The 55,265-nt window shown below is 39.6% G+C and overlaps 1 protein-coding gene and 1 long non-coding RNA gene across 2 annotated transcripts; one reads left to right on the top strand and one right to left on the bottom strand.

Moving 5' to 3' along the window:
- Nucleotides 1-520: 520 nt before the first annotated feature.
- On the bottom strand, nt 521-28,951 carry PIK3R4 (phosphoinositide-3-kinase regulatory subunit 4). The gene is given in 21 exon segments (XM_040548403.1): nt 521-1,142; nt 1,776-1,884; nt 2,317-2,405; nt 3,459-3,559; nt 4,911-5,042; nt 5,321-5,532; nt 6,743-6,907; nt 7,703-7,868; nt 10,990-11,200; nt 12,156-12,355; nt 13,613-13,814; nt 14,635-14,838; nt 16,821-16,966; nt 18,175-18,348; nt 21,199-21,420; nt 23,309-23,443; nt 25,693-26,046; nt 26,049-26,274; nt 26,432-26,565; nt 27,811-28,572; nt 28,842-28,951. Coding segments are annotated over 20 exon segments (4,083 nt in total). The 5' UTR covers nt 28,541-28,572; nt 28,842-28,951; the 3' UTR covers nt 521-971.
- A 323-nt stretch (nt 28,952-29,274) lies between these two features.
- LOC121065533 lies at nt 29,275-54,603 on the top strand. The gene is made up of 4 exons (XR_005817133.1): nt 29,275-30,563; nt 32,016-32,207; nt 46,623-46,800; nt 48,022-54,603. It is a non-coding gene; the product is annotated as an uncharacterized LOC121065533 (long non-coding RNA).
- The last annotated feature ends 662 nt before the right edge of the window (nt 54,604-55,265 follow it).

Consider the following 55,265-nt stretch of genomic DNA (forward strand, 5'->3'; position numbering starts at 1 on the left):
AACAACAACAAAAAAAAAGCCTCTGTATTTGATCACGATATCATTAACAGACTGCCTGCTCAAACATAAGCCTCTGAACTGTCTATAAAAAATGAAAGGAAAAAGGAAAAATCAGAAGTCTATAGAAGACATGTTACAGCATCTCCAAAAGAGGAACTACTGGAACAGCTGTGCTGCCTGACAATTCTGACGTTTCTAAAGGCTGGGCCAAAGCTCATTGTCCCTACAAGTAGTGCCAATGAAGTCCAACAAGTTTTCTCATGAGAATGGCCACCATGATTTTGTCATTCCACATCACTATATACTGCCAAGAGCCACACACAGACATACAGTTTATGCTTAACAGGTTTTGAAGCATCATTGCTTGCCCCAGTTTTTAACCTTCTAATGATCACTGTAAAGCGCTTTAACACTGTAAAGATGGATCTTATAACACAAATTCTTTTTACACTGTAGCCACAATATAACAAAATTACTGCAGAGTAACAATGGATATGAACAGAACCGAGTACCAAACAGGGAAGCTCAAGTGGACTTTATTATAGTTATTAGAATATACAGGGACATTAGTGCACTGGTTGGTATTTCATTTCTCAGATTCAATGCAGCAGCAGTCAGATGTTGAAATATTGTACCAGCCGTTTCCTTTTTGTATGTTTAGATGTGTGGGACTTCTTTCAATCATCTTCTGAAAGATCCTTCAAGAACAGTGACAAACTAGGCTAAACAATTTCTTCAAAAACTGCTCGGCCTTTCAGGCAAATGCCATAGATACTAAACACCTTTAATAAAAAAAGTGATTAAGAAGTGCTTTCAACAGGGTGGTAGGACACTGATAACTGATTTTATCACCCCCTTTACAGTCTTTTAAAGTCTGTTCTATTCCATGATCTGGAAGTAGTCCTTGAAAACTTCATTATAACACTATTTCTTTATTACAAATATTTACATACTATATATTAGTACAACTTTTATTTCCACACTTTAACAATCCCATCCCTTGATGCAGTTACTATAAACCCTTGAGTGGTCTGGAAAGTTGCTATATCTGTGATAATATCATGATGTCCAACTGGTAGAGACTCTGGACCCTTCCGAGGGGTCTCATCAGTGGGCCCCATTTTTTGCTTGTTTTGAATTTCCTGTAAAGTAAAAAAAAAAAAAAAAAAAAAATGTATTTAGAGAACGGTGAGATTTGCAAAGGGTTATTGTCCCTTATAGTAGCTTGTCAGCATATGAAGACCAAAAAACCCCTCTTCAAACAAATAACAACAGCAACAAAAAAAAAACTTCCACCCTTTGATGGTTCTCTTACGATTATTCCTTGGTTCATTTCTTTTCATCATACACAACCCAAGTCTTGATTTGAACTGACATAACAGCCTATTAGGGAAAATCATGGTCGTTTGTCATATTTATTTCAATAACACAAACTAATAAGATTTGATGTTCCTCAAGGGAAAAAAAAGGTTACAGCAACACATACATCTTAGCTTTCCAAGAGTTTTTATAAAAAACGGTTCAATAGAAGGAACATAAAAAAGGAAACATATGATGGGGCTTCTGCATGTGTTATTTGGTAAGCCTAATTTTGTCAGAAACAACTGTTTTTTTTTTCTTTTAAAATAACTTCTAACTACGTCAAAATCCAACGCTGACACCATCCATTAAAATTAAGAGAGAATTGTAATTAAAGTCATCATGAAATTAATGTAACCCAGAGGGCCATCCCAAAGGCATGCTGAATAGGTATCTATCAAACAAGGCAAAAATACCTGAACCACCTCCGTGCCCTCAATTATCTTCCTGTAGTAGGAAACAGATGGGCAGTTAGAACTTCCAGCAACAATGTATGATCTCTCAGGGTAGGCTAGATCCCAAAACCTAAACAGAAAGAAAAAAAATAAAGCTGTTAAAATTTTTAATCAACTCAATATGGCTGTTTGAAACCTGTCTTACTCTTATGGTGAAAATGTGTGAGACCAAATACTGCATGCTTTCCACACTTGGTGGAACGAAGATGAAGAGAAATCAGTATTCATATCAAGCTTAGACATGCTATTTTTTCTGTTTCTTGACATGCAGCCTATCAACTACTTCACAGAATGGTACACACTGCATCTCAGGGAAGCACAGTTTTGCACTGCTTTTGTTGAGAACAATTCTTTCTGCTCACTGATGCTTGCTAGTGAATGCATCTTCAGCATTATAGTTTTGGCTTCTTGGAGCTTACTTATACAGTGCTTTGCAAAACTTAATACACTGCCAAGGGTAGAAAGGGAGAGTGTCAAACAAAAATGTTGTTGGTTTCATTACCTTATTTTCATGTCTGAGCCTGCTGTCAGTAATATGGGATTACCAGATGCTGGACTACAGTATATTCCATGGATACTGTGAGGGGAAGGCTATTAGGAAAAAGGAACATATAAAAAAGTACTATCAAAAGCTGTTGCCATGCTTCACGAAGTAAATGCATTCTTTACCATATTCATCCATACAATTTCCAAATATTTGTGACAAATGCCAAGTTACCTTGTTAACAGGCCACATCTTAAAATATTAAAGTAAATTGCTTCCTTTTGTTTCTTACAGTTCACAGATCAATGTAATGAATTAAACCCTTCATAATGTAATTTCCAAGATACCAAGAAGTATTCTCAATGATGGCAAATAAGAAAGAATATTTCTAACAAAATCAGGCAGGTGAATCATATTGAGAAGCATACGGAAGCTCAAACTTTTACGTGATGAAGGCATTAAGGAAGGGATATAACAGCAGAAAACGAGCCTGAATCACGAAGTTTCCTGTCTGGTTTTGCAAAGTGGGTGACCAAAATGAACTGAACTTGCAGTCCTTCTAGTACATACAAATTCAAGTTTAGGTGGATTCCAGATCTGCATTTACGATGTTTATGAAGAACATGGGGTTATTTTTGTGTATGTAAAAATCTCCCAGATTGCTCCTTCCCCAATTAACTCCTGGAAGCAGAGGAACTTCATGCTCTAAACTGTCAGTTAAGTGTAGCAGTGGCATTATATTACAAAATGAACATGCAAAAGAACAGATGCTTATGGAGGTACCCATTATCCCAGAAACTACAAGTAAAAGTAAGTACAAGATGCCATACCATAAATTTTTGCGTTGCTAAAAATCTTTACAGGCCTGCCTGGCTCACTGGTTTTGTGAGAATGTTACTGGATATAACAAGTGAATGTCACAAGTACATTCCACATAGAGTGGAAGATACCAATGAAGATTCCAGTTACACTAGTGTTTTACAAAGGGAATTTAATTTTGACAGCAAAACAATTATGGTGCCAAAATAAATACCAGGGCAAGTTGCTGGTGCAACTGGCAAGGCCATGGAGACAGGTAACTGTACTAATGCACAGCATGGAGTCTGAGGTTGTTCTGGCCCCAGCTACAGAACAGAATTGGGAAGAGAAAAAGACCAGACCTGCAGTTCTGAAAGAGGCGGTGCGCTGCTGGCCCACAAAGTGAAGCGTCGATCACCAGTTTCCATATCCCACATGGAGACTTCATTATTGCCTTGAACAGCTACAGGAAAGATAACACCAATGTATACAAATAAAACATGTGGCTTGGCTCTCACTACTCACTTTACTAACATGACAGAGAGTATGGCACAGAGATGCTCTTTACTTGCTCTCTGCAGCATTTGTTAGTCTTGCTTTATCAGCCATGCATGCATTTTGTTGATTTTATCCCTTGATAGCACTACAGTGCCTCCCTTAAGAGAGCTTTAATCTCCAACCCTTTAAAAAAGGTATTAAAAATTCATTGTTTCCTCTCTGGATAACTTCACATACTTCTTTAGGAATGATAGATGATCTGTTCAGCACTGCTGACTTTGGAGATTACTCCTAGGCAGTTAAGACAGCAATCCAAAGTTACCAAGTTCAGTAACTACAATGAAGTTTCACACCCATGTTTAGTGCAGAAAGGCAAAGAATTCTGTTAAAGGAACTGTTTACATGCTTGGCATCAACCTAGCATGCAAGGATTTTGAATAATATTCCAAAATGATTAACTCTGTCACTAATTTATTCTTTAGCAGAGAAGAAAAAACTAGACAGTACAGAGTAGCTTCCTTTATTTACATTTTTTTAAAGAAATTTGTTTAGGTCCCAGGGTGGTTCATTACTAAAAGTAGTCAAACCTAAGAAGCAAGTTTAAGTAAGATATGAAACTCAAATCGCTCTCATTTTATAGCAACTTTATCAGCTTTGTTATTGTAGGATTAGTTTAAACTACTTGCCCACTTCAGAATGTTCCTGACACAAACACTTAGAAGTACTTTCCTTACGCACAGTGTATGAGAGGGCTACATGCGGTGAGCATGAAGCAGCTGTGAGTATACCAGATGAAGACTCTCAGAAGTTTTTAGAAAGCTCTAACCCATGACACAGCTGGATCAGATTCAAGAGGCAGTTGGACATGGAACAACCTTTCAGTCTCTGCTGTACAAAGGCACTGAAGGCAGTGGCAGAATTTCTGTCAGCTTCGATGTATGGCACAAGATCGGGTTTTATCTTTTATAACATTTTGTCCATAAAAAATGACGTGTTAGCACACAGGGAGGGACGCTCACAAGAGTTGTAATGCTCCAGAAGATGAGAATTGGAAAGGCTGTCGTTTTCATAATGGCTTAGCACTAATTATTATTTTTTCCTCTCTCTTTTTTAAATTTAAAAAGCCATGAAGGGCACAGTGGTAGAATACAAGTATGAACTTTCCCTTTTTCCTTTCCCCAAGCAAAGCACAAGAAAAACTACAAGAGAAGAAAACAAACAAACAAGAAGACCCAGGGATTGAAGCAGAAGTTGAAACAGAAGCTTCTTTAATTACAACCTCTGGCAACTATGCAGTAAGTTTAAGATCTTTTTACCTGCAATTACCCAGGACTGATAGACAGGATGCATGAGCAGGCGTCTGATTCGGGCCTTGGAAGGATGAGAATGGCTGGAGATTGGTAACTGAAACCTCATGTCCCAGCATGCCATGGTACCATTGCTTGTGCCTGGTGAGAGACAGCTGTCTACAGTCAGAAGGACAATTACACATGTTTTTACACAGCTCAATATAGTTATGTTCTGCTTCTATGGAGATGGGACCTCACCCTCAAATAATTATAGAGCAGAATACTTCCCACAAATAGATCAGGAGGTATTTCCTTCCCCTTCTTAGAGAACAGCACATTCTAGTAAATCAAATCAAACAAAAGCTTGAGCTACAGTTATTGTAAAATAAAACTAAAGTGGGGAAACAAAAAGCAGCTAGTAGGAAATACAGGCTTACCAATACACAGCCAGCATTGGTGTATGTCCACAGCAAATGAAGTTATGAGGCCTAACTTCAAATCATGCTTCAGTGTCCAAGCATTGCTGCTAGATCGCAAATCCCATCCAACCAGAGACCCATTAACTGTACCATAAGCCAGCACTGACTGCGCTCCTGAATTGAAGTGATGCATATCTACCACGCAGCCATCATCCTTCAAATCTAGAGACCTGGGTTAAAAAAAAAAAAAAACAAAAAACTAAATTAGAAACAGATAGTACTCCCAAGTTTAAGACTCCTTTCAATAGCTGAGGCCAACCAGCATTGTCTTCACATTACTTCTCAAGGCATCTGCCTTGGGAACAACTTTCCACTCTTAGTGCAACGGATGCTTACACTCTCTGAAAACTCTCTGGTCGAGAACCTGCAGGCCTTCTGCAGGCTGGTAAAATACTGTCGAGAGCTCTTTGCATGTTCTTTGCAGTGCTCTGGCTCTCTGTTTCAGATATTTCTCTCAGATTCACATTCCATGCTTATCAGATATTCATCTACCCAGAGTCTACAGGCATGAACACATACCTGTTTTATTTTTTTCTTCTCCCACTGTCATACTGCCAGAATTGTACTCAGTCACTCACTGTGTGTGCAAATGGGACCTTCTTCAGGCACAAACACAGAATACACCAAAATGGACACATGCCTCTGGTTTGCAGTTTACACCTCCATTAGATTTTGCTTACTTCATTTATAAACTTAATCCCAATAAGAGAGAACATTTGAAACAAAAACCTAACTTTGGACAAAAAACAGTCTTTGAGACAAAGGCTAGATTTGATGGAGCCTGGACGTGTTCCTCACTCATGCTGGAAGATTAAGCTGTTGAATCAGTGCCAACTATTCAAAATCACTTACATGGAGACAGGTAAGAAAGGTCTAAATCACCCCCAAACATTCTGTTAAATAGTGTCTTATCCCTCATATATCTGCAACCTTACTCACCTTAAAAGCCTGGGACGAAAAACTGCAGATCTGAGGCCAAATCATTTATTGCTCATTTGTGAATAACCATCTAATGACCTCTAAAAAGAACCTCTAAAATTACTTTATAAATATTAACATTGTAACGGTAGAGGTAAGAAGCTACCAATCCCAGTGCATAAATAGAAGAACTGAGAAGTATTCAGACTGAGTGACTGTTTCAAGCTCATAATGAGTCCGGTGACACAGGAGATACCGATAACCTAGAGCTATAAATCCTCATCTCTCCACTGTTGCTTTTCAACCTGTCTTTACGAAGCAGGATAAGATCACTGCTTACAGCCTTCCAGTACAGCCTGGGCTTGATCAGCCAGCAAGAAGCATGGAGCAAAGACTCGTTAAGTGAGGGATATACCAACAGCTTGAGCTGCGTGGTGAGATTTAAATGCTGTAAGTACATACCTGCTTTGTATTGGATGAATTTTAGGAGATTTAGGGAGCTTTGAAGCCTCAATACCAAGAAGCTGGATGGCACCATTATCTGAAGCTATAGCCAAATAATGCGAGCCTTGGCAGAATGTAAGCGTCTTGACATGTCCTCCAATTCGAGAGTATGTCAGAATTGATCTGAACAGTAAAAGCGGAGCAGGAGAAAAAGAGGAAATGTTTTCTAAGAGAAGTAATTTTTATTTACATTGCCACAAACACCACTGGCTCTTGAGAGAGCTCTGAGAATGTTTACTAAGTGTTCCAAAATTAGAAAGCAACAAAGCCAGAGTTGCTTCTGCAAGCTTAACTGTCCATCTTTGACCCTTTAGGCTATGACAGTCTCCAGCTTCAGCAGCACATATTTGTCAACTAACAAAATAGAATAAAAGTCTAACCTAGATCTGTATCAAAGTAGCATACTGTAGTCACTGTTACATAACTGATACTGCAATCTACTGCCCTTTTTCAAAAGTATTTTCAGACACATCCTCTTCTTCCAAAGATACTTCTCAGAGAGACTGTCAGCCTCATACCCCCCTATCTGTGTTTCAACCAACAATACAGCTTTCCTGCATCAAATATCAATGGATGAGACAGTTTAGAATAAAGCTAATTTGTTGAAAAAAAAAAAAAACACCCTCAGATGGCTTTAAACAGCAGCACCAAAATATTTTTATTTATGCTTAGAAATGAAGTCAAAGAGCCTGTAACTACAACTGTGAAGCACTCCCTCTGCTGTTTCAATTAATTAATGAAAGAAAAAGGTTTGCAAATGCAATCTAGTATTTTAGGCTTGCATGCCAAGAAAAACACCAGTATATTTCAATAATAAAATCTCCAACATAGCCACAAGTGATTTGTATTTCCTCTGAGCTCTAGTTTATTTTTTATTCTAAAGAGTAGCCCCCGTAGTCCTATGAGTTTTAAAACTACCTGGTTGTAGTGGTTTTTCCTTCCATCTTTTGGCTGTTCCAGATTTTCACTGTGCCATCATTTGAACAAGTAGCAAAAATGGAATGTTCATCAGAGACCCGAATGCGGTTCACTGCAGACTTGTGTTCGTGGAGGTGAGCTACCAACAACCCTTTGGGACGCCATCCTACAGGGAAAACAGAAAACCAGGAAGTTTGGGGTTAATTTTGTAACCTAATAGAAACAAGAAAATTTCCCTGATCTCAGACATACTGGGATACAGTTACTATAGTTCCATAGCATAGAAGGCACTGAAAACACACAGGTAATGCATTTTAAAAGTTCAAGGCAAAAGCTTGTTCAATTCTGAACTAAAGTCTATTGGCAGAACTGAGTAAGTGTTTTCTTTTAGATGGGTTCTGTGCACATTCAGTGAAATTACAAAGAACCCTTCAGAACCCGTATGCGCTATAGAGAAACTAATGCACAGATCACCTGTAATCAGCCTATACATACTTCTGTGCTGTGAATGGCAATCCCTTAAAATCCCAAAATGCACATAGTGAGCGACATATCTGAGCAGGCTTATGTCCCTGGATTGTCTGTAGAGTGCTTGAAGTGACAGGTTCAGCATTGCAGCACATGCTACACATCAGCTTTATGTACCTAATAAAATGAAGTTACAGCTCTTCTAAATCCCACAGAAACTTTATCCAAGCCCTTCAAAAAAGAAATTGAGGACTTGAGCAGCCATTCAGTAACTCTTGCCAAGAAATTGCCAAGATCTGTGTGATATGTTTCCTCCCCTGACATAAGCAAAGCAGACATATCTAGCTTCATTTCTAACAGGCATCTGCTTCAGTGAAGGATTAACAACAGATTAATGAAGTAGAGACTACATTTCAGAGTAATTTCAGAGTAACACAGAATCTTTAAATATAAACATTATTAACAGACATAGACCTGTTAGAGCGAGTACAGAGGTAGGCCATGAGGATGATCAGAGCTGGAGTACCTCTCCTGTGAAGAAAGGCTGAGGGAGTTGGGGTTCAGCCTGTAGAAGAGAAGGCTCCGGGGAGACCTCCTCTACCTTCAGGTACCTTCTAGTACCTAAAGGAGGCCTACAGGAAAGCTGGCGAGGGACTCTTTGCCAGGGAGTATAGGGATAGGGACAGGGTAGCTTTTGACTAAACTAAAGATTTAAGCTTAGATTAGACATTAGGAAGTCATTGGGATTGTGTGCACCCTCAGCAAGTTTGCAGATGACACCAAGCTGAATGGTCAGTCGATGCAACAGAAGGAAAGGACGCCATCCAAAGGGACCTGGACAAGCTGGAAAAGTGTGCCCATGTGAACCTAATGAGGTTCAACAAGGCCAAGCGCAAGGTGCTGCACCTGGGTTGGGGCAATCCCAGACATGAGGATAGACTGGGAGAAGAAATCACTGAGAGCAGCTCTGCAGAGAAGGACTTGGGGGTTCTGGTGGACAAAAAGCTCAACACGAGCCAGCAGTGTGTGCTTGCAGCCTGGGTGGCCAACTGGATCCTGGGTTGCATCAACAGAGGGGTGGCCGGCAGGGGAGGGAGGGGATTGTGCCCCTCTGCTCTGCCCTTGTGAGGCCCCACCTGGAGTGCTGCATCCGGGTCTGGGGCCCCCAGCACAAGAAGGACGTGGAGCTGTTAGAGCGGGTCCAGAGGAGGCCCACAAAGATGATCAGAGGGTTGGAGCACCTCTGCTATGAAGAAGGGCTGAGAGAGCTGGGGATGTTTAACCTGGAGAAGAGAAGGCTCTGGTGAGACCTCATTGTGGCCCTTCAGTACATAAAGGGGACTTATAAAAAGATGGAGAGCAACATTTTGCTCAGTCAGATAATGATAGGACAAGGAGAATGGTTTTAAACTAAAAGAGGGGAGATCTAGATCAGATATTAGGAAGAAATTCTTCACTATGAGGGTGGCAGGCACTGGAACAGGCTGCCCAGAGAAGCTGTGGATGCCCCATCCCTGCAGGTGTTCAAGGCCAGGTTGGATGGGGCTTTGGGCAACCTGATCTAGTGGGTGGCAACCCTGCCCATGGCAGCAAAGTTGGAATGAGGTGATCTTCTAGGTCCCTTCCAGCACAAACCATTCGATGATTTTGTGATTCTGGTACTCAGTCCCTTCTGTGGCTGAGCAAATCAGCTGCTTGTATTAGGACATACTATTTCATAAGTTCTAAAACTCTCTTCAAATGACAAACACATAACCTAGTCAAGCTCAATCAAGGTTAGCTAAGTTCAAATGCTATCTGGTTGGATCAGTTTTCTCGTAATTTTCAACAACTTCCCTTAAACTGATCTGGTAGCTGTATACACCTAGCTATGTACATTTATGCTAGATTTACCAAAAGACTTCAGCATCATAGTGTTGATCACTGCAAGCCTAGCTAGTACAGATTCTGCTAACATCTGGAATTTAAGCACATGAATTCCCATTAGCCTGGAATCTCCATAAGGGATACTCAGTAACAAGCACATGGAGTGGACAATACCAGCAGAAAATTCTGAGGATCTGGGTAAATTCCAAACTTGGAATTTGGAGCATCAAAATTTAAGTTGAGGTCATAGGAAGATGACAAATTTAAAACTGTGCGCACTTCCTCCACAGTTGCTGCCAAAGCTCTGTTCAGCAAAACCTGTGCGTTGCTCCTTTCTGGTAAAGAAAAGGGAACAAGAGGTAAAAATGGCTTTCCTTCCTCTCTGAAGGCAACAGTGTAGTATAGGAATCCATCTGTTTTTGGCTGGGCACCTGTATTGCTGCTACAACTGCAGAAGGTGACAGGTCCCTTTGTAAACAAGGGCAGCTCAAACAGCTCACTCCAGTATGTGTGCCACTGGTTAACAAAACCTGGCTGAGAGTTTAAAACTTTCACACAGAATGGCTGAAAATCTGGAGTCACTCCCCAGGTAAAAATACATTTCTCACCTTCCAACAGCATTTCTCCCCCTACTGAAACCAAACTACAGGCTGTCACAGGATGGCAAGTTATCTGCCACATATCCTGTTGTAAACATCCTGCTTCATAAAACTCTCTGGAACAGACAGCACACCCCGGGCTTTCGACCAGTGGTTTGGGTCCATTACTGGAAAAGTAAAGATCTAGGGTCCAGATTCTCTTTCATAGGTCATGCATATATTTTGCTAAATAGGTGTTCTGCATAGCAGGCATATTGCCTAAAATTTCCTGTTTTCCATTTTTCCTTGGGATTAACGTGTTTTAACTCTCTCTCTTTTTTTTTTGCCTAATGACCTCAGTAGCCTGTGATTTACCTGGAGGTGGAGGCTTGCTCTCCCACTCGGCATTCTCCATCATCTGCTTGGCAATTCTTTCTGCATTACACTGTTCTCGCTTTTGCTGAATCAGCTGCTGAAGTTCGGTTTTGCAAGTGGTGATGCGTAGCTGGTATGCAGATGGGGACACTGAACTGCTTGGTACCTGTATCGTCGGTTTCCTGGGTTGAACAACTGTTCCATCGGATGTCTGTAACAGATAAGCACTTAAAAATATATGCCTTACATTTTACAACAGTAAACGTTTGCAGAAGTGATTGGTTTTAATACAAATATACAATAGCAACAACATTATTGACAATTTCATATTTCAGATCCATCGTGATACAAACTCAATCAAAAACTTTTGAAAACAATTAAAGAGTGAAAATTATTTATAGAAAAGCATAACCATTCAGTTATCCTACCTGGTTTGCCTAGTATGTTCTACATTCTATTTGTGGAAACTATTTGTGTACACTCTTAAGACTGACAGAATTACAAATTAGCTCCCAAATGATTAATTGTTTATATTTGGCTTGAAAAATAAAAGTGGGAAGTGGCTCCATCTTAGTTCAGAGTGGACACTCATTTAAAGCTAGCAGAAGTTAATTTCCAACTGAACAGACAGCAGAGCTCAGTGTCAAGAGATGCTTCCCCACCCTGCAAGGCTCCCTGCCCATCCTTCTGTAGCCAGTACCAACTATTACACGTACAGGATGTCTAAAGGCAGCTATGATGTGATACACCAGTTCCTATTTTCCAAGTTAAAGTCATGGTATCTCATCTCTTCCTCACAACATGTATCAGAGCATACAACTTGAGGGGAAGTCTTTCCTGTCAGAACAGCTTATCTAACAATTGGTTATTACACAAAACTCCATCCCTTCATGCAAAGCATACATTTGTTAGTAAAGCTTTTCTGTTCAAGTGACTAGACTTATTTCCCTCCTCTTTTAATTCCTATTTTAAGAATAAGAAGTTTAAAGTCTGCTACTCTGCTGGAGAAAAACACAAGAGAACAACAACAGTTTAAAGTTCCAAACGAAACAAGAATGCCACTTCCCCGTAGTCCCACTCCATGTTAAACTGAACTGAACATGTTAAACAACTGAATCATCTCAGTTTAAGATGAAAGATGCAAAGATGGTGTTTTTCAGCCATACCTGTGGAGAGGATGATAAAGCGGCACAAATGCCAGCTGAGGACTCTGAACGAAGTGGTTTCCCAGCTTGGATAGACTCAGGATCAGCCGTTTGCCCATGTCCTTTGGGTATTGGCTGGGAGATGTTAGATGGTTCCAGGGACCCAAACATGCTTTTCCATTCTTCATTTACATTTGAATCTTGCTTTACATGTTTTCTAGCTATAAGCAGTTGGGGCATGAGGGAGAGGAGGGAGAGAATAAATGCAGTGATGACAATATTCATCCAGGCTGGTCACTGCTTTCAGACTACATGTGAGATTAATGTTTACATGCCAATTTATTATGTATATAGTTAATGGAGAAAAACGACTGCTAGGTGGTTTAAGTTGGCTGACAGGGCTTTATGAAGCAAACAGAACATGTGGCAAGTGCTCTGTTTACACCTTATTAAACCTACAGTTGACTCATTCCAGTATTGTGAAATTTTGTATTTATAAAGCTACAAAATTAGACTCCATGTGAAAAATTCTTCCTTGCAAGTGTTACTCCATTATTGGCATAAGTCTGGGATAAGTTTGTAATAGAACAGTAGATAAGTCAAATACAACCAGTTTTCCAACAAAATCGCATCATCTATAGATTCAAGAATGTTATCTGTAAACAGGAAATGTATTTTCTCCACCTACTAACTTTTAAATCCTGCCCACTCCTGACTCCAGAGGATACACAAAAATGAAAAATCCTGTACTTATGTACTTTCCTTTAAAATTAGATGCAAAACATTTGCAGAGAATATCTTAGTCCTGGAAATAAGATGGCAATAATTACACAGTTTGTAGATATTTCTGTATTTTACATCTAAAACCACAGAACTTAAGAGTGGCATACAGAGAAGGGACCTACAAGTTTGAAAGAGCTAAGAGGAAGATCAAACATCACCTAGAAGAAAACAAACTTTTGAGGCAGCTGAAGAACTCTAAAGCAAAAAAAGTATGTACTTAGATGAATGACAGCACTCCTCAGTGCTAGTCTGTTTCACACCTATGCTTCAGTCTTCCCCATACCACCTCAAGAAAACATCCTGGATTTTCAAATTTAAAGAGCTCATCACTTCTTAAGAGGAAACAGAGGTAGTAGAAATGTGTCCTTCACAATTTACACTTACTTACCATGGGTCTCTAGTCCTGTTTTGTCACAACCAGCTAAAACAACCTGTGCATATTGCTACTGCAAATGCAATCTTATTTAAGTACTCTTACAAGCAAAATATTCTTATATTTCACTGTTGTAGAGAGCATTCCAACACCTCGTGTTTCAAATAGCAGCATGCTACAGAGAAGCTGTGCTAGATTTCCTTATTGCAAACTCTGTGAGGATGGTGAAAGTTATGTAGGATGAATTGCTGAGTAAATTAAAGACTTAGTTCTCTGAAGGAAGAACAATACTTTATCTATATAGACCACAAAATATACCAACCACGTTTGTCATCAGGCTCCTGTTTTGTTTTAACAAGATCCACTTGTCTGCCAGTTATTCCCAGAGCTGACAAGTCGATCACCCCTTTCTGACTGCTGTCGTGCAGGTGGCTCTGATCCACTATATTGGCTTTAGCTTTATTTGATTTTAACATAAAGTCTTTCAGTGCTAATAGTTTGTCTTCTTCCTCCTCAGTCATCCCCTGCAGAATAAGAGAAAAGATGTTACTTCTTTTTTGAGCAAGAACATGAATCAAGGCATGAAGATGCAAGCAGCAGCAAGACTAATGACTGGCTCAGAAGCAAAGGGATAGAGCACATCCCCAGAACTCAAGACACCAGTCTATCATTCATATGATACGAACTTCGGGTAAGTTGCTTTAGTACATCTTTCTTCTTCAGCTAAATGCCTAGGAACGGTGAAAGAGCAGAATTGCATTTAATATTGGATCACTGTCTGGTGCAATCTGCTTAATTGCCACCTCAGCTATTCTTACAGCCCACAAACCGTAGGAAAACAAAATGAACAAAACCCAACCACACAGACTTAGCTGCAGTCCTTCCTCTTCCCAGTTCTCACTACTTTGTGTGGGTGATTCTTAGCATTCCCCTCTTCACATATAAACCTCAAAACTTTTCAGTTCCCTTTGGCTTTGGCACTGTTATTTGCATGTCTGTCTCTTCAACAAATGCATACTCTCCCCTACAGCACTCTACACAGCCTGTATTCTGGAATACTGACATACTGTCTACGTCAGAAATTGAGACATACAACTGAAGTCTATAAAAAGAGAATATATTTGGGAAATCCAGACATAAGGTCACCCTATTTCTGGTAGATCTTTAAAGACTCTTCCATGACTTCTGACCTCTTTGTCCTGCAAGCATATACAAGAATCGGAGAAGTCAATGGTTTGCAGGATCAGAACCTCAGACCAGGAGCCTCTAAGAGCAGCAACTGCAGCGTTGCTGTAGAGACATACAGAGCCCAAGACTCTCAAACTACAAATGAAAAACAATCACTTGTGAAAGTAGCTTCTTCAGCAGCTGTGCAATGGCAGGGTCCTCAGGGGGTGGACAGTCAGGGAGAGCACCATTCCTCTTCTTCTGACGCATCTGAAGGTGTCGAAAGAGGCTTGTGATATCCTTTGATCTTAAGACATAATCGAATATGGAACGGCTGACAGGCTCTTTAAGTACACTTAGCAGAACTATTTCTTTATCTATCTGTAATTCAAAAAGAGAAACCAGTCAACATGGAGGATATCCATATGGAGAAAATCTATCCATACGGAGAAATCTAACAGTAAGTGCTGTAGTTTCATGTCTACAACGGTTTAATTTTTTTTCCTAGCCCACAAATCAGTAACTGGACAACTACAAATATTAATAAAAATAAAAACATATCTTCCTATGAAGGCTTGCTCTAAAAGCTACTTTTAAACTCTGTCCTGAAGAGATGCTTTTAAGCTTACAATAACAACAACAAAATCATCACACTAGGACATCAAAATTATTGCACATGATTATACCAATAATCTAAATTCAACTTCTCTCCTTTCTTGAAAAAGAAATCTCTCATACTAGATATACCAGATTTCCTCAATTTTCTTTCCCTGTTCTCCCAGTAGTCTCAGAATTTTAGCTTGGCATTGCTAAATGGAAGTAAGAATTCTACTAGCAGTACAATGCTATTTCAAACTCTGTCAGTCTTTGACCTACATTTACCCTCTAAAAGTATCAAATAGAAGAGTTCCTGGATCAGTCAGATTACTGTCTTTCCTTCAATGTATACAATGGCATAAGGATGCACAAGAATGTAATTACATAATAATCAAAAGTATATTGCGAGTTTAGTAAACAGTCACAAGAAATCAATGGGTTGGGGCAGAATTTAGAATCATTAACTGTGGAAATCCTTATAAAGACTGTTCATTACTTCATTAAAACAGAAAACAACAACTTTCGATTCTGACAGGTGGTGATTCAATGTCTGGGACTAGAGAACATGTCTGAACAAATAAAATCTTGTACACCATTCAGGGTACTTACAACCCCAACACTCCTTTGAATTCATGTTTATTTTAGTCCTTAAATTTTCCTGTTTCATGAGTAGGTCTTAAGATGGTGGCAGCAAGGGAAGGGGGCAATATTCATGAAATAGACACCCCCAGTTACAGTCCTAGAGTTAGCCAAGTTAGCCAAACCTAACTTGACCCAAAATTATGACATAAATGCTTGTATAAAACTTGGAATACTCAAAATAAGTAATGGGATGGGGTTGAGACTGCAATTGTTTTTTCACAACAGTGACAGAAAACCTCGTAACTCCAACTTACTCCTCATAACAGGCTGTCTACATGAAATACAAATTCAACATTAGTCCAAAGTGAGGATTTCTTCATTACTATCCAAGTCCCTACTTGCTTACTATATTTAGTGCTTCATAGCAAAGAAAAGATTCATACACTAAAAATGAAGCAAGAAATGAACAAGACGGATATTTATCAACCAGTGCCTAAAACACAGCAAAAGCCGTTCAAGGAGAGGTAAACAGAGAAAAATATTATTTTAATTAAGGTGCCAGCTGCATGACTTCAAAAAAAAAAAAAAAGAAAAGTTAAACACATGATGCACTCTTCAATGCAAGTACTGCGACTGTTTCTTACCTATTTAAAGACCTGAGAGGAATTCTACAGGCCCTAAAGCTGTACACAAAGATGCCTACATAATTCATGTTACCAGCATTATGCAGGCCATTCCAATACATATACTGTTAGGAAATAACTTACTCATGCTGAGCACTCTGCTCTTAGTTTTGGGCAAAGCACACAAGTAGCACTGTGAAAACCACAAGCTAGCAATACTAGCAGACTGTTCATGTTTTCAGTGAGTGGGGCAAACTACTCTCGTAGATGAAAGCACAGAGCACAGAAACACTTGTGTCATAGCCAACTTTCCATGCCTTTTAGACTTCTATAAAGTAGTGCAATATTGCAGCAGTTTGATTGCAAACAACAAATTTGAGACAAGCCTTTCAAACATGCATGGCAATGGCCATTCAGTCAACATTTGCTGAGATCAAAAAACTGTATCACCTCTACCCTTACTAGAAAAAAAAATAAACCTAAAAACCAGGACCATGAGAATGACAGACCTAAGAATTATGAGTGTTCGAGGTATATTCACATTAATAGTTGAAATATTACCTGTATTATTGGTTGCGTGATAAAAGGATTGAGGTATGGCATTAGCTTGCAGTAGACATCAGCAATGTTTAAATACTGTGCTACCACAGTGATAAAGCCCACTGCACCATAACGTATCCAAAGATTAGGATGGCACAGGAAAGGTGCTGAAAGAAAATTAAGCTGTTAAAATACATCATTCAAATTAAAGAGAGAGGATCATCCTGTATATGGCAGTCTGTGATATTATTTCCTTCCCCTACAATTACCCCACAGATTCAGTCCTTCCTCCTGCAGAGCACCAAGGTTGACACCTGAATTGAGAAAACTATTTCAGAGAGTTTACTGGGCCCATGGCACTCAGCTTCCTTGCTGTTGTCAAAAAGCATGATTTTCCTGTTTATTCATTTCGCTTCCTAATTGTCAGCTCCAGATTTGCAAAGGAAACTAATCCAAAAATAAACGCTAACCTTAATCTGAGCAGTTACAGAGAACTGAAATAACAGGGTTTTTTTTGTTTTTGTTTTTTTCATTTTTAAGTAAATACTTAATTCCTTCCTTCTTCCACTTTCTTCCTTGCACAGTCGTTATTTATGTTGTAAGATCATTTCTAAGTTCTCTTGTTAGACTCAAAAGTCTGTCTCAGTTATGTGGGTTTTAAGAAGTTATAATCAAGGGACTGTATCCAGTCATGAGATATAACCACGGATCATCTGCCTCAAATTCTGAATGCTTTTGAAAAGTCGTAACAGGAAGAAGCAGACAGTTTCAAAAGATGAGTTGGTCTTTTCTTTTCTGTAAATAGCTTGTGAATGCCTAAATTAATCTGAAAAGCCTGATGAGGAAGGAGAGGCCAACTCTGTATTTAAAGTTCTATAATAAATTGTAAATGAGTGAAATGGAATTTTATGGTGTTCAAAACAGGATGAGAAGGGATCATGTATTGTCTGAAAGACTGGATTCCCCCGTTCATCAAAGGCCAATGGGTAAGACAGTTTGCAAGTTATGAGCCTGACCAACTTCCAGAAAGTAACTAGTGATCCAAGGTTGACATGAAGAATAAGAAAAGATCTTAAAGCAGAAAGTTATCGGACTTAAGGTTCAAGTATTGTGGTTTTTTTTTTTTTGCTGTCCTATATGAAGTCAGAGAAGACGTTTTCAATTTGTTCCACCAAAATGATTTTTTTTCTTTTTTTAAAGAGTTCTGAGCACTAATACAGTCCAACAAGCAACAATTTATCAACTTAATTTCAAGTAGACTCTGAAACACTACAACAGGTTTGCATATCAGACAGCTAAGCTGACCATGAAGCTTTATGCAGTACTAAGTTTTCTTTAATAGCAAAACAAGGTTATCTTCAGTATTCCAACTTACCAATATCACAAGCAAATTCATAAATATGGGGCTTTTGCAAGAGGCCTAACTGGCACATACAAGTAAGAGCATTGAGGGCCTTATAAATGACAAATTCTTCAGCATCACTGAGACCTTGCTGAAGCAGAGGTTTCAGTATTGACGAGCTTTGCCAGCCAACATAAGCAGCAACACCTGAAACATTAACAAAACAAAAAGAAAGCACATAAAAATCCAAAGTAGCACTTCCTTGCCTTTCCTCACCAAAGTTTATAATCTTGATCCTCTAGTAGACAAGGAATCGATAACATTTTCCAGGAAGTTATCGAAACAAGAAATATGTGCATATATTGAGACAGCGATGCAGAAGCAAACATCAAGGCCTCAGTCCAACAAAACTGTAAACATGCAAAATGCAGGATGTACATTAAAATTACTTAGAAGACCAGGGATGATCTTCCCTGCGACACAGATTATAATCAGAGATTAAAAAAAAAAGTGTTAAAGACTAGGAAGGACGCATACTTATTTCTAATCTTATTTCAATCTTTTAGATTGACCAGCACCACATTGTAATAAGACAGCATAACATGAAAAGTTGAATGGGATGATTTAACATTACTAAATCTACATCTTCCACTAACCCCAAGTTAAAAAATGGCTTTTAAATTCATCATTCCTGATGTTCAAGTATTTATTTTTAGAACATCTGAAGAGACATATGAAAATAGAAGATTAGCCACTTAAAAAAAAAAAAAAGGAAGCTTCTTTCCATTCAAATTTAGACCAATATTCTGAAAGCTGTTTAACAAAAACAGATTCCTGTGCCTGCAGAAGTCCCAGACATCAGGCATGGATGTAAACACGCAGCTGGCCAGCAAAGTCTGAAACAGCAAGGCTAAAACCAGCTGTGCTCCTAACGGGTGAGAACACAGTGCCTGCAGTTGTATGTGGAAAGGACGAAAGACCACTGATGAAAGATTCTGGTGGCAGGATTTTTTTGTCTTTTACTTTAACAGTGATAGAAAGTTGAGTACCATTCAGGTTCCTGAAAAGACTGAAATGGATACTGAACTGATTATCAGCAAAGAATATCTATAACAAACATTCATTTGGCCATTAAAGAATCACAAACAGTTTAAATGGAACTTTTAGAACACTCTTCTACAAACTCTAAGCCTGAAATGGCTGCAACATTTGCTGTTTAGTTAACTACTCTCAAATTATTTGCCATCATGAAGTCACCCTACCCCTACTTGCAAAAATAAATCTATTTTTAAAACACGTTTCAAAATGTCTGAAAGACGACAAGATTAAAGGGTAAATGAATTTAATTCCTTTGAAGCTGATGGACCAAAACATATCAGCTGCATCCCAGTAAAAGAAACTGCTTTCTTATTCTTTTCTTCTTTCCCACACAACAACCAGCTGGTGTTCATGTGAAACAGTCACCTGGAATTGCTTCTTTGGATTAGATAACCTATCTACTATAACCAATCTCTGGCAACTGTCAAGGAGATGGACCTTGTTGAATTTCTTATCTTGCTTCTTGCTTCAAATCCATGAAGCTGACATTCAGCTGGGCAAGTTCTCTGATCATTCTCAAGACAGAAAAACTGGTTTTCCATTGAATAACTCAGGCTTATCCTTGCTGTTGTCATACGTGGCACGCAGCATAGACCGTAACTGCACCTGCTTCAGACTTTGTTATTTGGGATTGACTGATACCACAAAAAAAAATCAGCATATCTTCCCATCATAATCAAGATTACACAAAAAATAACTTCTTCACTTCTACTCTAACATGGTAATAATTAACATACTTGTTCATGTATTAATGCTGCCTTTGCAAGCAGTTGTTAAAAGGAAGAGAAGAAGAAGAAAATGTCACAGGTAAGAGAAAACCCCTTCATTGTTGCAGAAGGGCATCTGTCCTCAGACACAGGCAGCAGTGGCTGCACATAATTAAACATGAGTTAGTTCAGTTTTTAAAAAGTGCAGAAGCTTTAGGTAACACAGCATAAGACAAAAACACAAATTTAGAACACGTCTGTGGAGATTTTGAAGAGATACTGGGAAAAGAGGGGTTAAAAATGCAGGCTGTGTGTCTTGGTTTTTACACTTAGTTGTACTACATCTCTCTACATGCCTTTTGCAAAAAAAAAAACAGGGCACTGTGACCTGTGCTTTGGCTACCCCATTGGTCCCTCTAAACTAATTCTGACAAGCTATCAGCATCACATCTTGGCAGGGTTTGCCAGTGAAGCATTTTGAAGCTTCTGTTTGTAATGGAACGTGTGCATATCATAATGACCCTGCTGGAAGTTTGGCTGCGCTCCTTTTTCTTGCCATGCACCAGCACTACCATTTTTTAAACTCAAATACTGTAGTCTGCTGTGGGAAAGTTTTCCTGGCCTGAAAATCCTGAGCAATAGTTACATGGAACAATTTCCAACATAAATGGAATATTAGATATACTAAACAGCTGATACAAAAAACATCATGTCACTGGCAAGGTTTTTAAAATTGTTAAGTTTTATGAACTGATTGAAATCTTTTGTTGATGTTTTAAAGCGCAAAAGTTTTCAAACTATAATTTTAACCTATAACAGTTCATAGTTTTCACCATACGAACAGATCTATTGAGGTTAATGGGACCATGCACACATGTAAAGAGATGCATCCACTAGAAGGCTTTCAAAAATTTTAGCATTTATTTGTTGTAATTTAAATTTTTCAATTAGTGGCTTTAGAAAGATTAAAAAAAACACACGTAAATTAAAGTTTATTTTTAATGTTAATCTAACCTAGCCTTAAATGTGTCAGCCTCATTTGTATGAAATATTTGGACCAAAAAAAAAGGATATTTGTATTTACATTGTCTCTTGCGTACTCCATCAAAAAACATTTATACGCAATAATTCAGCAGGTCCTTTCCTAAAAATTATACATTTCTTTAATAAGAAATGACTTAACAGTTACCAAGATATGCAAAAATAAAATTTATATTTTACCTCTCCACGCTGGCTGAAAACATACACTTACCTACGATGCTGTCAAAGAAAGCTCCTCGAAGATGCCAGTCATTCTTATCATTTAAGAAAGTGATCATATGAGACAGAAGAACATCATTGGCTTTTTGACGTCCAAAAAAGACACAGAGGCGTGTTATTCCATTTTCCATTAGTGTTTGTTTCACAATATTCTCTGGGTCACTCAGCAAAGTCACAACTTTCTGCTGAACCATTTCATGCAACGCTTGCAACTCTGCAAGAGCAAACACTTGGATAAGTGAGAAACAGCATGTGCACATATACTGCTTGTTGCTAAAGGAGTTACGCTGATACATCATCCTGAAAAACACCCTGAAGAACTTGCTGAGATGGACAATGCCACAGGATCCCAACAGTTCCAAGGACTGGCATACAAAAGACTTCAGACTAAGCAATAGGGTGGTGGTAAAGTCAAAGACTATAGAAATATGAGATATTCTTCCCAGAAAAATGTAATTCTAAATTTGTAAAAACTTCAACTCAGATGAACCAACTCATCTCATATATAGATGAAATGCAGATGTGAAGAATCATTAGAAAAAGTCAGCACCAATGTTACAACAGTAACCAAAGTACTTCAAGACAATTATGTCTTCACATGTTTATTTGACTGTCAGTTTCCAAATTCGTGAACTGAAAACAGATCAAGGCTGTATTTTTACTTAGGTATGTAGATTAGCTTCATTAAGGTCAGAGGGAAATAAACAATACTCCAAAAAGTACTTCCCATTTCATTCAATACTAGCAGTTACCCTAAGAACACTGACAAAACAATTTGAAAGTGACCTCACCCCTGGCTTCTATTCCATGATGCAACTGAAAAATGAACCACCTCCATTAAGTGGAAGTAATAATACTGTTAATGCATAAGCTCATACTGAAAGCCGTACAAGGGAGGTTCTCAAGCAAATAGCACAAAATTTTCAGATATTGCTATCCCAGCCTTGCAGGGGTAATTACCGTTTGCCCACAGACAGTCACAAGACCAGTTAATTTGCTTTCTAAAACACTGTTTGTCAGTCACATAGAAAAGTTGCCTTCTGGGTTCAAATTTCTCAGGCTCAGTTTCTGCAAGCATGAAAAGAACAGAACTAATCAAACTTTTCTTCCTTGAATTACTTCTTTCATCTCCAAGCTATTTTGAGGAATAGAGGACAGTATCTCTTAGAAACATAGCCTATGAGATGGACCTCCCTTTCTTTCATGCTTAAGCAATTCTCAACACCCAATGGCTTACATGAAGAACTGAAAGGAGCCTTTTTCTTTTTTAAGGCATTGTTCTGCAACTATTTAAAAGATAATTGAAGCACATATTTTTCCTTGACAAATGGAGTATGCATGAGACATTTACCATTACAATTAGTCACAGATCTATTCTGGGCTAAGTAGATTAAAGTGACATGTTTTTAACCAAAAAGCTCTTCCCAGTTTAGAAAAGTTGCCTAGCATTATTCAAGAAAACTATGTATCACTAAAAGGCATTGAAGCTGACACAAAGGCCACCTATTTCTTAACCCTCCTTTCCAGGAGAAAGAAAAAAAAAGCCATCCTTAGAACTTTAATTCATTCTCTGTGCTATACCACAGATTGCCATGTTACTGTCCAATGACATCCACATTTTCAGCATTTTCAGACAAAAGAGACAAAAATTGCCAGGCATATGAACAGAAGGGAAAGAATGACTGAACAATACACTACTATGATTATGCTAGAACTTGTCAGATTTTTCAAAGCTAACCCTGCCTGGCACTTCAAAGGAAGTGGTATTTGGAACACAGCCATCTTTACGCAGCTAACTTATTTATGGGACCATGAGTGAAGCAGGATATACAGCCAGTCAGTCAGCATCAGAGTCAAATACCTTGAGAATTTCTGGAGAAGAAAAGTGTGCTACTTTATTTATTTTTGTCTTTCACAGTGTTCAGAACAGAGGTGTCAGTTTCTGCATGAAGCTGTATCAGATACACTTTGATACTGGTTGAGGCAAAGCACTCTTCTCATTTAATAGGAAGGCTAAGTGTTGAGTGAAATCAGAGCTAAGCAGGAGCTTTGACCTATGATTTGCTGTTATAAGCAGGCAAGGTAAGTGGACATGACAATACCTGTGTCATAGTTATCACTAGGCTGAGATGTTTCATCCATTTCTTCACCATTTGGTTCATTTTCCATATTCAGGTTTTTCAGCTGGACTAACTCCAGAAATCTCAGAGCTGTTTCTGCCAACAACGCTATGTTTTCTGCAGAGGAAAACATTTCAGTTAAGAATTGTTCTGCTTTGCCAATTTACACCCTTTTGATGATCCCTTATGAGAGATTAAAACCACTCAGAACACCAGTCACGATAGGCAAATAGCACTGAAATTACACAACATGTTCTGTTAACCCACTTCAGGAACTCGTGTCCCTGACCACAGAGAAGCTACTGAGTACATCACACAGTAATGTCATGTAAGCAAGTGGAAAAATTGTAAGGATATCAAATGTAACAACAACTAATTTTAGTCTTCTAGAACTAGGCCTAACCACTACCTAATCTCAGGCTAATGACTAAGTAACCTGATAGAACTTAAAGGCCAATTAACCCAAATTAACAACAACCCAAACCAACAACAAACCACCACACCAAGATATGTACCCTAGGGAATAACAACAGGGCTACCCTTGAGGGCTGGATTCCAATTCTAGGACATTTGTACCCATATCTGTCCACGGGATTTGGCACTATTCTGCTCTGTCTGGAAGCTGCCGAAGCAACCCAAGCTATATGGGTCAGGCCACTGCTGGCACAGGAATAATCCCATCAAGGCTTAAATCCCACTTCAGCAGTAATTCCAAGTCTCATCCAAGACAACACCAGCATGCCAATGGAGACTGTACACAGCCAGATCAAATCCTGTAAGTGACCAGTCTGACCATGTCCAAAAAGTGTCCTATGGTAACACAAGTTAGCTCAAGCATTAAGCTACCTTACATATTTTGTTATTTACTTATTGAAATATAATTGCTTTCTTAAAAGAAAAGCTATTTGAATTGAAGGCAACTTAGCCAGATAACCACCTACAATTCAAATAACTGTCAAATTTCAGAAAATACTCTAGGTGCATTGAAAATAAAGTCAAACTACTTAACATAAAAAGAGAAACTCTGTTTAAGCAGATGCAATTGGAATCTATTGAGTAGTGAGATCTGTAGCCTTTTTGCAATTGTAGAAAAAGGAGATGGCATTTTATTTTTTTCCATTTCAGTTTATTTAACAAGCTCAACTTTATATTAGTTATATTAGAATTTTATTATGAACAGACCGGAATTTTACAAGATTTAGTTTTGTTTTTTTTCCTAGTCTACAAATAAAAGTGAGGCATGAGAAAATGTTTCTTTTATAAAGCCCTAAATGTGGAAGACCAAGGTGAACAAAAGCACCTGGTTCTATCCACTACCTATACATTGCCTTCAATAATGAGCTTTATCAGTTTATTTAGTTTAAAAAAAAAAAAAAAAGACAGCCAGCCATCACCTTCAACTGAATTATGGATTTGTAAATTTTAAAAAAAAAAAAGGTAAAAATATGCTAGTCATAGCAAATAAGGGTAATTGGTAAATAGAAAATAGAGGTATCATTACAAAACTTCTTCCTGAACCACCAGAATTCAGATAACTGAATAAAATACGAAGAAAACATCTGCTAAGGTCTAAGTCAATCTATTACATAGCAAATAATATGATTTCAGCTCCAAGTATCAAATTTCACTCTGTGGGAAAATAACTCTGAAGCATAATAACAAACTGATGCTTTAAATGGAGTTTCATATTTATTCGTTTCAGTTGGGCTACTCCAAGCAAACAGTTTGAGCTAATGAAATGTCAATTACAATAAATTTATAAAAGCTGCAAAGGGTGGGTAAGCTCAGAAAGCCCTGTTCACATACTTAGATACACATGGCTGCTTGGACAAGTGGTTTTACTCGTTACATTCTTTTTTATCTAGGGAATAGGTGCAGGGCTGCTTCCCTGAGCACAAGGCTCTAAACTCTGACCCCTTACCTTAGCTGCGAGCAGACCTGCTGTGTGCTACATTCAGGCCCTAACCCAAAATGAATATACACATTCTGCAAGTTCTTTTTACATGCAGAACCACAGAGAAGAATGAATGTTAATTTATACATATGAAAGAAAGTCATCTAGCAAAGAGCAAATGAGTTTTGCCAATTATTTTACATATAATTATTTACTTCAGGCATAGACCTACACTAGAAACTCATTTGATAATATAAGCCAACTCCCATAAATTATTAAGTTGCTGCCACCCCCTGAATCAGTTAGCTTAGGTGAATACAGGTATCTTTACCTGCAGAAATTTCTGAGACTTCTGGGGAGATTTACTGAAATAGAAACAGCAAGCTGTGTGACGATTTTGAGTAGCAGAGAAAACAGTTAAGGAAATACAGAAAAACCCAAGGTTTGGAGTTTTGACTGGATTTCCTCTTACCAGCATATGCAAGTCTGACGATAGTGGCTTCATCTTGGGCCAAGTGTGCAATGCCTGGCAGGATGTATTCTGGATAAATGTTAATATCATTGCGTGGCACTTCTTTGACGAGAGCAAGAACTTTAGTTAGTGTCCTCACAGATTCTGCCCTCACCCTGGGCACAGAGTCGTTGCTGAAATGTAACAGATAAGGAGTAATACGATCCAGAAGAATCTCTACACTTAATCTTGGTGCTAAATGAAGAATCAGTTCCAAAGCAGCCAGTTTTGAATCACAATATTTGAGAGTCTGTAAACAGGAAGTTATCACAGACACTAGAATAACCAGCCCATTCTCTTTTGTCTCTCCCTCGGCTTCTCTGTGCGATCATGCCCACAGAGATTGTGAATGATGTTGTCCAGATCTTTACGTATGACCAATATACGCTCATCTGCCGATACAAATGTTTCCTTGGCAAACTGGGCCATGTAAGGCTGAAGGAAAGTGTAAAATATTTCAGGAAATGCATTGTTACGTTGCTGTTTCAAATAATCTTCAGCTGCTAAACGTTTATCTGGCTCACGATGGACCATCTGAGTGACCTTGAGAAAGGCAGAAGCAGGAGGGAGCGGGAGAGAAAGATTAAAGGTTTAGACATTTGTAATGAAAAAAAAAATCAACAAGTAATTTGTCACCAATGTAGGTGAAAAACTACACACAGATTACACAAATGGTTCTACTGCTGTAGTCCATCCTTACCAGTTCTCTGATACTGCGGTCTTCAATTTTGTTTAGAACTTGATCAGGGGAAAAGAGGCCATTTCTGTAAGCCAAAAGTTGAGATAAATCAAACATCGGTACGCCTTCTGTGAAGAGCTCTGCTATTACACAGCCTGGAAAAAAATAGTCAAAGATATCAGAGGATTATAAGCAGACATTTTAACTTTGTTTCCTATATGCAGTTAAGAACAGAACCTGCATCAATCTTAACTCAATTAAAAACAAGGCAAAGAAGCTGAGAAATTAGCTTGTGGAAATGGGACAGTATTTCCACCTCCAAAACCCGGCTTTTGCACTTGATCCCTGAAATGTCTCCCAGGTATTCTATTTCAAACATGCCAACAGCAGAGGAGTTTGCAATTAGGAAACATGAGGCACTGATTTCAACCACCTGCCAGCTGGAAAATACAACACCAGAAAAGGAACCCACATCACTGTCACATGGAAGAAGAGTGCCAGTAAATCAAGTGTGGACCAGGCAGGAGGTCAAAACTAAGTGGCCCTTTTACAGAAGGTAAAGGAATAACCTCTACTTCTGCAGTGATGCTGGGGGACAGCATACATTCACTCAAACAAGCTCAAAAGCGCAGTGAGAAATGACAAAATTGCCAAACGCCCCCTCCCCCCCCATTGTGTATATGATACATGTCTTCTTCAAAGGCTTGTGTCCCATTCCTGCAGTTTACTCCCAATGGTCAGCATCCTGCTGTATCGGTGGAGCAGCCTGGAAGTTTGGCCGTAAGAGCAGCTGGTGAAAGTGCAGTAACCGTTACCTTTACATCCAGATTTTAGTTATTATTATTATTTTAAATAGGCCAAACATATGGCTTTCAAGTTACTCAAGACAAGCCCGAGATTCGGGACAGGCTCCTACAATGGGGCTCTATCAAGTATTTGTGAGAAGCACCATGAGAGGAGCTTACTGAGTTATCCAGCTTCCTACTTGTGGGAAAAAGTGAAACAAGAAGGGACTTCTAAAGTCAATGTTGCCAAATTGCACTGAAAACTGGCACGGTCCCCAGGCAGGTGGATCTTAGGTGTGCCACTGACTGGTTCCTCCTCTTGGGTCCCATGAGGCATACAGTATGCATCCCCAGGACCTCAGCCACCTGAACATGATGATGTACTTAAGTTATGTAGCTTACTCTATTGTGTCTGTACTTTTTCTGTGAATGAAAGGTTTGGTGTTCAGTCTTAATGCTTAAAATAAGCAAGTTCTTCCACATGCTGTTCTCTTAAACCCACTGCAAAAAGTTAAAAATTGGTTAAAAAGAACTAAAAAAAAAACCCACCCAAAACTTTTTCTGCACCCCAACACACAACCATTAAGAAGACACTGATCTCTCCAGATCAAATACCTGCAGAAAAGATATCCATTGCACGTTTTAACTCCCCTCTCGTTCGCTGATTGCTATTTGCCAAGTCCACCAAAGGGGTTGAAGGATCCCGAATGTTCTCCAACTCTGTAGCAAACATACTTCCATCAACAAAGCGCTCGGGAGCAATGTAGCATGTTCTCCTCCGCGATGTGTCAAAGAAATAATTGAAGTCAGCGGGATTGTCTTCAGGAAGATACGTTGGTTTAAAACTGGCAAAGTCAGTGAGAAGAACCCAGTTCCAGCTGGTCACCATGATGTTCTCAGTTTTGATGTCCCCGTGGCGGACTCCAGATTTGTGTGCTTGGTCCACCGCAGTAAGGATCTGGAAAGCGATCCACCTTTTTTCAATGTTATTGAGGAATGGCCTAGTGCTGATCCGATCGTAAAGGTTGTCCCGTACATACTGTCTGAAAAGCATGGCAGCCTTTTCGGACAAAGTTGCTTTCTGAAAGGGGAGGCAGTTCTGCGCCGAGTGTAGCCTTATCTTCAGCTCCTCCAGCTCTTGCTTGTAGCTCGTTAGGGGTAAAGTCGGATCCTGGATCGCAAACACCTTCACAACCACCAGGCCCTCCCGGTGCTTGGCTCGGGCAACCTTGAAGAAGCGGGTGCTGCCCAGGCTCTTGTCGTATTCGAAGTCGTGGATGTCCGAGAAATAGCTGTCCACCGACAGGATCTGCGACGGGGCGATGCCAGCCAGCTGGTTCCCCATGACGGCGCACCGGCGGACGGCACCCCTCAGCCTCGGGAAAAAAAAAGACAATTCACACTATTTCACACCGGACAGGCCCGGGCCGGCCCCGGCAGCATTCACAGCTCTGCTCCTTTCCCCCCACGACTCCACGGAGCCCCCGGGCCGCCACCGTGTCCCCCCCACCCCGAGCGGGCCCCGCTGCCGCCGCTCCGGCCCCGATGCGGGCTGCGCCACTGGGGCTTTCCCCCACAGCGGTCCCCCACCGGCAGCGGAGCCCCTTCCCCAGCGCTCACCGGCACGGCACGGCACGGCACGGCACGGCACGGCACGGCTCGCCCTGCCCAGGCAGAGCCGGGACCCCCCCTCCCCGGCCGCAGTTTGGAGCGAGGCGGGACTCAGGGCGGCGGAACCGGCACCATGAGGCGGGCGGGGAAGGGGCGGTGCAGGATGTGAGCTCACGGCGCCGCCATTGCCGCCGTCCCTCGCATAGGGGCAGCTGGGGCTTTGGTTCTTCCTTTTCTTTTTTTTTTTTTTTTTTTTTTTTTTTTTTTTTTTTTTTTTTTTTTTTTTTTTTTTTTTTTTTTTTTTTTTTTTTTTTTTTTTTTTTTTTTTTTTTTTTTTTTTTTTTTTTTTTTTTTTTTTTTTTTTTTTTTTTTTTTTTTTTTTTTTTTTTTTTTTTTTTTTTTTTTTTTTTTTTTTTTTTTTTTTTTTTTTTTTTTTTTTTTTTTTTTTTTTTTTTTTTTTTTTTTTTTTTTTTTTTTTTTCCTTTTTGCTTTTTTGACCATGGTTGTATCCTCCCGAGCTCTGTCCTGGAGAGTTTGGACGGGGGGACCTGAAGGGGTCAGCAGCTACCGTGCCGGTTGACAAGCAGGGCTCTTCGTTTTTACCCCTTTAGTTTTGTTTTGTTTCTGAGGCCAAGAGGGCTGTTTGATTTCCAGGGGAGGAGAGGAGGAGGGCTTAGAGGCTCAGGTTTGGTGTGTTAGGGATGACTTGCCACATCCCTGCGAGCCCTTCCTATGCTGTCTCCCCAGGGAAGGAAATCCAGGCTTCAGTCCTTCCCTTTCAGGCACGGCGGAGTGAGAGGGGAACTCGTAAGGTGCTAAAAATGCAGCTTTCCAGTTTTCAAGGAGGGGTTGCAACCTTGGCAAAAGCCTTCCTGGAAAGGGACCCTGCACCCTTCTCTTTCTTCCACTCTTTGGTTTCCTTTGTGCAGCTGCTGCTCCTGGTGAGGAGCTGGAAAGGTGCGTGGCTGCAGTGGGAGCAGCACAAACTAATAACAAAATTCCTTACAGGGTGAAATGGAGCCATTTTCTACAATACGAGTGTCTGTGAAAGCACTTAAATACCTTGGACCTTCATTGCGCCCTTATTTCTTCTTTTCTTTACCCCCCCCGCCTCAATTTCATTTTAATTAATATGCAAAGACATTTTTCATTTTTCCTCCTTGCATCTTTTTGCTGGTGAATTTATCCAGAGCTGTTCTGTGGTTCTACTCCCTTGTTTGAATGAGCTTATGCACAGTAGGAGAACGACTTTCATTGTCCAAAAATCAACCTTACTTGCTCTCCCCTCTGTGAGGGATAAGGCCAGGCCTGGCTGCCGTCAGACTGGCTGCCTGCTGGCGATGTTTTCCACAAGGCTGCTGGGCTGTCCCCCATGACTTGTAAAGGGAAGAGTTTTGGACTAATAACTAACTCAGTGACATAATTTTGGCCTTGAAAGTGATCTGGGCTAGTTTTCTTCTGGTGAACTTTTTTGCTACTTGTAATCCCATAAAAGGCGTCTATTTTTGGCTGCTGCTTTGTTATGGGAAGAGGATATGACAGCAGCAAGAGTGAAGTATTCAGGCAGTTTTCGTGTTATTTTTGTCTCTGCGTTTTTCGATGTCAAGGAGAAGCTGCAGCAGTGTGGGGAGGTACAGCATATCTGCTTCAGTGAGTTTGGTACTGAGGCGGTGTAAACTGGATCAGAAAGTGCTGCAGGAGACAAGCTACGTCGGTAGAACCAGCTTGAGGTGCAGCCAGGATGTCTTTCTGGCCAGGTGAACAGTCGAGTGGCTGCTGTGTTTCTTTCTCCCTGTGTTCAGCATTGGATGCCCGCGAGGAACTTTTTAGATGACTTCACTACTGGGTCTGTTCTGGAACCATGTACCTGAGATAGCAGAAAAAGGCCTTCCATAGCGAACCCAGAATGAAACAAAAAGGGCATCTTTCTCATTGTTTGATCTAAAAATGCTTGAGAGCAAGCAGAAGCCCAGGGCAGAGTCTTTTCCTGCTTTCTTTTATTTTTTGCATTTCCCATGTTGTTTCATTGCCATCTGTAACTCTCACATTACAAGAGAAGTGACATTTGGGTCCCCTACATGTGTGCAAGTATGATGGAAACTTACACAAATAAGCAATTTCCAGCAGCCATGTGTGAGGTCACTTAATTGGGTTGTCTCCAAAGCGGATCATGTTGTGGCAGTGAGGGCTTCCTGCTGGGAGGACTCTTCCACCAACAGTCTGCACCTGGAGGCTCAGCATGTCCCAGGGCAGACATCTCAGCCCAGTCTTCGGGTCATGGTAGAGCTAGGACTTGGGTTAGGAGAGTGAGAAATACAAAACCTGTAGCCATCAGATTGTCGCCTAGCCATGGTTTCTTCTAGAGTTGTGACTTGCCAGTGTGCCCTTTTTGCCCCTTGGGAACCACGAACAGGACATAACTGTTCAACTCACAGTCCCTTTGCCTGGAAGCGGGCAGGGTTTGGATGAGGTGCTGCCAAAGGGGATCTGTCTGAGTAGAGAAATGGAGTGAATTTTCTGCTCTGCTTGAGGCTTAGCAGGTCAGCCCTGTGCTGTAACACTAACATTCTTGACCACTGCTATTTAGCTCTGGTCAGAGCAGGTAGAGAAATGACAGCGATGTTAGGACTCCTGAGTTCCCTTTCTGATGACGAAAAAGCCTGCAGGTACCAGATACTCCTTTCTGATCACCCCTAGTCCCCTTGCACTTTATTCCTTCCTTTCAGGGCATAACATGGCTGGGGACACCTGTATGGGGAGAAAACCAAGTGGCCATTGAAAGTCTCTTTTTTCAGGCTACTGGCAAGTTGGACATTTTCTTAAAAGTTAGTAACTGGATAATCAGAAAATCTCCGTTGGCTTTTTGGAAAACAAAACAAAAAAAAAGTTTGCAGGTTTGCTCTCTCTGGGAATGCTATTGGATTTAAAGCAGAAAGGTTTTCTTAGTTGAATCAGATGTATGGAATCTATTTCAAGGAATCGAATGTACAAGTTTAGTGAATATAAATGTCATGGAAGCTACTTTAAGTATTTGCTAGCTGTGTGTTTGATGAAGACCAGAACCTGTGTTCATGCTCTTACTTCCTGCTCAAATTGTGAAACTGTCACTCCAGCTACAGCAGCCCCTATTCAGGATTTGAAACTGTCAGGGTTTAGTCAGAAGTGAGCCAGCCCACCCTGTTGACATGCCTCTCACTCTCTATGAACAGAAAACGTGTTACTCCTAACAACCTACCAGCCTACACCTCCCAAAACCGAGTGCGTGAGTGCTTGTACTTCCCCACGACTGAGCACCGTTTTGAAGGGATGCCAGAGACAGCATAGCTAAGCTCCACACAACAGGAGAGGAGCATCTGTCAGCCCCTGCTGCCTAGCTGCGTTCTCCCCTTTGCCCATAGGAGGTAAGTTCACTTTTCAAAAGTAAGAGCACAGAGCTTTTTAATACTGAGGCTTTTTGTAACTCCTGTAAGCAGACTTTGCTTCCAGTCAAGCAGTGAAGCTCGTAGTTACTGTCTCCTAGCTAAGATATATGCTTCTCTGTGGACACAGTAGTACTGGACTAGAGTGACTTCTCAAGCCAGCACTAGCACAAGATGGAAATCTCATAAGAGGTTAAAGAAAATGAAATAAGCTGCCAAATACATTACTGTGTTTTCCCCCGTCACCCAAATCTGATTTCCTTTTAAAGCATACATCCATGGGTACCTTTGCAGACTGTTTTGCCTTTCTGAAAAGCATTTTTTTTGACTTGAAAATACCACAACTCTGCTGCTTCTATGGAGTTGAGCATTGATGCAGAAAAGCAAAACCACTGTGGTATCAGTAATCTCATTTAAATCATGGATGGGGATTAGAAATAGCCTGGAAACTCATTGTTCTCAGCGTTGTGTCCTGTGGACTTCTAACACTCCTGATCCAGTACCAAGGATTTACTCCATAATTAGAAATGAGTGGGAAAGGGCCAAGATGCTTTTTTTTTTTTTTTTTAAATAACAGGTTGTCTATAACAGCAGAAACAATTGTCTGTAAACCAAGAAAAGTGTTGGATGCAAGACTAGGTAATAAAGGAAAATGTACTAAAATAGATAGATAGGTAGGTAGGTAGGTAGGTAGGTAGATAGATAGATAGAGGCTGTTGTTTGGCAAGCTTAAAGTCTTATTATCTTACTTTCCTATAGATAAAAGGCTCAAGTAAGTTATGCTCAGCCAGATTGTTTATGTTTGTGCTTTTGTGTGTTTGTGTATGTGTCCTTTCTAGCTTTTAAGCTAGCCAATTTCTAGCAAATTTAACAGAAAGATGCAGTTGCTAAAAATCACCAAATTTCTTAAAATGGAAAAGAGGGGAAAGAAAAAAACTCTGTAGGTGTCCTGTCTGGAGCAGGAGCTGTGCTATGACTTCCCAGGTTTTTGATGGCAGAAACCCCAGGGGAAGTGGATCTTTTCTGGTTTTCAGCAGTGGGAAGAACTTCAAGGAAGTGTGAGTTCTTGTTGGGACACAGAGTTGATCAACCAGGAGACACAACTCTGCAGAAAACCACATTTCACTAATTCCAGGGCTTATAGTGTTATTTACACTGTGTGAAACCAAAACTGCTTTGGAAGAAAAAGATAGGTTTAATGAATCTCCCCTCTAAAGCATCCTGGAGTAAGAACAAGGCTTTTGAAACTCAAATTCATGTGTTTTGCTGAAAAGGGCTTGGGAGATTTTCATTGAAATGGTTCTTTATGTCAGTGTTTTGGATTTTTTTTGCCTTTTAAGAGGTTTATTAATATATCAGTTGACTTTATCTGAATGGCATTTTTCTCAGTATTAATTAAGGATTTTTTTCAAGATTTATGCATCTCGCCCCTGATTAGTAAGTGTAAACATTTTAAAACCTTCTGCAGCACCGTTCTCCTCTATCAAATCTTCTGACAGTCTGTCTTGCTGATTTAGCACTACTTCACTGCATGTGATATGGCGGTGATCACGGAGACTCAAATGGGAGAGAGGCTGAGCTGAGAAAACCTTTATAGAGTACTTACTTTACAAGCACCTGAAGTAGAATTGCCTGAAATTTAGTCTTCAGACTATGAAGCGTGAACAGATTTGTTCTGTAGTCATATGGTAATTGTTTTTGAATGAGAATCACTTGCTCCTGGGTGCTTCTGTCAAAACAGCATATACAAAATTAATTTCACAAAACTCAGGGAGAGACCATATGGAAGAGGAAAGTGATACTCATTTTATACAACGTTGATTTCAGTCACTTACAAATGCTGTTCTAATGTCACTCCCTTGCATTCCCACACCGTGTACTTAGAAACATCAAGGTGTGTGTCCAAGTAATCCAACGAGGGTCCCTTATGTGCAATACAGAGAACATTGGTACTGGATATCAAGTCCTCCTTGAATCTCTGCAGTTCCTCTTGTTTGGAAATGATGACCTGTTTTGTGGATGTAGCTCATGTAGACCCTGCAGGATTCAAGCGGTTATCCTTTTTCTCCAAAATATTGCTTACTGCATCCTCAGTAAGTGTTGGTGCCCCTTGCATATGCTTCCTTGCTTCAAGTACAGCCCATTCTCTTGTCAGGTTAACAAGGAAGAGGACTGCACATGCAGTGTGCTGCAGTCTTGTTGCCTTTCTCTTACCAGAGTGCTGGCTTTCTGGTCCTGCTGTGGACAGCCCATTCCTCAACATTTGTATTGTTACTGTTGGCACTGTTGGTTGTCAGCGCCCACCGTTCTAAGTCTTGCTCTGATGTTTCTTCTGGTGCTTTCTTATATATTTTTCTGTTAATGATTCATTCAGACCAAGTTTAGTATTTCTGATACAAATCTCTACATGCCATGCAATATGTTAAATTGTACTAGCTTACATTCCTGCTGTTAAGTTATACTAATGCTATTTTCTTCCGTGTCTGCAGTACTTCTAACTTTGAGAATTAAAATGACAAAGCAAGACGTTGTAAAACCAAGCTTTATTATACCCTAAACATACCTGTAAGCTGGTGATAGTGCTTACCAGCAGCTCCCTTGCAGCTGAGGGTAGAGCAAGAAGAACGTTGTGCTTTTTGTTTCACGAAAATATGGAAATTCAGGGGGAGAAATTTCAGCCCCTTTGAGTTCTAAGTGTGAATTCAATAACTCTTTAATCTCAAGGAATAAACTATCTAATTTCCCCCAACCCACATTTGATTCCTTTTCCTGAGACTCAGAAATGGCTCTTCTGTATTGGCCACAAATCAGTTAATGACAATCTTTTCTTGGCCTAAGTCAGCCCTCAAATCAGCCAAATACGTTATGATTATTCTTCTTTTAGAATATGTCTACTTAGTCTGCCTTAGAAATTCTGTGTACAAAACCAAAATACTGTGCTTTGGCACTGCTTCATGAGTACCTCTTTAACTTGATCTTCATTAAAAATATCAGCGGTTTGCTAAATGAGTTGAGCCTAGTATGATTTGAACCTGCAGGTTCAGACATGAAACTTTGCCTAAGCAATCTGTCCAGCTTTGAACGACCAGTCTGAGATCACTGAGGCTGCAAATTAGTTCCATCAGAGGGTTGTCCTCGGTAGCCACTGGGTGGCAGTGCTTCCTCTTCCTTGCTGCTCTTGGAAGCACCAGTGCTTCAAAATGCCCCATGGCACAGGGGTTCCCATCCAGAATGTGCTGTCTAAAATATGAAGTATTTCCAGGGCTCGTGCAGCTTTGCTGGAAGCTGAGAGTTTCATTTGTTTATTTTGTACGGTGATTAGAATTAGGGAAAGACTAATACAGTAGCTACCACATTTTAGACGTCTGTTTATACAGACAGATTTATGGTAAACAGAGACCTTTCATAAAAAATGTAGCACATCATTTCCAGCTCTTTGGCTTCCCATAGCCCACAGGTTTCTGTCTCAGCAGGGAATAATTCTACCAGAAGGTAGAGGGGACTGTTCAGTCTTCTGCTGACAAAAGGCAGGATATTATGTTGTAAATGCATGTGCTTAATAAATTATCCTTTGCTGGAATTTTAGAGGAACGGAGATGAACATATTTCCAAGCAAGGAACAGCAAGTGGGTCCCGATTCCTGTGAAATCTGGATCAAATTAAAAGGATTTCCTTGCAAGAGAGATGATAGGCATATGAGCTCTTTGAGAGCAGGTATGGTTTGGAGAAAGCCTTTCAAGGCAAATCAGTTGTTAAGCTGTCAGCCTGCCCAGTGCACAACTGGCAGGAGAATTGGAATGGCAACATCTGGAGAGGTGATGCAGAGCTGGGAACACCTGTTTGGCCAGTGGTGTTAGTTATGGGAATGTCAGAGAAGAGGACATGAAAATAGTTCAGGCCAGTCCCATATCTGAGGATAACAATTTCTGCCTCCAGACCCATGTGTCAGAGCAACCACTGCGACATTGGGCTTTTCCCCATGAGAAAAGAGTGAGAACGGAATAGCTGCTCTTCGTGATCTCCTGATGTAGACATACAGTCTGTACTGAAGATGTTCCTGGGTAGTGAGTTTAGTTCACTTTAAATGATTTCATCTTGTTCTCTTAATAACAATGTCCTGGTACAGACAGAAGCAGTCATGTTTATATTGTGATATCAAACAGTGCCCTTTCTCCTCCACTCTTAGCCTTCCTTGCCAAGTTTGAGCTTTCCCGGAGTCAGACATTGTTTAGCACTAAACCCCAGTCTGAGTGCAATGCCTAAGGGTCTGGTTATTTAATTTTGAGATGAAAATTGTGGATTTAGGCCCATCTTTAGTGAATGATCTATTTTCAGGTGCCTGGGATAGTTAGACATATCAGATGCATATATTTTGTTCATAGGTGCAATATCATGGTCGTTAGTCATTCTTGCTTTATGGCAAAATACAAGGCAGTTTCTGTTTTTCATTAGCATCTCCATTACCTGCTCTCAGTAAACACGTTGTTGGCTTTTTTTATAGAAAATTGCACACATCTTCACCTTCCACACAATGTAGTTACCCAGCCTGCTTTAATGTAAGCTGCAACTAATAAATGAGCAGCTGCCATGGCTACTGTAACTATATAAATACAAAGAAAAGCTCTTCAGCTTTTAAGGAGTGGCTGGAGGCAGGTAATTAACCAAGGCTTCACTCCTTGCACACAAAGAGCACGAAAAGAAACACACCAGGCTTCCTTGTGGATTTTGCTCTTATGAGCAGGTGCTTCAAGAATTGCAACATAGCTGCCATTTCTGGGAGCAGCAAGAGAGTAAGAAAGAGCAAGGCAGAGTGCTACGATGCTTGCAAGAATCCTCTCTATCAAATCCAGTTGCAATTAAGCTAGTGATAACAATAATAGCAGATTCATCTTTGGAGAACTTTATTTTACTGCTTGCCTTCCCCCATTTTTAGGCTCTTCTCATTTGTTCTATTCTCTCCACTGACTCAAAAAAAAAATGCCTCTAATGCATCCACTATTTTGAAGGTGTTCGCCAAAGATTTTGTCACGTTTCTGAGCTCTTGGCTTTTTTCATAATGATGCTTTGTCATTTATGCATCCTAATATTCCCCTCCTCTATTCTTAAAGAATCCCTGATATTATAGATCTATTAGAAATTCTATTCTTTTTAACATTCTGGGTAAATCACATTCTTACATGTAGCAGCCTATTCTTTTTCTGTCAGCTCACAGTAAGAGATCTGATTTCTGCTCACTGAATTCTCTGGGAAGTTGTCAGTTGCCTATAATGAGGGTAAAATTGGGTCCAAGAGTGTTAAATTAGATCTTCTCCAGCATAGAAGAGCGTACCCAGACTTTCAGCCATATCACTCTATTTGCAAACAGCAGTGAAATTCTTTTTTTGCTCTCACTGAGCCATGAAAACATGATAGTCTCTTAGAGCTACAGACTGGGTTTCAGAACAGAAATGTCTGCTAACAGCTAGTTTGAATTCAAGTGGATAGAGGCTAAAATTCAGCCAGCAGCTTTCTGCAAACCTGTACATTTGTGCAGTCACCAAGAAAAATACTGGTATTGGTTTATTGGAGATTTTCTCTCTCTCTCTCTCTCTCTCTCTCTCTTTTTTTTTTTAAATTTCATATCCCATTCAGAGCTTACTGTCCCTTCCTTCACTTGTCTCTGAAATTCAAACCATTGCTGGTGACTCTTTTAAATGACAATGATAATTTTAAGTTGCTATAAAATTAATCAGAAGTTGCAGATGCATTTTCATTCATATTCTTACTGTTCATCTAGTATATTTTAGAGTGTATGGGACTTTGGGCCAAGCTTTGCTATAAATCATAATAAATAGTTGGCTGAGTTACTTGAGTATCTTCCTTCAGCAATCTGTTTCTTGCTCTCTGTTTGGCCTTTGCAGCTGGGATACCTGCTGCTTTTCCTGCCAGCACTTTTTTTTTTTTTTTTAATATGTTCCAGCTGAAGCAAAAAATATCTTGGTTCAGCAGTCTAACATCTTACTTTGTGATTCCTCAACACTATTTCCAGCCAAGGTTTTTCAAATTTCTTTGACCTCTGCTCCCCCAACCCACCTGTTTTAAGAAAACATTGCTTATTGTCTAACTTATGTAGCTCTCTAGCATTAGAAATTCCTAATTCATTTTTCTGAAACGACAAGTAAGGGTATGCTGGCTTTGACTCGTAGTGCTGTTCTCGCCCAGCTTGCTTATCTTTTGACTTGAGTAGCGCCGCTAACATAATGTTTGCAAGCCTCAACAAGAAAGTATGCACAGCTCCTTCTTACAGAGGTCCTTCTTTTAAAAATCCCTGCCAGCTGCAATTCACCTCTGTTCTCCACCCACATCCCTTCTAATTCCCTGACTTTTTTTCTGTGGCCTCACTCCTAAAGTAAATCTGAGCCCTGCATAAGGCATAACTGGAGAGGAGGGAAATAGTGATGACAAAGCTCCCTCAGCTGTCTGGGTAACCAAGTGTTCAGCTTCACCAGGGAAATCAGCTGTTGTGCTAGGTTTCCACAGTCCCTTTCAACTCCAGCATCAAGTGTATGAGCCAGCTCAGTAGCTGGTGAGAAAGCGCAGCTGTCTTTGAGTGACTTGGTGCCTCCAGAGAGGTTCAATTATAGGTGTCCTCTGGGCTTCTGCATCCTTTAAAAAGGCCGTGCAGGCTGCTAATCTGTTCTGCTGTTGTTCTGTTGCTTTTAATTTATTTATGTCTCTTTTAAACTTGGAGAGAGTGTTCAGGTAGCAAGAGAAGTGAAATAGTTCTCGTAACGTCTTTGGAAAGAAATACTTTGAAGAATGGCAGAGAGCACCCTAGAGGGAAAATATTTCCTGTGGGACTTGCATGTTCTGGGGTGATGATGTTTGTGTAGTGCAGCCCTGAATCGTTTAGAGTCTCTCAGTACACGCTCTGCAGACCACCAGAAAAAAAATGCAAAGCGAGAGGCTAAGCAACTAGACTTTCTATTGTAGTAGCATCCGCTGACTGACCAGTACATTGACTTTGAAAAACAACATATCACAACTCATGTTGGTCAAAATCTAAGTAGGAAAAGAGTAGTGAAAGTGAGCTGGTGGGGACCATGCTCCAGCTATGAGGCTGGAAAGAGACCTCCAGCTCTTCCCAGGCCATACTTGTGCTGTGAAACCAACCGATGGCAAAAATACCGTATGAAGGACCACTTGGGGAATTATGCCAGGTAACAAAGGTTCCTTTGTATGGAAATGCCACAGAAGCAGTCATGCAAGAGGAAGAGGGAAATGGAACGGTGTCTACAAGGGCAAGGAGGGCCCAGGACAAGTCAGAAAGCAAAATAAAAGCCTCTTCTTTGCACCAGAGCCAGGCACAATCCTGGTCCTTGTGCTCTTTAAACACAAGGACAGCTTTTGCCTAGTACAAGAGCAGGGTTGCCTGTCTTGCAGAGGACCAAAGCACAGGCAAGTCTCATTTTCCATCATGTGCTGCAGCTCAGCTGGCACAGCAGCACTGTATGAGGAAAACATGTTTTCTTCCTTCAGTAAAAAACACGGTGCATTAGAAGCAGCAGAATGAATTCTGCTATGCTTCCATTTTAAACTAATTGTATATTGGGGTATACAGAATATAATTTTAAAGACAGATTTTTCATTCCCAGCCTGCAGAAGATTCCATTTTCCAGCTGCTGGAAAACATTGTTAGCTGATCCTGTAATGAACTCTCTCATGTAAGAATTGCCTCATTACCATTAAATGTTGCCAGCTCTTAGATTTGTGTTCTGCTTCATAAGTTCCAAAAAGCAGACCAATGTATTTAGGAGCTATTTCCCTGTCTTAAAACGAACCAGAGTCTATTCCAGGACCCAAGCCAGCTCCCTTACAGTTTAAATGAAGACAGATTGCTATGAGTTTATTTCAAAAGACGAAGAAAAAGTTCTTGCAACACAGTCTTCCTTTCTTCCTTCTTCCTTCTTCCTTTCTTCCTTTCTGAACAAGAAGTCATACTTTTTGTGTCTTTGAAGAACAGTGAATAAGCCCAGAAAAATCAGACTATTGTATGTGCCTCCTAGTCAAGTATTAACATTATGATCAATTTTTTCCCTCGGTGGAAGGCGGTAAAGGGCCAGAAGCCATTCCCTCTGATTCTACGTACCGGTTCAGTAGGGATCAATTCACTACAAAGCAAGGTGGAGCTGCTGTGGAGGGAGTAATGATGTCTGTGGGATTTCTCCCTTCAGTTGTTGATTTGAACATAATCCAAGCCGGTGTTAATCGCTTTAGGTCAGCTCTGTGTTGCCTGACTTCTGTAAAACAATGAAATCTCTTCCAAATCATGATGGGTGGTTGCTACACAGTATGTTTACAGCAATTTTTCACTTTAATAGGCAGCCTGAAATATTGAATAGGAAAAAGAGGCAATTTTCTTTTCTTACCTAGAAAGGCAGAACAGTGCAACAAATTTGTACTGGTATTCATGTTGCATATGGCCATATGAAATAATAGAATGAAATTTTCTGGGGGCTGCAAAGGCACTTCACCAAAATTAATTCACCAAGGAGAACAGTTAGAAACTGTGTACCTTTCAAACATCTGGGAGATTTGCCTGGGCAATACACTGTGTTGGGTCCTATTGGATAGTGTTACATGCATGTTGAATTTCACTTACAAATCTTTTTGAAAGGAGGTGGAGAACAGAGAAAAAAAATATTATGCAATTGGCTGTTTCATTTTCAATGAAAAACTGGCAGCTTCTGTCATGTCCAAGCAGAGGTAAACAGATGAAAGGGTCAAATAAATAATCATCATATATATGATTATACATGTACATAAATTAAAACATGAGAGCTTCCAGTAACTTATTTATCTATTGAAATGCTGCTGTCATTTTAAGAAAGGAAGTGGCCTAGAAGGATCAGAAGAGAGTATCCCATGGCAAACAACCAGAATTAGATGAGTTCAAAGGTACAAGAGGATATGTATTCATTCTTTTCAAGGGGAAGCATGCAGCTGTGTCCTAATAATAATAAATTATTTGATCTCCTAGGGTTATTTTCTTCCTAATCTGTGCAAAAAAGCATTTTTTAATGCTGTGGCCTCTTTTCTTCATAATGTCTTTCAAAACAAGCCACAGTGTCAAGAACCCTTCTTTCCAGCATTAGTCCTGACATTTGGTTGTTAGTGTGTTCATTGTGTAGGCTCCCTCCTGTCCTGTTCCTGGAGAATTGCAAAGCAGTCAGGACAGCGTACTGACCTAGGAGGTCATGGCTGGACCTGGACTACATGTTTCCCATGTGTTTTGGACAGAGGCGTACAGAGAGGGTAAGTGCCAAGTCTGACATTACAGTGCTGGGAGAAGCTTCTAGTCAAGATGCACTTAAACAAGCAAACCACTGGGTTCTCTACAGGGAGTTCTTTTATTATCTGAACCCAAAATGCAATTTTGCTTGCTGTGTCCTGGCTAGAAGTAATATACATACAGTATGCTGAACTTCCAAGTGTGGTTATATCAAAAGTACATCTGTTTTATCCTATTCGTCCATCTCTTGCTGGTCCTCTCAGTTGAAAAAAAAAAAAGTGGATTTTATTCAAGTCTTTCCTCAGCAAACATGTTAACAATTATCATTTCTTATTGCAAAAACAGCTGAAAAATTTGTCATCCAAACATCATCACCTTATTTTATATTGTACTTGACCAAAAACTTGCCTGTGCACTTTACAAAAGCAGAGTCCATAAAGGGAACAGTTCTAGCAGTCTGAAGTGCTATTTGTAGTCAGTTGTCTTTTCATAAATGTGTTTTTAAATCAGAGATTTAAATTAATCACTCTCAAACTAATCAGTGAATCAGTTCCAAATCTGGCAGCCAGTCAGTGTTGATACAGGATTTACTGCATGTATATACTCCCAAATTTTGTTTTCACAGTATTTTATTTCAAATATTAAAAAACAAATGCGGTTATCAATTACAAATGAAATCAAACCAGAATAAACCGAAGAAGAAAACTTGTGTATACTGTCAGTAACCTGTCACTATGGGCAAAAATACCAGCAAGTTGACATCTTGTATTTATTTGCTAGGTCTTCATATAAATAACAGTTCACTTTTTGGAAGTAACGTGCACTTTGTTCATCATTCGAGATTCTCTAAATTATTAGCAGCTTGGCAGGGATTTCAGAAACTGAGCTGAAGAAAATATTCAGGGGATCCTGAATAGTTTATGATAAGATTCCATGCTGGTCTTTTGTTCATATGTCTTCTTATTTTACGAGAAGGCTTCCATAAATTTGTATTAGAGAGAAAAGTCGTGCTTTTCTACTTCTGTGGGACATTTGCATAATGTAACTATTCTGAAATAAAGGTTGAGTAACACACACAGCTGTTGCAAGTCAGTACATTATACGTGTTGAGTATGGCCAAGTTTTCAGTATTGTTTTCAGTTTATTTCCATTTGCCACTCAAAACCAGGAGGGACAGGTTATATTAAAAAAAAATCAAGCTTAGAAGCTTCCGATTGCAGCTTCTTCTACTCCAGAGTCTGGGTGCAGGATACTTTTGCTTCTTCCCAGAGAGAGACTTTGATGTTTGTGGAGGGGTTGTTGGGGAAGGGTGGCAGGACAGTGAGGACGCAGTGAAAGGAAGATGGTGCAGACAAGCTAGTAGGGAAGGTGAGTGACAGATCTGTGTGTCCTTGAGGGGGGGAGAGGTCAGGTGTGGTGTGGAAATGTGGAGGAGAGGAAGAAAAAAGGGCTGGAGTTTGTGTTTTTACTTAAGCAATGTGTACTGTTTGCTGTGCACTTTAGAAAGTAAGAAATTTCTGTCAGTGGAAAGATTTTCATCAAAGTGGAAAGAATTTTCATCAGTGGAGTTCTGATACTCTTACAGCTTCTGGGGCTGATGTGCCGAGCTGTAAATTTCTTCTCGGGAGCAATACAGCTACTAAATGCAGGTCCTAAAAAAGCCATGGCAAAATAAAGGAAGAATAATGCAAAAAGGAAGAAAAATAAAGGAAGGAAATTCCATATCCTCCATGGAAGGGCTTAGTGGCCAAGACAAGACAAACAAAAAATCTACCATAAAAGAAGAAAACTCCCAGGTTCAAGAGGCACAAAACAAAATCGTGATGCTCTACCTCTTTCTCCCAGGCCTTTTCATTATCTGAAATACACCTTCACAAACTGGAAACTTCACTAGTAATGATTTTTCTGCATAAACGCCCTACTACTAAGTTCCATTATGTTATGTGTTGTTCTGGGCTGGCCAAGTATATCCAGGTCAGAGTGTGCAGCACAGCCCCCTGCTTTGAGAGCAGAGGAGTGAGGAATACAGAGGATTGCTAAAGTGGGAGGAAAACTCAGCAGGGAAGGGACTGTGTTCAGGCACAGACCTCATGATGAGGACCACCCTGTTTTTGCACACCCCAGAAATCACAGAACAGCCAGATTTGGCTTTAGGTCTTGAAATTACATGTGGGCTGCTGAAAGTAAGGTTGCTAATTAACTGTTCATTAATTCCTTTCTGAAAGTAATTTATTCATCTTCCTTTTTCTTTTTTTTCTCCTTCCAGTAGACATCTCTTCTTCTATTTTTGTAGCATGAAGATAACCTGCAGGGATAAATGGAAATTGGGTTTGTGCCCTTATTTCTACAGTAATTTGGATTGGTGTTGTATTGCTGGTAAAAAAGAAAACAAAAAAAACACATAGCCAACCTAGTTGGTTGGCATTTTTAAAAATGATTTAGCCACTTTTTACTTGTTTAATTTGGACTTCTTTTTGATGTTTTAATTCTTTAATTCTTTTCTTATTTTCTTTACCTTAATTTTCACATTCAGCTTATGCATATATAATCACTTAATGTAAACAAAACATAGATTTCTTCCAATGGTGATTTGTAACAGTGGTTTAAAATTGAAAAGGAAAGATGGTAATCTGGAAGAATAAGTACACTAAGGAATATATATCTGCAGGACATAGAGTTACAGAATCTTAAAATCACAGAGTGGTTTGGGTTGGAAGGGACCTTGAAGATCACCTCGTTCCAACCCCCCTGCCATGGGCAGGGACATCTCCCACCAGACCACGTTGCCCAAAGCCCCATCCGGCCTGGCCTTGAACACCTCCAGGGATGGGGCATCCACAGCTTCTATGGGCAGCCTGTGCCAGTGCCTCACCACCCTCAGAGTAAAGAATTTATTCACTATATCTAATCTAAATCTTCCCTCTTTTTGTTTAAAGCCATTGCTCCTTGTCCTATTACTACTCTCCCTGACAAAGAATCCCTCTCCTGTTTTCTTGTAGGTCCCCTTTAGGTACTGGAAGACCACTATAAGGTCTCCCCCGAGACATCTTCTTCATTACTCTAACCTATACTCTTCAGCGCATAAGCTTTGTTTTTCTAATTGAAAGACTTGTAGGAATTCCACATCTGCACATCTGCTTAGGTAAAGCTCAGCAAATCTGAACATTAGTTCAGTAGAATGCTCTGAACTGGTAGACAGCCAACTCAATTAAACAGCTATCCTGATAAGGAGAGGCAAAAATGCTTCTGAAAAGACTCACCATGGCATAAAGTACCCACTAAAGAAAAAATTCTGCAGTAAGGAGATTACTCACAGCATTTCATTTTTCTTTGGCATTTATTTCCTTATTATTGCTGGAATCTCTTTTCGTGATTGAAGTGAAGTTTGGCATTTCACGCTGATTTAAAAGCTTGCTAATACTAATCTCCCTGTGTCACTGAATGAATACATCCCTGCTAAGTAGTTTCACTATCATTAAGTATAATTGTGCTAAACTAGCATCCAGGGAGATGTCCTGGTTAAGAATATCCTGGATAAAAGGTTTGTACTATACCAGTGGTTGTTTATATTCACGCATAGTTTGGATTTCATGACATTGCTCTGGATAGTTACTTTGAATTTAGCTAGATATTTTCCAAGGATATGAAGTCTACATAAGACTGAAAATTACTGTAGGATACCGATGGATTTGGAAGGCAAATTGTCATTCAAGAGAAGATATGAAACTTGTGAAATTTCTGATAGAAAAATAATCTATTTGAAAATCTTCAAGTATTTATTGTGTACAAAGGAAAAAAAAATGTTTTCCCCTTTCTTTATGATGTATGGAGGAAGTCTAATGCATTCTACACGATGCTGGTCATTTCTGCTTCTGTGTTACATCAGAAATTCAGCCCTTGCCTGTGAGATTGTTTCCCTGGATGACTGTGTAGAAATATTGTAATCGTGACAAAAAAAAAAAAAGTAATCTGAGCAATAGTTAAGAAAAGGAATGTGTAGTTGCTCTTCAGAGTTGTGGGCAGGGAAGTGTTTCCACATCAGCATCTTCTGGAGCAGGAAAGCTTGCTTTTCACAGCGAAGTCAGCAAAATGGTCCTGGTTCCTGGGCACTGCTATTTCGTACCACTGTTTTGCTAAAAAAGATGTGTGTCCATTGCAGGCTGAGGTTTGGCAGAATCTTGCTTCTCAAAGTGCTTGGCTCTCTCACTGGGTGAAAATTATCTACAGTGTTGGTGTTTCTTTTGCTTCCTCTGAGCACTGTGCACAAGATAGGTTTGCTGTAGAAATTCTTCAAACAATCCTTGTAAGAATTAATGTTGGAAGAAGATCTTTTCCTTTTTGAGCTGTTACACTTAATTTCTAATTAGCCCACAGTGTCAAGGCTAATATGGTAATTCTGTAGGCCAGACATTTCTCATGAGCAGTAAGGAATAATTTAAAATGGTCATTAGGAGCTGCATCGTCTTGGAAGTAGAAATTATTTTCATTTTATCTATAACTTAGATAATTGTGCTATAGTATTCCTTCAAATTTAGTGCTTGTTTCTGGAGTTGCTGGGTAAAATAACAAGCAGACATCTGTATTGTACCATATGCTTGTTTACCTGTATTCAGAAAGTGACCAAAGAAAAAATTCAGATAACAAAATAACCTGATGCTTGAGGAAATTTTCAATATAACCAGCATCTGGGGATATTAGTCTATTTGCTTAAGAAGGATTTTTTTTTATTAATTGACCTTCACAAACACAGCAAGAAGATAAACCTTTGGTTCAACATCACAAGACTTGCATTGAAAGGTGTTTCAGAGGATTGTCTGAAAAAATACTTTTTGTATCTAATAATTTGTCTCCTAACCATACTTAATTCTAGCTATTTGATTATCTTTCATCTCATGTCCAGTGAGCTAAACTGACAGAAAATTATCTTGCTTTTTGATATAAAAAGAAGGGACAAGGTTCGTCCTTACCTTCCTGCAGAGAATCTATGAGTGTCCAATATTTGCTTCCACTAGCACTATAGATTCCACTAGCACTGAAGTGTTTTAAAGTATTATTAATTCATATTCGTGTGCACACAACAAGCAAAAACATTTTGAAACTATACTGATATAATCCATTTTTCACAGCCTGCTTCAGTCAAAGCACCAGGACTGTGGTGGATGGAAAAGAAAATTGAATTCCGGAATGAGGAATCTCTACTGATCGTACCTTTTCCCAGGCTCTGGACATTCCAACCCAGATACCTGCAACCAAGAAACTTCACAGCGGATTTTGACAATTTAGCAGAGTGATGGACTCTCTCAGGTAATCAGACAAGATGAGCTGTATTCTCTGGAGAGTATTCTCTAGAGAAGAGATTTGTTTTTTTTAGTCACAATGTTGCATCTTAGAGATGACCATTAATTCTGCTTTTACTGCATTGTTACAGCTTTCCTGAGGAATAATATTACCATACAGCAAATTGCTTTTTCACTGACAGCACCTACCTCCCACGTACCACACCTTCATTTGCACTTCTTGGCAACTCCTAAACTGCAGCATGCATATCCTCGTGTAGGCCTGGCATACCAGATGGGATACATTGGCTCTTACTTAAGAGTCAAAGGCAGGTTTTGTAATAGTTTGCTGTACATTTTCATGTGTTAGTAACAGGAGCATGTGATACCTAACTCCTGAGGTACGGCATCACTCCTACTCCCATGCCAAGCTTTTTCTGAACAGGCTTAGCCAGCTGTGCAACTGCAACAGTCATTTTTCTCTGATATCTACAGATAGGGACTAGAATAACACTGTCAAACCTCCTTTCAGATCTTGTGAATAAAGATCCTGAATCTGCAAATGTAAAAAGCTTGAGTCATAGTATCTCCTAATGTCATCGTATCATATAATGCTAGTACTTGGATGATTTAACTTTCTAGTACCACAATATTTCTGTAGTCTTTCAGGGCAGTGTTGAGTAAGGTAATTAAAATTGTCTCAGGGACTAATGACTTTCAATATTTCATTCTTTTATGTTTAGTTTTTAATTATTCTTTGTTAATTTCTCTCTGCAAAGGAACACACTTTTCCAGAAAAGAATGAAAGAACGTGTGTTAAAAACACATGGTTTTTATTTTCTTATTTTCATTTTCTTAAGAAACTACTATATTAATGAATCACAGGGACCATATTCTGACTGACAGATTACTCATCAGCAGATCACTAGAATTGCTCCATGGAAGCTGTGGAATGTCTATCACTGAAAGTCTTTGAGTACAGAGTAAACAAACACTATGAGAAATGACCTATACTAGGTTCAAGACAGAGCAGTAGTCTATATCATTGTTTCTCAGCCTTTTTTATTGGAAGGACAAGCCAAGCTTTAAGCAAAGGAAGATATATTAGTTTTTGTGATAGTTGTTTTCTTATATAACCAAGCAACGTCTGGGCTGAAATTGAATTGTTTGTGCTAAACATTTTTTTTTAACCAAGATTTTTATTTATTTCTTTGCTTATATTTGGCCTTCTGTTTTGCTCATGTTACAGGTTTTTTAATTGTTCACGAATGTGCCATCTAAGATCTGAAGAGCAAGTGGTGAAAAACTCTTAAGAAGTGTTGAACTAGATAACTTCTGTAAGTCATTTGTATCCATTTGCTTTACAACACTGATACATGTTTGCAAGTAGATGTTACCTAGCATCCTCCCTGCACCATTCACTGCAGAGTAATAACAGTGAGGATATGAGACTTTCTTCTACATTCCTATTTAAATACACTATAATAAGCTACAAGGGCAAACATAAATGTTTATTGCTGCAATCTGCAGCCCATTCATCCAAATTTCATTATTTTTATGACCTTTTTTGTAGCAGTTGGGTGTGATGGTTGTAAAAGCAGCAAACTTTGAGGCAAAGGAATTGTCTATAAATTCTCATTTACTTCTACCTGTTTTACTTCTGATGAAGGGTCCTGACTGACAAAATGGCATGTAATCTGTTTGGTCTAGATGGATGCTGCTTCACAGCTAATATCTTGAGAGGTTTTTGTGAACTCTGAGTCAATATGAATGTCAGCATGGGAAATATATTTAATCTTTCTGCACAGCTGTTTTTATCAACCTTCTCCTCAAGCATTAATAAACAGCTGATAAAGCTCTCAGTGGAATTTGCCATGATGCATACTGAAATGGGTTTGCCCAACATGTCCCTTCTGTTACCTAGTAGAAGTTTAATGTTTTAAACTGGTAAGAGAATTTGAGAAGTCTTAGAAAAAAACAGGAGTGGTTTAGAGGTGGTAAGAGTTCTGACCTTAGCCCATCATCTCATGTCAAATGAGAAGACAACTCATTTCACTGAAAGCAAGATCATTTTTTAAGACCGGGCTGAAGTTTGCAATTTGATAATTTTTATCAACAGCTGAGCTGCTTCAGGTGGAATCTCTGACTCACAAACTGGGGGGCTGTGAGGGCAAAGCACTCCCAACCAGGCTGTAAGCTCAGAAGGGAACCTGTTAGCAGAATAACTTGGTAAATGGTGTTCTAGTAATGCTTTGGAAAGAATGGGATGAAAACTTCATCCCCGTAAAATCAATAAGGGCATTGCCATTACCTTCAGTACAGTAGGAATTTCATGCTGCAGAGGGAGGAATGTAATTTCAGAGTGACTTCTCTGACAGCAGAGACTGCATGCCCATGATTACCTAGAAAATTATTTTCTAGTGCTTGGGAATTTCTGTTTTCAGTCAAAATTACTTTCTATGTGTAGACAATATTTGTTTATGACACACTGCTATAAAGGGTAGTCTTTGCTATATTTACCCAACAGAAGCGACACAGTGGGACAAATATGCTATTGAGTAAATGATATGTAGGGTGAAAAATTCATATTGTCCTTTGGCTGAAAGAGCATGTGAGTGTTACTGATCTTTGTTCATTGTAGTCATTTTAGAACTTAAAAGATACTGAGAGAGCACTTCAGTTCTGAATGATGTTGTTTGAGTGAAAAAAGGGTAGTATTATAAGTGAACTTATGAATCAGTATTCTGTGGCCTTGAAAGTGATATCACAAGTGACAGATGTTTTCCTTTGAACGTATGGCCATATTAATAAATGTAATAAATGCAAGCCCTGGCATGACTTCATTGGAGGTACTCTGGATTTGCCTCAGAGCAAATTCACTGGAAATTGTCCTCTGATATCCCTGGTTTGAACTTTCGTGTTATTTTTTAAATTTAATTGTGGTTATACAAAGGTGCTGTAATGTGTCAGCTGTAGAAAGTAAAGCCTTTTATTTGCAGAGAAGATAGAAATAAAGTGCTTGCTTTGCTTTCTAGCCTCCTTTCAGCTTTTGGTACGGGGGATCAAGCAGAATCTAAGAATGGAACTAAGGCTTTGTTTTCATCCTTTCCATTGAAAATGCGTGCAGTAAACCATCTTCTTACAGATGTGTTTCATCTATGCTACCTCTATGTACTTGCTCATTGCTGAATAAAATACATGAGGGAATTTTGTGGTGGAAGGCATATAGGTGAAAGATGGAATCAAGTACAAATCGTAATTTAATACTAAACATTTTGAATGATTTGTTATAAATGCTAAATAATGGATACAACTTGCACCTATTTATAAGATCATTAGAGCACTGCAGTTTTGTATAATGTCACAACTAGTCATTCTGTGGTTACAGCATGGTTATTTACCAGGAACATGGGGAGGCAACCAAAAGAGTGAATGTCCAGGTAGTGGGGTTGGGAGACAAACATTTCTATTTTGTCTGCACCATATTCAGGATATGCTGAAATAGATCTGTTACCAAGCCTTTAACAGTTGTAAGTTAGAATCCAGGCCAGAGGACAGACAATGTTTTTATATATGTCATCAATATGTAATGAATCAGTGGTGGCAAAATCCGCTTTATAGAATACCAGTGTTCACTGTGTCATAGTGGCCATAACCAGACTGACTGGGTACTGAGCCTTAAACCTCTCACCCTTAGTTGAGATTTGGTCTGTACTTCCAGTTGCCTGGGCTTCATGTCCTATGAGAAGAGAACTCCTTGCAAATGCATCAGGTAAATTAGACATGAATACTGTACCTGACACACAAAAATGGATATTAAAGACTGTTTTCCTTTTCACCAAAAGCATTTGTTTCTATTCCAGCAATCTTCGTCTCTCTCATACACAACTTTTATTTAATTTCCGACAAAAAGCACTCTGTGTACCCATTTAATCAAGGGAATGAAATAAGTCAGTACTTTTGAATCAAATTGTGATATAGTCAAAAATAAATACAGATGTTTCTGATATCCAGTCTTCCCAGGTGGATAACTGACAGTTTAGGAAAATGTTATTTTCTTGCACTGTTAATAATTTTTTTTATTGAGTGTCATAATAGTTTTATTTACTGAATCAAACATTGTATTGACAGCAGGGAGCACAGTGCACTTCTTGTAAAGTCAGATTGAAGATTGTTATTTAAAGCAGAATCAAAGGCTTATGAAGAAGACATGGACTTAGCTCCCATGAGGTGATAAAGAAAATTGCATTGAGACAACAGAGCAGAAGGTTAGCTTACTGCACTCTGGAATGGAGAGATATGAGAAGCAAAAGAGAACAGTAGTAAATCACAATGTTAATATCATCATGTTATTTCGTGGAATGACCTGGAAAAAATAATGGAAACAGAAAAGTACTATGTCTTACACATGCACTTGAAGCATCTATAGGGTGATAGAATGACCCATATGCTGAGCATGGGCTTTAAATAGAAAAATGGGGGTAGGTGAGGTGCCCTGTTAATTCCAGTAGTGACACCACCAACTCCACAATAAACCTGCTTATTAAATGTTCTCCTGAAAGCATGAAACTTACCTCTTTATTCCCCCACAATCACAGCAGCTTAAGAGCTTTCAATAAGTTGATTGTTCTGTGCACAGGAAGTCCTTAAAATGGCTCTTCCAAATAAATAAAAAAATAGCAACCAAAAGCTAAAATGGAGACATGAAGAAAATGGAAGTTTCCTTTTTCATCACGATTTTAAAGCCAGCAGAGCGTCACTGGCATGAGCTGATGCCATCTGGGAAAGAGGGTAGCTTCTCTTACAGGATGTTAGACAGCAGCAACAGCTTGAAGTTGCTTGAAGGAACTCAAGATAGACTGGAAGAGTTCTGTAAGCTATGCCCAGCTGGCTTTGGCAAACAGTTCTCCAGAGAGATGAGTTTGAAAGCCACTCCTTCAATATAATGCATGTAAACCAAAGAAGCAATATTCAAAGATAGGGCAACTTTTTCTGCCCTTCAAAAGGCAGTGTGATAGAGGTATAACAGCACAGTATCCTAATCACCCATGTGCACATTCCCATTGCAGAGACACAGGGAAAAAAGTCCCTGCATTTGATACCAGCAGAGGATGATATCATTCTCTTGATACACTGATCTATCCCAGTACTGCAACTCTACTTCTCACATTTTCTCTATGATCCATAGAGTGAGGCAGAATTTCCCAATTATATGCTGCACTAAGTAACCCAAATGCAGTATTTGTAAAGTAATTTTGTTCCAACCATATGTTAAATATTTTCTGACTGACAAATTGTGTATCATTTCTCTATTATGAATATATGATTATGTCTGGAAACTGCATTTGTGCATATTCATTGTATCATATTGATCACAATGGGTAGAAGGCTAACAGAATGCCTTTTCCATAGAAACAGAAGGCTGTAGTGGAAACACTGAGTCTTTTCACAGTGATAAATGGTGCTGAGTCTGTGATTGCTCTGCTTGTTCAGTCTCTGGAGGTATCTTGCTATGCTTGTTCAGTCTCCGGAGGCATCTCTTCACAGTAAAATTTCTACTAACATTGTGCCCTTTACTTTTTCCTTTCATCTGCTCAACATTTTGGCTTCCATATTTTACACAAAGTAAAAACATTGCATCATTTCTTTCCAAGAGTCCTTTTACTTGAATCTCTAAGCCTGAAATTTTATATTTGCAAGTACAGTAGTAGGAAGTCATTCAAAGCAACTGATATATAGCTGTACGAGATCAAGGTCTGTTCTCAGTTACCCATAAAAATTCAGCAGTAATTTAACTACACTAATATATAGGTTTTTTGCTTTTTAGAGGAACTCAAATTGATTCATAAAGGAGTTTGTCAGAATTAGGAATGCTAAGTAGCAGAACTCATTGCTACAAGATGTTGTGGGTGCCAAGAATTTATACGGACTTTTAGAGGAATTAGATGAATTTATGCAAGAAAAAAAAATCATCTGGGTTGGTACACCTAAAGATACCACTTCTGGTGCAGGAAGTCCATGACATGCAGACTGTTGGAAGATTGTTGGAAGTATCGTGGAGAAGAGGCAGTGTGTGCCTGATCTGCTCAGAGTCGTTTCTTCGTGCATCCGCTACTGGCCATTGCAGGAGGCAGGTCTTGATGGAAACGTGCTCAGGCTGGGTATGGCTGCTCTTATGAATCGCTTAAGGCAAACTCTAGGACATACAAAGAGAACCCAGATCTTCTCATGCCATAACTCATGATACAAGAACACAACAATACTCCTTCTGTTTGGCAGAAATGGGTGAGGACAGCCTTTCACCTCGTGTCAGGCCCTGAGGGCATCCCTCACCCCCGTCTAGCAATTGTACAGCTGGTGGTCATGGGTGGAGAGCTGGGAGGCCTTAGAGAGGGTCTCTTGCCTCCTGTTCACCCAGGATCTGGTTTTAATCTCAGACTCTGTCTCTTTGGACCTCAAGCAATGTTGCAGCTGCATCACAGCCATGCCCATGCTTTGCTGTGGACCCTGCCAATGCATACACGGGCCCTGACCCATGAAAGGACTTTGCAGCCTGACCTCAGACCTGCCTCATCAACCACGGACTTGCCTAGTGACCTGGACTCCAGGCTGTGCCCAGCAACCCCCCTTCCCTTCTGCCCTGCACCCTGCATGGGGGCAGTGGGATGGGGCCTGGGTGGCGAGGCTATGCCCCACCAGCCCGCGGATACACAATAGCTCACAGTTTCTCATCTCTTAGCTTTCTCTCTCACTTCTTTGCTGCGCCTCACCAATGTCTGTAGCCCACTGTGAGGTCTGATACGCTGTGACCAGTTCGGTGACCCAATCTGTGATCTGTTCACCATTGAGCATTCCCCAAATAATGGAGAGGTTGGTGTTTTCTGCACTGTATGTCTTTTGTATATCTTCAGCTGTGGGGCACAGCCACATACCCCAGCTGTCACCCTCTACATCACATTGCCTCCTTGCCTCCTTGCCATGTGAATCTAGCACGTGTGGTTCCACACACTGGGAGAAAAGACAGTAGGTCTAATAGTAATATTATACTTATAATTCAGTTACATCTTCACAGAGATTCTCTTCCAGGAATTTATAAGGTTGAAAGTTACCATGCCAAACACAAACATTAGGGGTATGTTTGTATGTACATGGCTGCCCAGTGAACTCCAGCAATGATGGTAAAGGGATGATAAAGTGACTATGGCATGTCTTGTTGGGGTTCTGTAGATTTCCAGGGGTTTCTTTTGACTGTACACCGGAGAAGATAATCAAATGGCCTGGGCTGAAACATGCCTTATGGTACATTTGAGGCAATGCTGGGTTAATGAAGAAGCACACACCAGCAATCAACAGATTGTCCATCAACATACGCAGTGTTCAGATTTGAGAAAAATTAATAACACTGCATGCTTTGCAGTTGGAATCTGTTCATCACATTTGACTCATGAGAAAGAAAATCTGTGGCAGGTTTTCTCTTCCTGCCTTCCTTCCTTGAGAATTTAGTGTCAAAGGAAGCTAGGTTAGCAACCTTGTCAAATGATCCTTTCTGTGCATAAGCACATAATTCAGGTTTCGTCACCCTTTCCTGTCAACAAGTTTCAGTGCTGTTGGTGAAGGATCATTTCTCTGTTACCTTCCGCCTGTGCTAGAATTGAACCACGTCCAGGCTCAGGATGAAAAAGTACATATAGTAAATGATTTAGACAAACTGCGTCCCTCAGAGAAGAACTATCTTACGTTAATAAAATTTTAAATGGTTAATGTTGCATCTGCTTTGTAATTTGGTTCACTTATAATTTTTGTTTTAATAAAAAAAAATCAATTTATCGATCTCTTCAATATGGTGCAGTTCTGTTTCCACTCTCTTTATAACTGTCATGCTTTTTTCTATTCCACTTAAAAATGTGGAACATTTTTCCTTCCTTCTCATATTTGCATTTTACTGGGTCTAACCTCGGAATCTTATTTGCTTCTCTCTGGCTGATGAATTGATGTTTCAGATCTTTATTTTTATTTTTTTTTTAAGAGCAAGTTGTTTTTTTCCTCTTAAGTCATCACATGTTGATTCATTTGTATTTTTTCTCTTAAGTCTATTCCTGTTTCCTTTTGTTTCTATATACTCCCCTTGTATTTTGGGTCAGAAGCATTATAAATAAATTAACGATTCTTTCCCTGTCTGCAAGGATAAATGCTTATAGAAGTCTGGTTTCTAATTCCTTAGAGTTGATTAGGGACTTATGCCTTGAAGCATACATCCCAGCCTGTACCATTTCTAATGAATGTTCCCATTATATGCTTATGTGTCCAATCTTCTTTTGAATCTGACTAACATTTAACCTCTGAGATGGCTTGCAGCAAAAAATTCCACATTTTAATCACTTCCTATTTTATTCCAAAAAAAAAAAAAATTACTTCATTCCTGTGTTTCATATGTCCTGTGGCTTGGTTCTTCTGCTGTATGGAGTAAAAGCAATAAAAGCTCACCCTTTCTTT

The sequence above is a fragment of the Cygnus olor genome, chromosome 2 (genome assembly GCF_009769625.2).
Source record: "Cygnus olor isolate bCygOlo1 chromosome 2, bCygOlo1.pri.v2, whole genome shotgun sequence".
NCBI classification, from domain to species: Eukaryota; Metazoa; Chordata; class Aves; order Anseriformes; family Anatidae; genus Cygnus; species Cygnus olor.